This window comes from Mytilus californianus, unplaced genomic scaffold (genome assembly GCF_021869535.1).
Source record: "Mytilus californianus isolate M0D057914Y unplaced genomic scaffold, xbMytCali1.0.p SCAF_8, whole genome shotgun sequence".
NCBI lineage: Eukaryota > Metazoa > Mollusca > Bivalvia > Mytilida > Mytilidae > Mytilus > Mytilus californianus.
The window spans coordinates 75,068,116-75,140,204 of record NW_026262734.1 but is presented as its reverse complement, the minus strand read 5'-3'; the positions used below and the strand labels follow the sequence as shown (position 1 = coordinate 75,140,204).

At 33.1% G+C, this 72,089-nt stretch overlaps 2 protein-coding genes across 2 annotated transcripts; one reads left to right on the top strand and one right to left on the bottom strand.

The window, feature by feature from the left end:
- Nucleotides 1-25,962: 25,962 nt before the first annotated feature.
- Nucleotides 25,963-42,774, bottom strand: LOC127712484 (PRKR-interacting protein 1 homolog). The gene is made up of 6 exons (XM_052218947.1): nucleotides 42,559-42,774; nucleotides 37,514-37,592; nucleotides 34,971-35,071; nucleotides 31,559-31,644; nucleotides 28,070-28,137; nucleotides 25,963-26,295 (listed from the first exon to the last, which is right to left on the bottom strand). Exons 1-6 carry the CDS (start codon nucleotides 42,652-42,654, stop codon nucleotides 26,054-26,056), a joined length of 672 nt encoding a protein of 223 aa, XP_052074907.1. The 5' UTR covers nucleotides 42,655-42,774; the 3' UTR covers nucleotides 25,963-26,053.
- A 112-nt stretch (nucleotides 42,775-42,886) lies between these two features.
- Nucleotides 42,887-60,921, top strand: LOC127712471 (uncharacterized). Its single transcript, XM_052218914.1, has 4 exons — nucleotides 42,887-42,989; nucleotides 49,252-49,344; nucleotides 52,094-52,418; nucleotides 56,617-60,921. Exons 2-4 carry the CDS (start codon nucleotides 49,270-49,272, stop codon nucleotides 59,526-59,528), a joined length of 3,312 nt encoding a protein of 1,103 aa, XP_052074874.1. The 5' UTR covers nucleotides 42,887-42,989; nucleotides 49,252-49,269; the 3' UTR covers nucleotides 59,529-60,921.
- The last annotated feature ends 11,168 nt before the right edge of the window (nucleotides 60,922-72,089 follow it).

Here is a 72,089-nt window from a genome sequence, read left to right as displayed (position 1 = left end):
TTGAGCTCTAGTTTCAGATTTTTGAACATAGCGCCCTTCGATACCTTGCGCAAAAGATGCGCCTGTTTCTCCTCTACAAGACCTATATAGTTATACCCTGTGACACCCCTCATTATTTTTCTCTAGAAGCCATGGAATAGGCCAACCCCCCTGTTTTTAACATTTTTTTTTTTAATTTTGAGCTCTCGTTTCAGATTTTTGAACATAGCGCCCTTCGATACCTTGCGCAAAAGATGCGCCTGTTTCTCCTCTACAAGACCTATATGTCATGTCCCGTGACACCCCTCATTATTTTTCTCTAGAAGCCATGGAATAGGCCAACCCCCTGTTTTTAACATTTTGTTTTTTTAATTTTGAGCTCTAGTTTCAGATTTTTGAACATAGCGCCCTTCGATACCTTGTGCAAAAGATGCGCCTGTTTCTCCTCTTCAAGACCTATATAGTCATACTCCGTGACACCCCTCATTATTTTTAACTAGAAGCCCTGGAATAGGTCAACCCCCCTGTTTTTAACATTTTTTTTTTTTAATTTTGAGCTCTAGTTTCAGATTTTTGAACATAGCGCCCTTCAATACCTTGCGCAAAAAATGCGCCTGTTTCTCCTCTTCAAGACCTATATAGTCATATCCCGTGACACCCCTCATTATTTTTCTCTAGAAGCCATGGAATAGGCCAACCCCCCTGTTTTTAACAATTTTTTTTTTATTTTGAGCTCTAGTTCCAGATTTTTGAACATAGCGCCCTTCGATACCTTGCGCAAAAGATGCGCCTGTTTCTCCTCTACAAGACCTATATAGTCATACCCCGTGACACCCCTCATTTTTTTTCTCTAGAAGCCATGGAATAGACCCCTCCCCCACCCCCCCACCCCCTGTTTTTAACATTTTTTTTTTTAAATTTTGAGCTTTAGTTTCAGATTTTTTAACATAGCGCACTTCGATACCTTGCGCAAAGGATGCGCCTGTTTCTCCTCTACAAGACCTATATAGTTGTACCCCGTGAAACCCTTCATTATTTTTCTCTAGAAGCCATGGAATAGGCAAACCCCCTGTTTTTAACATTTTTTTTTAAATTTTGAGCTCTAGTTTCAGATTTTTGAACATAGCGCCCTTCGATACCTTGCACAAAGGATGCGCCTGTTTCTCCTCTACAAGACCTATATAGTCATGTCCCGTGACACCCTTCATTATTTTTCTCTAGAAGCCATGGAATAGGCCAACCCCCCTGTTTTTAACATTTTGTTTTTAAATTTTGAGCTCTAGTTTCAGATTTTTGAACATAGCGCCCTTCGATACCTTGCGCAAAAGATGCGCCTGTTACTCCTCTACAAGACCTTCATAATCATATCCCGTGACACCCCTCATTATTTTTCTCTAGAAGCCATGGAATAGGCCAACCTCCCTGTTTTTAACAATTTTGTTTTTAATTTTGAGCTCTAGTTTCAGATTTTTGAACATAGCGCCCTTCGATACCTTGCGCAAAAGATGCGCCTGTTTCTCCTCTACAAGACCTTTATAGTCATATCCCGTGACACCCCTCATTATTTTTTTCTAGAAGCCATGGAATAGGCCAACCCCCCTGTTTTTAACATTTTTTATTTTGAGCTCTAGTTTCAGATTTTTGAACATAGCGCCCTTCGATACCTTGCGCAAAAGATGCGCCTATTTCTCCTCTACAAGACCTAAATAGTCATACCCCGTGACACCCCTCATTTTTTTTCTCTAGAAGCCATGGAATAGACCCCCCCCTCCCCCCACCCTACCCCCTGTTTTTAACATTTTTTTTTTTAAATTTTGAGCTCTAGTTTCAGATTTTTTAACATAGCGCACTTCGATACCTTGCGCAAAGGATGCGCCTGTTTCTCCTCTACAAGACCTATATAGTCGTACCCCGTGAAACCCTTCATTATTTTTCTCTAGAAGCCATGGAATAGGCCTACCCCCTGTTTTTAACATTTTTTTTTAAATTTTGAGCTCTAGTTTCAGATTTTTGAACATAGCGCCCTTCGATACCTTGCGCAAAGGATGTGCCTGTTTCTCCTCTACAAGACCTATATAGTCATGTCCCGTGACACCCTTCATTATTTTTCTCTAGAAGCCATGGAATAGGCCAACCCCCCTGTTTTTAACATTTTTTTTTTTTAATTTTGAGCTCTAGTTTCAGATTTTTGAACATAGCGCCCTTCGATACCTTGCGCAAAAGATGCGCCTGTTTCTCCTCTACAAGACCTATATAGTCATACCCCGTGACACCCCTCATTATTTTTCTTTAGAAGCCATGGAATAGACACACCCCCTGTTTTTAACATTTTTTTTTTAAATTTTGAGCTCTAGTTTCAGATTTTTGAACATAGCGCCCTTCGATACCTTGCGCAAAAGATGCGCCTGTTTCTCCTCTACAAGACCTTTATAGTCATATCCCGTGACACCCCTCCATATTTTCCTCTAGAAGCCATGGAATAGGCCAACCCTCCTGTTTTTAACATTTTTTTTTAAATTTTGAGCTCTAGTTTCAGATTTTTGAACATAGCGCCCTTCGATACCTTGCGCAAAAGATGCGCCTGTTTCTCCTCTACAAGACCTATATAGTCATGTCCCGTGACACCCCTCATTATTTTTCTCTAGAAGCCATGGAATAGGCCAATCCCCTTGTTTTTAACATTTTTTTTTTTAATTTTTAGCTTTAGTTTCAGATTTTTGAACATAGCGCCCTTCGATACCTTGCGCAAAGGATGCGCCTGTTTCTGGTCTTCAAGATATATATAGTCATGTCCTATGACACCCCTCATTATTTTTCTCTAGAAGCCATGGAATAGGCCAACCCCCCTGTTTTTAACAATTTTTTTTTTTAATTTTGAGCTCTAGTTTCAGATTTTCGAACATAGCGCCCTTCGATACTTGCGCAAAAGATGCGCCTGTTTCTCCTCTACAAGACCTATATAGTTATAAACCGTGACACCCCTCATTATTTTTCTCTAGAAGCCATGGAATAGGCCATCCCCCCTGTTTTTTTACATTTTTTTTTTAAATTTTGAGCTCTAGTTTAAGATTTTTGAACATAGCGCCCTTCGATACCTTGCGCAAAAGATGCGCCTGTTTCTCCTCTACAAGACCTTTATAGTCATATCCCCTGACACCCCTCATTATTTTTCTCTAGAAGCCATGGAATAGGCCAACCCCCTGTTTTTAACAATTTTTTTTTTTATTTTTGAGCTCTAGTTTCAGATTTTTGAACATAGCGCCCTTCGATACCTTGCGCAAAAGATGCGCCTGTTTCTCCTCTACAAGATCTTTATAGTCATACCCCGTGACACCAGTCATTATTTTTCTCTAGAAGCCATGGAATAGGCCAACCCCCTTGTTTTTAACATTTTTTTTTTAATTTTTAGCTTTAGTTTCAGATTTTTGAACATAGCGCCCTTCGATTCCTTGCGCAAAGGATGCGCCTGTTTCTCCTCTACAAGACCTTTATAGTCATGTCCTGTGACACCCCTCATTATTTTTCTCTAGAAGCCATGGAATAAGCCAACCCCCCTGTTTTTAACATTTTGTTTTTAAATTTTGAGCTCTAGTTTCAGATTTTTGAACATAGCGCCCTTCGATACCTTGCGCAAAAGATGCGCCTGTTTCTCCTCTACAAGACCTTCATAGTCATATCCCGTGACACCCCTCATTATTTTTCTCTAGAAGCCATGGAATAGGCCATCCCCCCTGTTTTTAACAATTTTGTTTTTAATTTTGAGCTCTAGTTTCAGATTTTTGAACATAGCGCCCTTCGATACCTTGCGCAAAAGATGCGCCTGTTTCTCCTCTACAAGACCTTCATAGTCATATCCCGTGACACCCCTCATTATTTTTCTCTAGAAGCCATGGAATAGGCCAACCTCCCTGTTTTTAACAATTTTTTTTTAAATTTTGAGCTCTAGTTTCAGATTTTTGAACATAGCGCCCTTCGATACCTTGCGCAAAAAATGCGCCTGTTTCTCCTCTTCAAGACCTATATAGTCATATCCCGTGACACCCCTCATTATTTTTCTCTAGAAGCCATGGAATAGGCCAACCCCCCTGTTTTTAACATTTTTTTTTTATTTTGAGCTCTAGTTTCAGAATTTAGTACATAGCGCCCTTCGATACCTTGCGCAAAAGATGCGCTTGTTTCTCCTCTACAAGACCTATATTGTCATACCCCGTGACACCCCTCATTATTTTTCTCTAGAAGCTATGGAATAGGCCAACCCCCCTGTTTTTAACATTTTTTAATTTTGAGCTCTAGTTTCAGATTTTTGAACATAGCGCCCTTCGATACCTTGCGCAAAAGATGCGCCTGTTTCTCCTCTACAAGACCTATATAGTCATACCCCGTGACACCCCTCATTATTTTTCTCTAGAAGCCATGGAATAGACCCCCCCCCTGTTTTTAACATTTTTTTTTTTTAATTTTGAGTTCTAGTTTCAGATTTTTGAACATAGCGCACTTCGATACCTTGCGCAAAGGATGCGCCTGTTTCTCCTCTACAAGACCTATATAGTCGTACCCCGTGACACCCCTCATTATTTTTTTCTAGAAACCATGGAATAGGCCAACCCCCCTGTTTTTAACAATTTTTTTTTTAAATTTGAGCTCTAGTTTCAGATTTTTGAAGATAGCGCCCTTCGATACTTGCGCAAAAGATGCGCCTGTTTCTCCTCTACAAGACCTATATAGTTATAAACCGTGACACCCCTCATTATTTTTCTCTAGAAGCCATGGAATAGGCCAACCCCCCTGTTTTTTTACATTTTTTTTTTACATTTTGAGCTCTAGTTTCAGATTTTTGAACATAGCACCCTTCAATACCTTGCGCAAAAGATGCGCCTGTTTCTCCTCTACAAGACCTTCATAGTCATATCCCCTGACACCCCTCATTATTTTTCTCTAGAAGCCATGGAATAGGCCAACCCCCTGTTTTTAACAATTTTTTTTTTTAATTTTGAGCTCTAGTTTCAGATTTTTGAACATAGCGCCCTTCGATACCTTGCGCAAAAGATGCGCCTGTTTCTCCTCTACAAGACCTATATAGTCATACCCCGTGACACCACTCATTATTTTTCTCTAGAAGCCATGGAATAGGCCAACCCCCTTGTTTTTAACATTTTTTTTTTTAATTTTTAGCTTTAGTTTTAGATTTTTGAACATAGCGCCCTTCGATTCCTTGCGCAAAGGATGCGCCTGTTTCTCCTCTACAAGACCTATATAGTCATGTCCTGTGACACCCCTCATTATTTTTCTCTAGAAGCCATGGAATAGGCCAACCCCCCTGTTTTTAACATTTTTTTTTTTTAATTTTGAGCTCTAGTTTCAGATTTTTGAACATAGCGCCCTTCGATACCTTGCGCAAAAGATGCGCCTGTTTCTCCTCTACAAGACCTTCATAGTCATATCCCGTGACACCCCTCATTATTTTTCTCTAGAAGCCATGGAATAGGCCAACCCCCCTGTTTTTAACAATTTTGTTTTTAATTTTGAGCTCTAGTTTCAGATTTTTGAACATAGCGCCCTTCGATACCTTGCGCAAAAGATGCGCCTGTTTCTCCTCTACAAGACCTATATAGTCATACCCCGTGACACCACTCATTATTTTTCTCTAGAAGCCATGGAATAGGCCAACCCCCTTGTTTTTAACATTTTTTTTTTTTTAATTTTTAGCTTTAGTTTCAGATTTTTGAACATAGCGCCCTTCGATTCCTTGCGCAAAGGATGCGCCTGTTTCTCCTCTACAAGACCTATATAGTCATGTCCTGTGACACCCCTCATTATTTTTCTCTAGAAGCCATGGAATAGGCCAACCCCCCTGTTTTTAACATTTTTTTTTTAATTTTGAGCTCTAGTTTCAGATTTTTGAACAGAGCGCCCTTCGATACCTTGCGCAAAAGATGCGCCTGTTTCTCCTCTACAAGACCTATATAGTCATACCCCGTGACACCCCTCATTATTTTTCTCTAGAAGCCATGGAATAGACACACCCCCTGTTTTTAACATTTTGTTTTTAAATTTTGAGCTCTAGTTTCAGATTTTTGAACATAGCGCCCTTCGATACCTTGCGCAAAAGATGCGCCTGTTTCTCCTCTACAAGACCTTCATAGTCATATCCCCTGACACCCCTCATTATTTTTCTCTAGAAGCCATGGAATAGGCCAACCCCCCTGTTTTTAACAATTTTGTTTTTAATTTTGAGCTCTAGTTTCAGATTTTTGAACATAGCGCCCTTCGATACCTTGCGCAAAAGATGCGCCTGTTTCTCCTCTACAAGACCTTTATAGTCATATCCCGTGACACCCCTCATTATTTTTCTCTAGAAGCCATGGAATAGGCCAACCCCCCTGTTTTTAACAATTTTTTTTTTAATTTTGAGCTCTAGTTTCAGATTTTTGAACATAGCGCCCTTCGATACCTTGCGCAAAAAATGCGCCTGTTTCTCCTCTTCAAGACCTTTATAGTCATATCCCGTGACACCCCTCATTATTTTTCTCTAGAAGCCATGGAATAGGCCAACCCCCCTGTTTTTAACATTTTTTAATTTTGAGCTCTAGTTTCAGATTTTTAAACATAGCGCCCTTCGATACCTTGCGCAAAAGATGCGCCTGTTTCTCCTCTACAAGACCTATATAGTCATACCCCGTGACACCCCTCATTATTTTTCTCTAGAAGCCATGGAATAGACCCCCCCCCCACCCACCCCCCCCTCCCTGTTTTAACATTTTTTTTTTTAATTTTGAGTTCTAGTTTCAGATTTTTGAACATAGCGCACTTCGATACCTTGCGCAAAGGATGCGCCTGTTTCTCCTCTACAAGACCTATATAGTCGTACCCCGTGACACCCTTCATTATTTTTCTCTAGAAGCCATGGAATAGGCCAACCCCCCTGTTTTTAACATTTTTTTTTTTAATTTTGAGCTCTAGTTTCAGATTTTTGAAGATAGCGCCCTTCGATACCTTGCGCAAAAGATGCGCCTGTTTCTCCTCTACAAGACCTATATAATCATACTCCGTGACACCCCTCATTATTTTTCTCTAGAAGCCATGGAATAGGTCGACCCCCATTTCTGCAAATGTGTATCTTAGTTCAATTAAAAAATGACATCAAAGGTGCTGTATTTTACAGGAAAGGACTACTTTTACATACGTTCTAAATTGAAGTGGGTGCATTAGTGGTCTTACACCTATAAATAATCCCTTGACAGATGCAGATTTACTGTGGTACTGAATATTAGCCTAAAAAGAGATGCGACTTGTTTTATCAATGGATGGGATAAATACCATTTCACGATAGAGTTGAAATTGCAATATTTGGACGGAATGTCTGCCTTTTTAAATATTTTTCATTTGACGGCCGTTGCTGTCTTATTCATTTTTTCGGTTTTTAGATATATCGCCTTATTGTTCGCTGGCTTATTGTTCGCTAGTTATTGTTCGCTAGCTTCAGCCTGGTCGTATATCTATACGTGGTCTTATGACAGTGAAGTTTTGGCGGGAATCTCAATAATCACGTGATATATAAAAACCATGATTTTGTTCGTTTTTCATCATCTTAGAAACATTTGATATTGATAAAATTTATCCTGAATGGGTTTTAAAGTTTAGGAATACTTAGTTAAAACTTGAATGACGCATTTAACAAAATTAATAGGTTAGCAATAACCGGTCCCGTTACGTGCGTACGTCGAGTTAGGTACGTATGTCATTTTATTAAAAATCTCTATTAGATAAAGCTGACTTACATTAGCAGTTATAGTTAACCCACACTCTACACGTTGCAAAACAATTTGCTTTGTTAAGCTAAAGCTTGATTAACATTAGCATTATAGGATTAATCAGGACGTTGCAAAAATGTGTAGTTTTAGGCTATTTTTCGATCATTTATACAGGTAGTTATCTATGTCTTTGATACGGTCCCTCTATTGATATGTTACCACGTGACATTGTATTATATTTCGACAATCAAATTAAAGTTCAATTGTAGATCGGAAAGTAAAAACTTAAAGAATCGATTGCAGTAAGAAAGCCATTTATATATTCCAACCTATTTGCTTTTGACAGAACATATGCATTTTATTTTAAAGTATATTAAATATGAAGTATAATGATATTGCAATTATATATTTTATGTTTTGAGACGGTCCCTGTACGCGTTGTACCCCTGACGGTTCACGCATATATATTAAGATTGTAATAAACAATTAATTTCCCTATAGGCGACAATGATAGCCTTTTTCGAGATACAGACTTTAGAAATTTGATTTTTTTAACGAAACCTTGCTAGAATTAAAGAAAAATTATTCGGACAGTATTTTTTGGTCCAAAAAATATAGGTTCCTGAACAATTGGTTTTTAATTTTATTTATTATTATATTATAGTATATTATACTACAATTGAAGGTCTTTCCACATAAATTTTCTAAATTATTGAGGAAAAGCTACTTCCAGCTTACTCGAACTTGGTTACTATTGGCGTCCAAGCATAGGTTTCTTTATACTGATTTAATAAATAATTGTTTCTATATATTTTTGCCTGAAATAAGGGAGATAATTCGTCAATTTCCGGTTTAAAAAATGTCACATCCGGTTTCACATGATGGCCCAAGACCACAATTAATGACCTAGCTTTTCGTTGTCCACTAATATAGTTCCTTTAAATTAGAGTGTATTTTTTTTTCTTTCCCTTCCTCACTCATTTCTTAGTTTTTTTTTGGGTGGAAATGAAAGAAGAGAGGTGAAATAAACTTTTGGATGTTGTATTTTAACCGATTTTGATATGGAAAGAGTGATAAGGCCATGTGCAAAAAGGTGATATTTACAGTTTTCGGAACATCTCTTGACTTGTTCATAGGGGTATGTATTGGCTAAATTTGAAAGAGTGATTGGTTCAATCTTTCTGAATTTTTAATATATTTTTGGACTAGTACTATACATTACATACACAAAAGATTTGACAAAAATGCATGGTGCATTTTTTTTAATGAAACAAAACGTTATAAAGAACTAATAGAGAAATTAAATTGTGGTCTGTGGCCTGATAGCTTTATTCACACTGAATCCAAAAATATATGGTTTCTATATACTTTTACCTGTAATAAGGGAGATATTGGGTACTTCCGGTTTATTGAAGGTCACTTCCGGTCTCAAATGATAGGTTTATGCATGCGTATTTAAAAAAATATATAGTTTCTAGGTACTTTTTCATGAAATAAGTGCAAAAATGGCAACTTCCGATTTACTCAAGGTCACTTCCGGTTGATATTTTTCAAAGTAATATGTCAACCAACAGTTTGCAAGAAACCTTAGGGCTTTATCATATACCAAGTTGGAGTAATAATCAATTAACCTTAAATTAAATCATTTCAAGGACAATAACTCCCATAAGATGTCATTGGATTGTTTCAGACAAAATGTACCATATCTTCATCACAATGAGGCAAACATTTTGCACTAGTTCTTTTATATATATCTTCAAAAGTGACAGAGAAGATCTTAAAACAAGGAAAAGTCCAAATTTAGAATATGACCTTGACCTTTGACCTTGACCTCAATTTCATTTTAGTAAACCAAAGACCCTAAATACATATACCTTAGGTCTCTATAACTTACCATCCATGCTATACAATAATGTATCACTTATGTCAAACACAGAAGGGGAAATAACTCTCATATGGAGTCTTCGTATCGCTTCCATCGAAATTGGACAAAAAATTCTGTGGAGATATCAAGCAATTTGGTAAAATAAATTTGTCGCTTTCTTTTATGGTTAAGGAGGAGATGCAATAACAAGGAAAACAGTGTTCAGGGAGATAACTCCTACAGAGAAAATTATTCGGTTTAGCAGGGTTAATTTCAAGGCGCATAAACTCTGCGATATCATATACCAAACATCAAAGCGACATCTTGCGAAACAAAATATACACGCAAGAAATAAAAGTGGCGGAAGAAGAAAAAAAAAATTTAAAGCCAATTGTTCAAAGAACAATTGGAGGTCTTTCCACATCAATTTTCTAAATAATTGATAAGAAGCTACTTCCGATTTACTCAAAGCTACTATTGGCGTCCAATCATAGGTTTCTTCATACTGATTCAATAAACATGGTTTCTATAGACTTTTGCCTGAAATAAGGGAGATAATTTTCAACTTTCAGTTTAGAAAATGTCTCTTCCGGTCTCATATGATAGCTTTATTTACACTGATTCCAAAATTATATGGTTTATATATAATTTTGCCTGAAAAAAGAGATAATTGGCTACTTCCGGTTTAGAAAATGTCACTTCTGGTCTCATATTCGCACTGATTCCAAAAATATATAGTTTGTATATACTAATGCCTGTAATACGAGAGATAATGTGCTATTTCCGGTTTATAAAATGTCACTTCCGGTCTCAAATGATAGGTTAATGTATGACTATTCAAAAAATATATGGTTTCTATGTACTTTTACATGAAATAAGTGCAAAAATTACTACTTCCGGTTCACTCAACGTCACTTCCGGTTGACATTTTTCAAGGTCATTTGTCAATCAACATTTTGCAAAAGATCTTATGGCTTTATCATGTACCAATCTAAAGAAATAATCAATTTACCGTAAAACAAAACATTTCAGGGGCAATAACTCCAATAAGATATCACTTGATTGTCTCAGACCAAATGTATCATATCTTCATCACAATATAACAAACATTTTGCACTAGTTCTTATATATATAACATTAAAAATGTCGGATAAAATGCAAAAACAAGCAAAAGACAAAATTCAGAACATGACCTTTACCTTTGACCTTCTCAATTTGACCTCATTTTTAAGTTAGGACCCAAGGACCTCAAATAAAGAGACTAGTTTTATACGGCTTACGGTTTATAAGTTACAAAAACTTTACGACAAATTTATTTGATAAAGGTAGATAACTCCTACAAAATTTCACCGGATCGCTTCGATCCAAATCAGCCAAAAATTCCTAAGGATGTAACAAACAATTATGAACAAGAATTTTGTCGTTATCTCTTTTTGTAACGGAGGAGATACACTAACAAGAAAAACAGTGTTTGGGAAGATAACTCATACAATAAAACATCTTCGCCTTAACAAGATGAGTTTTAAAAGCACAATAACTGTTCAATACAATATCCAAAATATCTAAACGACATCTTGGGAAACAACTTTATACCACAAGAAAAGGTTTTGCCGGAAGAAGAAAAAAAAATAAGAATAATTAAAAACCAATTGTTCAGAGAAGAATTGAAGGTCTTTCCACAGCAATTTTTAAATTTATTGAAAAGAAGCTAGTTCGTGTTTACTCAAAATTAAAATTGGCATCTTATTATCAGTTTCTTTATACTGATGCGATAAATAAGTGGTTTCTATATACTTCTGAGTGAAATAAGGGAGATAATTAGCTACTTCCGGTGAAGTAAATGTCACTTTCGGTCTCATATAATAGTTTCTTCCACACTGACTCCAAACATATATAGTTTCTATATACTTTTGCTTGTAAACCAGGAGATAATTGGCTACTTCCGGTTTATCGAAAGTCATTTCTAGTCTTCAGTGATAAGTTAATGTATTAAAATTACAAAATATATGGATTCCGAGTACTTTTCCATGAAGAAAGTGCAAAAATGGCTACTTCCGGTTTTCTCAAGGTCACTTTCTGTTGTCATTTTTCAAGGTCATAAGACATCCAACCTTTTGTAAATGGTCATATGGCTTTATAATGAACCAAGTTGAAGTAATAATCAATTAACCTTATAATTGGACATTTCAGGGGAACTTACTCCTTAAAGATGCCATTAGATTGTTTCAGACCAAATGTAACATATCTTCATTACAATAAAGCAAACATTTTGCACATGTTGTTGCATATATATCTTTAAAAGTGTTTGAGAAAATGCAAAAACAAGGAAAAGTCAAAATTGAGAACTTGACCTTGACCTTTGACCTAGACCTCATTTTTTAAGTTAGGACCTAGGGACCTCAAATAAAAAGATTCCAGGGTTATACGGTCAACGGTTTATGAGTTAAAAAAACATACCGACAAATTTATTTGGTAAAGGTAGATAACTCCTTTAAAATTTCATCGAATCGCTTCGATCCAAATTAGCCAAAAATTTCTGAGGATGTAACGAACAATTTAGAAAAAGAATTTTGTCGATATCTTTTTTTGTTAGGAAGGAGATGCACACACCTGATAAACAGTGAATAGGGAGATAACTCTTACAAAGAAAATTGTTCAGCTTAGAATGGGTGAAAATAAAAAGCACATAAACTGTATGATACTATATAAGAAATATCTTAGCGACATATTGCGAAACAAAAATTTTACGCGATTAACAAAATTTGACAGAAGAAAAAAATAATAATCAGAACAAATACAATAGGTCTTTCCACAGAAAAGTGGAAAGACCTAATTAAAAACCAATTGTTCAGAGAACAATTGAAGGTCTTTCCACATTAATTTTCTAAATTATTGATGAGAAGATACTTCAAGTTTACTCAAAGTTACTATTGGCGTCCAAGCATAGGTTTCTTCATACTGATTCAATAAATATATGGGTTCTATATATTTTTGCCTGAAATAAGGGAGATAATTGTCAACTTCCGGTTTAAAATATCACTGCTGGTCTCACATGATAGCTTTATTCACACTAATTCCAAAAATATATGGTTTCTATATACTTTTGCCTGTAATAAGGGAGATATCAGGTACTTTCGGTGTATTGAAGGTCACTTCCGGTCTCAAATGATAGGTTTATGTATGCGTATTTAAAAAATATATAGTTTCTAGGTACTTTTTCATGAAATAAGTGCAAAAATGGCAACTTCCTGTTTACTCAAGGTCACTTCCGGTAGATATTTTTCAAGGTCATATGTCAACCAACATTTTGTAAAAGACCCTATGGCTTTATCATGTACCAAGTTGGAGTAATAATTAATTAACCTTAAATCTAATCATTTCAGGGACAATAACTCCATTAAGATGTCATTTGATTGTTTCAGAACAAATGTATCATATCTTCATCACAATGAGGCAAACATTTTGCACTAGTTATTTTATATATATCTTTAAAAGTGACAGAGGAAATCATAAAACAAGGAAAAGTCCAAATTTAGAATATGACCTTGACCTTTGACCTTGACCTCAATTTTATTTAAGTAAACCAAAGACCCTAAATACATATACCTTAGGTCTCAAACACTTACCATCCATGCTATACATTAAACACATTAGGGGAAATAACTCTCATATGAAGTCTTCGTATCGCTTCCGTCGAAATTGGACAAAAAATTCTGTGGATATAGCAAGCAATTTAGTAAAATATATTTGTCGCTTTCTGTTACGTTTACAGAGGAGATGCAATAACAAGCAAAACAGTGTTCGGGGAGAGAACTCCTACAGAGAAAAGTATTCGGTTAAGAAGGGTCAATTTTAAAGGCACATAAACTGTGCGATATCATATACCAAACATCAAAGCGACATCTTGCGAAACAAAATTTACACGCAAGAAATAAAAGTGGCGGAAGAAGAAAAAAAATAATAATCAGAAGAAGAAAATCAATAGGTCTTTCCACAGAAAAGTGGAAAGACCTAATAATCAGAACAAAACCAATAGGTCTTTCCACAAAAAAGTGGAAAGACCTAATAATAATAATCAGAAGAAAACCAAAAGGTCTTTCCACATAAAAGTGGAAAGACCTAATAATCAGAACAAATATAATAGGTCTTTCCACAGAAAAGTTGCAAGACCTAATAATCAGAACAAAACCAATAGCTCTTTCCACAGAAAAGTGGAAAGACCTAATAAGTCCAATGATTACTAATAAACCGGCCATCACATATTCTTGTGATCGCTGAACTACTTTATTATTAAGAAAATAGACCCAGGCTACTGCCACCAGCCCCCTACAAACAGAGAGAAGACCAACCCAAATTAACCAAAATGTTCTCCAACTATTCCTTTTATCTGTAACTGGCTCCGTTACATGATTATCCTCCTGGACGTCTCTACCTGGAACATCCCTCGGTGAACTTTGCCCGGCTCTCCGTCTATACGGCATGCCTTGCATTGTCTCCGTGAAGAGGTCCCTGGGAGTACCAGTGGCAGGGAATCTGCCAAACCCAGAGTCATCTGGAGAGAATAATCTACTTCTTTAATAATCATGTCTTACCTTCGAATGCATTGGAGCCCGAGTAGGTGTTCCTCCTCTCACAAATCCGATAGGAGTTTCCATTACAATATCCATGAAAACGAATGTATCTTCTTCTAATGTACAATAAAGTTTTTGAAGTCACACTAAGTGAATCCCACCACTGCCACCAATGTAACGAATCGAAGAATGCATGTGCACAATTGTACAACACAACGAATACAAGTGATGCACTTTCGAAACAGGATTTCCCAATGGATAAAAACTGGTAGCGCCTCCTTGTGAAAAATCCTGGTTACAAGAACAAGGAATACAATAAGTATGTCCTTGAAAAATACGGGATCCTTGTGTAGTCTCAATAAAGTGGAGTGCAGACAGAGATACAAAGTCGCTGATAAATTTAAATCTGTTTTAATTCACATATAAGGTATGTACAACAACATAAGAAAATATATTTGCTGTTAGTTATTGTCTTATTCCTTGTTAGCTGTTATTGGACTATTAGTTTTTTTGTTATCTGTTATTGTGAGAATGTATTTGCTGTTAACTGTTATTGAAAATTGGAATGTTAGCATTTTGACAGCCAATCTTCAGTAGAAATTGAATTGGGATCTTTCCACTATTAACATGGTGGTCCCGTATTCGGAGAAGGATTCAATGAACATATAGACATTTGAATGGGTTTACAGTACACTAGTCATTTTGGGGGCCCTTTTTGGCTTGCTGTTCGGTGTGAGCCAAGGCTCCGTGTTGAAGACCGTACTTTGACCTATATCAATGGTTTACTTTTACAAATTGTGACTTGGATGGAGAGTTGTCTCATTGGCACTCATACCACATCTTCTTCATGATATTTAATAACAGATCATCACATAAACATTTTATATTAGTTGGGTCCATGACCATTACATTATCCTTTGTAATAAATTCCTTTTTCAATGAACATGTACTTAGAACTATCTTGATTTTTACGTATAGGGATAACGATCCTTGTTTCCCTGTATGTGCATATTAAACTTGATTCGAACAATTCTTTTAAAATATTACAAAAATTCGTAAGGGTTCCGCGGAACCCAGTACTTAAATATAGTGTCTCGCCTACTTTTGATGTTAGTCGCAGGCTCAACAAAATGGGTAAAAAGTTATTAAATAAATGGGGAATGTGTCCACGGGACACAGATGATGCCCCCGCTTGCATATCATATACAGTTATAAAGGGACATAACTGAAGAACAGTAAAAGTGACCCTACCCACATTTGTACTTGATCTGAGTTTTGTGGTAATACGTTTTGTGTATAAGTTTCATAAAATTTGGTTGATGCAAACTTAATTTACTCGGAGAACGGAAACGAAAAATTCAGCAATTTTTCCATTTGTAAAGGGGCATAACTCTAGAACGGTTAAAGTGACAACCCCAAAATTCAAACTTGATCTGTATTTTGTGGTAATAAGCATTGTGTACAAGTTTCATAGCATTTGGTTGAGGCAAACTAAAGTTAGAGAACGGAAATAAAAAAATTCAGCAATTTTTCCATTTGTGAAGGGGCATAAGTTAACTCTAGAACGGTTAAAGTGACACCCCAAATATTCAAACTTGATCTGTATTTTGTGGTTATAAGCATTGTGTATAAGTTTCATTGCATTTGGTTGAGACAAACTAAAGTTAGAGAACGGAAACTAAAAAATTCAGCATTTTTTTCGTTTGTAAAGGGCACAACTTTAAAACGGTTACAGTGACACCACCAAAATTCAAACTTGATCTGTGTTTTGTGGTAATAAGCATTGTGTATAAGTTTCATAACATTTGGTTGAGGCAAACTGAAGTTAGAGAACGGAAACCAACTTTGGGACGTACGGACTTACGGACAGACGTATGTACAGACGGACAAGGGTAAAACTTAATGCCCCCTCCGCTACGGCGGGGGCATACAAATTTCCTCTAGATACAAACTTTTGATTGTAAGAAGCTTCTGTCCAAGTTTGGTAAAAATCCAGGATGGTTTATGAATCTAATAAATGTTTTAAAAACTTTACCTGCAGACTGTATGTAATGTTAACTGAAAGAAAAACTTATTAAAGCCATTTATACAATCATGTTATAAGTAAAAAATGGAAATACAAGAAATAAATTTTTACAAAATTTCCTTCTAGATACTATCTTTTGATCATAAACAAGCTTTGGTCCAAGTTTGGTAAAAATCCCGGATAGTTTAAGAAAGTTATTAAAATTTTTAAAACTTTAGCGACAGAGTGAATGTAATGTAAACTGGCAGAAAAACTAAGTCCATTTATAAGTAAAATACGGATAAATAGGATTATTTTTTTTTACAAAATTTACTTCTGGATACTATTTTATGATCATAAACAAGCTTCTGTCCAAGTTTGGTAGAAATCCTGGATATTTTAAGAAAGTTATTCAAATTTTAAAAACATTAACCACAGAGTGAATATTTGTGGATGCCCCTGACGACGACGCCGCCGACGGAATGTGTGATCACTATGTCTCGCTTTTGCGACAAAAGTCGCAGACTCGACAAAAAGGAAAACATATGGCCAGGGATACCTGATGAGGATGGCAATTAAGTCCTAGTTCCATACAACCAGTTAACCTAAACACTTTTTATATAATAAGGAACACAGACTCAGCTCTGTGATTCTTTTCTAAGAATACACTCACTATTTAAATTACAAGCATGTGTCAGCTTCTTTAAAAGTACAAAAATAAATGCTGAAAAAAGTATTCCATAACAAAAAAATATTATCATACATTGAGTAAACCAATTCTAGATATATAACTCTAAAAACATGTTCATAGAAAATGGAATTCATTACAAAGGATTATAATAAGAATAAGATATATACTGGATTTGTCCTGGACCCGACTGATTTTAATCATTCATTTACTGTTATCTGTTTTTATCCCTTTTCAATTCCTTGTTATCAGTTATAAGCAAAATCAATTTGCTGTTTTGCTGTTATTGGAACCCCCCTTCTCCCCCCTCATAAAAATGTGCCCTACTAGGGCAAATTACTGCTGAGCAATGATTTTAGTAGGGCTCTAGGGCACCATTATACAAATTTGCTAGGGCAAATAATTGCTGACTAAACAGTTACAGGGCAACCGGACACCATAATTAGGGCTCAGTTGCACCAGATATTTAGGTAAGTAGGTCGAACATATGGTTTAATTTATCATGCTTTCTTGAGAACAAAGAGATCAGTTTATTATATAGCGACAATTACTTAAGGATGTATTCCTCTGACGTTTCAGTCTCGTTATTGAAAACTCGTTCTGGAATTATTTCCAAAACATGTGATACAAGTGGCAAGTATCAATGAATTCAAAAAATATTATAATCTAACTAAACTCTGTGAAAAAAATTGTGTATTTACAAAAAGCAGTTTTTGAGTAATAAAATTTCAAATTTAATAACCAATCAAGTCAGTCTCATTAGCCGAAATGTTGAGAAAATGGGTGAGGGGTACAAGAAATGATTTTACCAGAAACATGTACATCCCATATCAATTTTTTCTTTTCAAATTTCTCAGATATGTATTTTTTCAATCATTCATAACAAAGAAGATGAAACAATATGCTTTTTGTTCTAAAAAAAGTGAAAAATCCCAAATTTACAAAATCGACAGCATGGTAAATTTGACACGAAATAGCAACAAAATTTTATAAAACTCTCTTATATTAACACTTACCTATAGCTTTTTAAAATTAAATTTATTCAGATTGGTCCACTTCATCTTTAGTGAAATTATGAAAAAAGTTTAATTTTGAAACTGTGATTTTTTTCATGATAATAGCCCAAAAATGTGTAAAAATTGATGAAAATGGGAAAATCATCAAATTTGGGTACTTTCAAATGGCCGTCGCAAAAAAAGAAGTGCACCACCATATGATTTTTTTTTCACCAATTATTTTTTTACAGTCATATAAACCCAAAAATCAGGATAAGAAAAAAAGTTTAATTCTAGAAATTTTTGGCTACTCAGAGGTGTACATCCTTAATTTATCAAATCTAGAATACTTCTGATGAAATTTTACTAGCACTGAATGATCTTAACAAAATTACTATAAAAATATATGAAAATGAGTATTTCAAATCTATGATATGGCAAAAACATTACAATTGTGTATTTATATTATGGTATTATTTTTATTTATGGTCATTGTTAGTATTAGCTTTATTTAAAGTAATTTCAACAGGATAAATTTCTTTAGTATACATACTGAAGTCGTCATTATTGAGAGCCAAAATATCATCCAAATATCTAAAAGTATTATTAAATTTGTGTATCAGATGTTGTTTCGATGGGTCTTTGCTGATTTTTGTCATAAATTGTAACTCATAGCAATACAAAAAAAGGTCCGCAATAAGTGGTGCACAGTTAGTCCCCATTGGAATTCCGATAACCTGACGATATACGGAATCTCCAAAGCGAACAAAAATGTTATCTAGTAAAAATTCAAGGGCATATATAGTATCAAAGCATGTCCAATTGACATAGTTTTTTTGTTTATTGCTACTAAAAATTGACCTAAAAGAGTTTGAACATATATATTCACATTCTGACTTTTTAAATGCCCATTTAATTAGGTGTGTGAATTTTTTCTTAATCTGAATGTGAGGCAATGTGGTATATAGGGTAGAAAAATCAAAACTTTGAACAGATTCAAAATCACCAATATATGCATGTAATTTATCAAGTACTTCCAACGAGTTCTTGACAGTCCAAAAGTAATTAATTCCACTATTTTCGGAGGCCTTATTAGAACAATTTATTATCAGGTTTTTGATTGTACCAAGTGTACTGGTAAGAAGAATAGACAATTTAGTAGTGGAACAATGGCTTGAAGACGAAATGAATCTATATTTGTAAGGTGTTTTGTGTAGCTTCGGAAGCCAATACATAGTTGGGACTTTCATTGTATTTGGTTCTGCTTGTGAAAGCGGTAGCTAAAAGTTTATGTTTGTTACAGATGTCGTTTTCTGAAAATGGAGTCAGTTGGAATGTTGGTGAATTGGTGATTTCTTTTTTCAGAACCTCAATGTAAAATTTACGTCAAACAATAATAATATTATTAGCAGCTTTATCGGCCGGGACAAAAACAAATTCCTTGGCTAGTTCTTTTAGTTTATGTTTGATACGAGAAATAGGTTTATTGTGGTTATTGTTAAGAGTAAAATGTTCTTTAAAATGTTGAATACGTATATCAACTATGTTCATTACTGAATTAAAAAAAGAGTCCAAAGATTTTTTGTCAGCTTTTTCCCGTTTTATCCATTTCAAACAGTAAGTATGGAGTGAGTCGTGGATGATATTACGACACTCATTCCAATTAATAATTGACGGGGACGATATTTAGGTCCTTTACTGAGGAATGATTTTAACTCTCGGTCTTGAACGATGTTAAGATCTCCTGTTATAACATGGGAAATGGGTCCATAAATGTATTCGGAATTACTGCAATTACATGAAGTAGGTGTATTTTCACTGATATTAACATCTTTACACAATTGGCTATAATTAAACACAAATTTCCGGGTAGATTTCTTGTAAATATAACAAATAAGAGGAGCTCAGTATTATCAAAATATCCCGGAATTTATTCTTTAACAGAATGGTCGTTAAAAATACCGACAATATTTACAAAATCAAAACCTTTATTGACATACTTTATTTTAATAAACTGTTTTTTATGATCTTCAGGGCGATCAATTTTGGGAAACAGTTTAGAATAACAATATGCCATTATAATTTGAACGATTTCATACTTAGGACTGTTATATGAAATTGTGTTGCAATCCTCTAAAATTTTATTTAACTTATTAACCGGTAATGAACAGAGCTTTGTTAACAGATAATGTCTGCCGTTGTTTTTTGAAATAGAAATTAGGTCCGAAATATTGGTATGATTGGTCCGAAATTTTCTTTGATTGCGATTTTTTCTACGACCATGAGAACGGTTTTTACGAACAGTTTTAGAAACTATATCCAAAATGTTAACAGAATCGGTTCTTGATATATTACCAATTCCCATGATATTATCATTAAGACCGAGAGGATAGACTGTCTGTAATTTTTTAATCCAATTTAATTCAATTATTTTCCGTGATCGTACAAACTTTGAATGAGATTCACCAGGCTGCTTATTTACTACTTCTAAAGGTTGAACTGCTAAATATTTAATAGGATGATTGTACTTCTTAAGGTGTTGATAAATGATACTTTTGAATTTATTGGGTCTTTTAAAACGATACAGATGTTCTTGAGTGCGTTTAGATAAATATCGTCCAGTTTCACCTACGTACTGAATACCGCATCCCGGTTTGTTTCATGTGAGTTAATAAATAATACTGTTTGTTTTTCAAGTTATATCAGTTTCAAAATTTAAAGAAAATGTGCGACCATTAAACGTGGACCTTACCGTATTGTTGGTGGAAAGACGGGGACATGTAAGTCATTTTTTGGCATGACACTTATCGATAGAAGGGTAACCACGATTTTTATTGTTAAAAATGTTAGCGATGGTAGTATTTTTAGATAAGCAATTTTGAAGATTGAGACGTGTAGATACCCTTTGAACGAGTTTAGTATTTAATATTTTTCCATTTCTAAGCTTCATATTTGTTTTTTGTTTGTGAATTATATTAGAAAGGAGCAAAGACTGGCGTCCAGAATATGAACCAGCATACAATGAATTAAATTATGTAAAAATGATAAATCTGTTCGGCTAAAGATGTCAAACGCTATCCGTATTAATTAATCGAAAAAGAAAGGGTATATCAGGGTAGCGACTGACGTCTGACTAAATAGTAGAATTGGGCTGAATATTGAAATACTACTTTTTGATCAATATTCCTAAAGTAATGAACTAGAGAAGTTCTCGCTCGGACACACACTCCATAATCTAGTATATTATAAGAGCATAAACCTGAAGCACGGGGAGGCACTCTACTGTCTTATGTTTTTATCTGTTTTAAGAATAAAAATCACACAATACCTTTGTTTAAGAACCCTTTATTTTATTACATCAAATGGCCGGAGGTCAAATGTAAATTGTTGTCATGACTTTGCAACCAGAAGCAAACCAAAAAGTTTGACATTCTGTACAGAAGGAGAACTATTTCATGATTCATTAGTCTTTCAGTATAAACTTTTTTTCAAAATGTCAAAAAATATGAGACTTAGGTATGTTGTTTCCGGTGGCGGTGACGTTAGCAGCGACGTCAGCAATTTGTAAAAGTTTGTGATTAGGTCAGTATTATAAGGGGTACTACTAATGGTAAATTATTGATATTTTGTAAGCAGTTGTATAAGCATTGGCATATCCCATTGTCATGGAGATCACTTACCCAAGGATTATGGACTTTGAAACTTTTGCATAGTTTACATGTTTAAGTTTGTAAATAGCTCAGTTTATGGGGAACCACCAATGATAAGTCACTGATATTTTGTGTGTAGTTGTATTAACAATGGCATTTCTCATTTCCATAGAGGTTATTTTTCCCTGCACCTCCGCCTAGGTTCATTGACTTTTTTTTTTGCATAAGTAGTGAGGATTTTATTATTATTCGATGGATACTAATTCTAGTGGATTTTGTGGTTACAGGGGAAACGGTGACCTATATTTGCTAACATCCATGTCATTACAACTGAAAATCGAAAAAATAATGCATGATCTCTTTTTTTTTTAAATTTTACTGATGAATGCTTTCGGAACAGTTGAATATTTGTATAGAAAGCACATAAAATCTGCAAAAAACATTCTTATATTTGTCTTAAAATCATCAACCTACAATTTCAAATCAATACATTTTTTCTTGAAAATTTTTCTGTTGTTTTTCAGTTGCTCTGATTTCAAGATTAATTTTATCTTGGTTAGGTTGCTGTTTGTCTTATAAGAGTAACTTGACCTTGATGTATTTTCATTGTTCTGTGATTCATTAAGAACTTAGGTCATTGTTCAGTTATTGTCCATATTACCTGAGCTATAATTGTTTTTATACGACCGCAAAAATATTTTTGGGTTCGTATAATGGTATGATGTCGTCGTCATCGTCTGCGTCGTTGTCCGAAGGCACATTTGGTTTCCGGACAATTACTTTAGTTTTAGTAAATGGATCTCTATGAAATTTAACAAGAAAGTTCAATACCACAAAAGGAAGATTGGGATTGATTTTGGGGGTTATGGTACCAACAGTGTAGGAATAAGGGGCCAAAAACAAGCAATTTTGTAAGTTTCCGGACAATAACTTGTGTGTAAGTGTATGGATCTCTCTGACATTGTACCACAAGGTTCCATATCACAAAGGGAAGGCTGTGATTGAGTTTGGGGGTAATTGCCCCAAACATGCAAGAATTAGGGGCAAAAAATGGGCCAAAAACAAGAATTTTTCTAGTTTCCAGACAATAACTTGTGTTTAAGTGTATGGATCTCTCTAAAATTGTACTACAAGGTTCCATACTACAAAGGGAAGGTTGGGATTGAGTTTGGGGGTTATTGCTTAAATGGGGGGGGGGGGGGGCAAAAAGTTTAGGGGGATTTTTTTTCCAATTTTTTTAAGGGGTTCATATTTTTTTTTTTCAAAATTTTTCAAATTTTTTGAAAAAAGGAGAAATCTTCAATTGCACAGTATTGCGCAATAGATTTTTAAAAGATCTTTGACCACATTTATTTTGTGTCAGAAACCTATATTATGTCAAAAATTTGATCACAATCCAAATTCAGACTGTATCAAGCTTGAATATTGTGTCCAAATTTGCCCCAACTGTTCAGGGTTTCGACCTCTGCGCTCAGCGAAGTATTTCATTAAATAATAGAAAGGTGTACATAGCTTCCTGAAGGGGTTTTCATACCGTGGCCTCAATTTTCATGGCTCAGTCAGCAATGTTCAGGAAAGTTTCTCTGGAAGGAATCTTACACAAACAAATTGAGTTGCATTGTATTTGAAATTAAGAAAAACCTTGGGTGTAAAATAAAAACTTCAATTTAAATATACATGACTTGGTATTTGTATATCATCCATCTTGATATATTTTCTCTCTGGAGACTTCAAAATATACTTGGATCTTATTCACAGTTTTGATTGATCTTTCCATTTCCATGTAGCAACATTCCAGCAGCACCTGAATATGGAGTATACATCTCCCAGTTAAAACAAGGTTCCAGAGCTTTCATTCCCTTTCATGATTTTCCTCAATACAGGACTGCTGCTTACAAGGAAGCTATTAAACCAAGTTCAAAAATAGTGAAGTTAAAGCCATCCCTTTGTAATTTTTACGGACGCTATCACAAGTTGTCATAGATAACATTAATGGTCACCACAAACCTGTCCTCTTTTTCCTAATATACAACAAAACCAAAATTGTACTTACATTACCAACGTGACAGGTGCCACAGTAGACAATGATCTGCTTGCCCTTCCAGACCAGGTGAAATCACCCCAGGTTTTTGGTTGGATTCATGTTGCTAAGTCTACTTTTCTATGTTGTGTTTTGTTGACTCTTGGGCTTGTCAGTTTGTCTTTGACTTATGAGTTTGATTGTCACTTTGGTATCTTCCGCCTCTCTTTAAATCAACCAATGGTGCCATCAGAGTTTAAGAAAATCAATCCAGTCAACAAACACCAAAATAACTAGGACTGACAAAATACAAAGACTAGTAAGACAAATTAAGATTTAACTGTAATGTCTATCTGTCAAAAATAATGACTGAGAATTGTCCTTTGAGACATTTTTGAGATATCAGGGCAAAAATATGCATCTTTTTTCCAAATGATTTAAATTTTTGCAATTTGTAACAAAGTAAAAGAAGGAATCTGGTCAGCTGTCCCTTTAATGTTTACCCTGTGCATGCTTTTATTTGTATGCCACAACACAGAATGACAAAGTAATAAGATAGTACAGCCAATCAACTGGAAATACAAACAAAATGACTAAAAGGAAGATTGTGCACCGTAGCAAAATGTCCATCGGCTGTGTAAATGAATTCAATTGTGTGTCATACTGTGTCATTGAGGTACAATAGTTAAAATATGGTAAAAGTCCAATAACTTTTATTAAAATGGTCAAATCAAAATGACAATATAATACAGTCAACTACACATGACGGCAAACAAACCTATTTTAATAACATAGAGCCACCTATAATTCTTATTCGTATAAAAAATAAGCAGTAGAAGTTTAGATTTTAATTATACGTCAGTTACATCAGAAGTCGGTATAGACAATAATGCTCCTTCAACATGAGACTGTGAAACATCAAAGTTTAGATATGATCCATATTGCCATGTAATTACAGGGGACCTCAACATCAAAAATGACCAAGAGGTTATAAACTTTCTGAAAAAAGAACCAACATTTAAATATATGTCTGAATATTACTGATATTTGCATATCAAATTTCGAAAATTATTTAGAAATAAATAAAAAGAGTAAGTAATACACATTTGAAGGTCCACACTATGTATTGTTACCTAAACAACACCCAAAAAAAAAACGTAAACTATTGTTTCATATCGACCTCTAGTAAGTGTTCTACTACTATATGTCACTGCTTTTAACTAGTTCCTTAACTACTATGAAGAACTTCATATCATTAACATTTGTAATAAAACATATGAAATTAGTACTAGTGGAATTAATTACTTTTGGAGTGTACAAAATTCTTTGGGTTTTTTATAGATAAATTATGTTATTTTGATGGTCCTTTCGATTTGGTCGACAGTTTTGACTTTTCCACTCTTCATACTTTACTTCCACAAAAACTTATCAAAATAGGTTTTCCTATTTAATGGAATGGTCGTTTGAAAAATCTGATTGCAAATTTATATGCTGTGACTCATAAAAAGACTATATTTTTTCGTTAAACAATCAAGAACTCTCTCAATAAACTGCCGAAGTTTACCCAAAGGAACTTACTTTAAATAAATCAAATATTTAAAACACTAACACTCAAACAGATACGTCAGATATTGCAAGTAATTTCAGATCTGTACTTTGTGTCTTTTTTGTTATGAGGGATGTATAAATTCCCTGCCACGTCCAGTCTGTGTTTTTGTTAGATGTTTTTCTGCTTTTTATCAATCTGATGAGTTAAGCATTTTTCAAATAATTTTATAGTCTGTTCTTATGGTGAACTGTTACACTACTGTCCCAGGTTAGGGAAGAGTTGGATCCTTCAACCATTTAACCCCGCCACAGTCTTTATTTGCCTGTCCCATGTCAGGAGGTTGTAGTTCAGGAGTTGTCGTTGGTTCATGTCAGTCATATTTGTTTATCATAAATTGTTTTGATATAAATAAGGCCATTAGTTTTCTCAATTAATTTCATATTTTTCATGTCAGATTGCCCATAATTGCTTATATTCACTTTATATGAACTTTGGTGGATAGTTCTCTTATTGGCAATCATACCACATCTCCGTATTCTAATACAGCCTAGTATGAGAACTTGCTGTGAAACAGTATGGGAGGAGCTGCACTTACAGGGTGTTGTTACAATACATAATTATAGGGCTGTCTGTCAAGGTCATCATATTCCTGTTGGTTTGAAACCATAAACTGTAATATATGTTGTACTTTGCCAAAAAAATTACCTGAACATGAGCATATCTAAAACTAATGTAGAGATATGGGAAACATTATTCATAGCAAAAACCAGCCGAACAATGTAATTTAAATATCTTCGTATAAAAAAAATCATTATAAACCACTATTAACCCTACATTAATCACTTTTAAAGCTGCCATAAAATCTAATGGTACAGAGTAAAAAATAATCATTTAATACTGACACATTAAAATTTATTTGTCTGAATGAAAAATGATAAAATACATTAAAGAAGTAAATACACAAACTATAGTATTACACAACTAGCTTCCATTTGTATTTGCTGATATCTGAAACTGTTTTTCTTCAACAAGAGCATGCTGTTTATTACTTCTAAAAACTTTTCTCATATTATCATTATGATTTTCACTTTTTTCTGACTTTACTTCAGTATCACAATTTTCATCAGAGTTATATCCCATATCCCCATTCTGATTTGAGTTATGTCCCTTGTCACAAGCTTGTTCCAGAGATTCCTCAGTTTCTTCATCTTCTGATTCTTCATCTACAATAAAACATTTCTATATTTATTTGTAACCAAATATAATTTTCAAGTAGACTCAATAAAATATCTCATCTGCTTAAATAGTCATCTATAGTGTTTAGCTTAAATGTTTTAAAGAGTTATCATGCTAACTACAAATGAAATTCTTTTGTTGAGTAGTACTTGAGTAAAGTGCGACAAAACATTTTAAGATCTTTAACATATTGAAAATTCAAAGTACATTGTATCTGCAATTAAGAAGTAGGTGTCTGGCAAATATGAACAATGCTCACAAATTGCAACTCATTTATAAGCCGGTGACCAAGTATGAAAAGAGAAAATTGTGATGGAAATATTTGTTGGTCAAAGGAGAGCAGATGGTCAGATGCACAGAAAGACAAGGTGAATACTATGGCTCCACTCTTGGAGAAAGGGTATAATATCAAGGTCTTAAGTATAGAAGACTCCATATTTATACATGAATTGCCTCGGAAGTCAGACCAACATGTAAATTTTCTAGGACAAAATGTATTTGATATTTTAATAACAGATAAAATTCGTAGATGATCCTAGATCCATGAAATGAGGTAAAAATCAAGATGATCTCTGTTAATTTGTCATGTACACAAAAACTGAATGAAGATAATAGAAACATGGAGATGAGGTCAAAGTCATGTGACTTGCACATTTGCCTGTACTTAAAAAAAACTTGTTTATATTGCTTTTTTCTGTCAATTTATGGAATTTTGCATTTGTTTTAGACATTTAGTTATTTCTGTTATATTGTGAACTTTCAATTTCTGTGTAGCAATATTCTATTAGTGCCTGCATATGGAATATACATCTTTAAATGGACACCATATTCAGGGGCTTGCATTTCCTTTAATGATATCCTTGATAAATGGTTACTGCTTTCAATAAAAGGATTTAAAATGGAAAAGTTGCAGTTATCCCTTTTCAAGTTTTATAGACACTATCATGACATCATTGTAACCACAATTATGTCCCTTTTTCCTCAATTGAGCTTTTTTACTTTAATATTAGAGAAACATGAAGGGTGTGACTAGTGGAGCAGGAACTGATTCCCCTTACAGAGCGCCACGATTCACTCCTGTTTTAAGGTGGATTACAATGCTCTGTCTTTATTTTTCTGTTTTGAAAACTGCAGTTTGTCTATTTGTCATTTTTGTCTCGCCAACATGAAGTAAAAAGGGCAAGGTGTTCGTTTCAATGGCAGCAGCTTCAATTATGTTTTAGTTTGTGATTAGGTCGCTTCAATGGGAACCAATAGTGGTAGCTCAAAACTCAATGATAGTATGCAGTTGTATTAGTATTGGTACATCTCATTTCCATAGAGATTAAATGGCCTCACTTCCTTATCATTGTTCATTCACTTCATTGACTTTTGAAATTGCATCATTTACATGTTAATGTTTGTGTTTAGGACATTTCAATGGTATTTGATGAGCAGTTGTTTAACATTGTAGCATTGCCATTTCTCATTTCCACTGATTTTTATGGCCCTGCACCTTCAGTTGTGGTTCATTGAATTTGAACATTCTGCAAAGTTTACATGTTAAAGTATTGCCATTCTAATTTCAACAATTGCATTATACTATCAAAATCAGATAAATGCTAAACATATCAAAGGATTCATTCTTTTTTTTCTTAGTATTGTCAGTTTTTCTTCGACTTATGATTTTGATTATCCCCTTTGTCTGCCTCTTTTTTTAGCTTGTCAAAGCTTGTTAGAATATGGCAGGATTACAACCAAACCAAATAGTAAATGCTATACCTGATTCTTCTTTGTCTTCTTGTTCCTTTTTGGGTTTCTTGCCTTTTTGCTTCTGTTTTTTCTTCAATCTGGAAAAAGGTTAATCATTTGTTACTCATTTATCAAGATGTAAAAACAAATACTGATTTTGCAACCAACCAAAAAGTATTATATACCTAGTGACAATTATCATTAATGTTTAAAACTTTACATAGTATAGTTAATTCATGCTTTCCAAGATAAAAAAGATAGTTATCTCATTGTCAATCATACCAGGTCTTCAACTTAATTTTTATCTTTCTGCATAGCAATACAGGCTGTCTTCTAACACAAAATATAAAAAGATCAATTCTTAGATCAATCAAAGTGATCTGAAATCACTAATGAAAAGATTGGATGAATTGTGTATATAATTTCAATCATATTTTACTCCTTCATTGCAGTGATGGTGTACTAGAACAACTTGCTAAAGCACTTTTACATATTTGCTTGTTATATTACTACAGATTTTTATAAAGATAAGCAATTTTTCAGTGGATAAAATAGCTTAATAGAGTTAATGTCAGTGGATCACCAAATTTGCATAATATCTTCTTTTTAATTGCAACTTAATATTTATATTTTTTTAAACTGAAGAAATTTCTTATAAAAAAAAATGATCATTGTAGTGTTTTCAGTAAACCTGGGACCAATGGATAAAGAGACTTGAAAGTTAAAGTCCTTTTTTTTATCTTTCAAAATTAACCTGTGAATGGTTGTTTTTTAAGGGCATGTCAGTGTTCAAACATATTCATTTATGTTCTCACTCCTAAGTATAGCTTATTGATTTTGATTTAAAACAATATTATATGACATCAAAGATGCATGGTTGATAAAGGGTAATTTTCACATCAATAAACAAAACTTAATATGATGTTTTTATTCTATAATCCAAAGATGGAGAATTTTAATTTGTGAGGCAAATTTATATAATTTTTTAATTTAAGAAGGTTCACTGATTTTTTAAGTCTTAATTATGCAATAATGGAAAGAAAGAGGAATGTTTAAAGGATTTTTATTGAATTAGATTTCATGTTTACCAGAAGCAGGTTTTCCAAGGTAAAATCTAAGACTTTTTTCTTATTTTTTGTTAAAATGAGGGTAAATATTTCATTGCAAAAATACATTTCCTGTACTAGAACATACATGAATATACAAATATCTTCACTGATAAATGTAACCTATTAAAATCATGGATTAATTACAGATAATTGTTTCAAGAAAAATAGACCCCACTTGTACTTTTTACTCATACAGATTTTCTTTTTGGTCTTTTCTCAAAAAATACATTATATATTAATCCTTAATCCATTATCTTTCAGACAAAATTTACAGAATTTTTTTGTATTCTGTAGAGAGAAGCAAATTGAATATAAAATTTGTCATCAAATTGCCTTTTTCAAAATGTCTAATGTTTTTTTTAAATGTCATGTCTCTAGAATTTCTGTTTTATTGAATTAAAATGTATTGGTTTGGTTTTTGCTAAATGAAATATTCTAGTGCTGCAGAATTATATATAAAACAATAATAAAAAATATTTCGATGCTGTCTAGTTGTCAAACGTTTATTTCACTGAAGCAGATGATTCAACTATTTTAAAATATTCAAAAATTGAACTTAACATAATTTTAAAAGAGAATTTCAAGAAATAACTAGAAAACTGACATGTAAACAGGGGCCCAGCTTGTACATTTTAGTGTGAGACCTAGACACAAATAATTAATTCAAATTCATGAGGAATCAATTCTTGTAAATTTTGACAATTTTACTATTTTTTCCTTTTTGCCATTTATCTTGAAATGTTTGAAAGATAGAGATAAACTTAAAAAAGCAAAAATGATCAGCAATACAAGATCTTCAAAAAGTCAATGGCTGAATTAATAGTTAAGAGAACTCGGTATCAGAGTTACTTCTCTTAAATTACCATTTTTTCAAATTTTTATTTGGCATTTTTTCCCTATTATCTTGAAAATTATAATAGATATAAAGACACTTTTAATAGCAAAAATGATCAGCAAGATAAGATCTTCCAATAAGCCATTATGGCTTAAAACTTAAGTTAATGGAGTTATTACCCTTTAGAGGTGATTTTTACCATTTTTTTAGTTCCGGCCTATTATCTTGAAAAGTATATATAGTAGATAATACTAATGAAGACAGAAACTTTAAGAAGCAAAAATGATAAACAGGACAAGATCATCAAATTGGTCAACATGACTGAAATTGTCGGTTAACTCTATATAGAGTTACTGCCCTTTCATGACGATTTTTACCAAAACGTGACCATTGTTGAGTTGCAGGTGGTAGACACAGGCTCTTTGGAGCCTCTAGTTACACCTGCAAATAAGTTGGAACCGCCTTTCAAATAATAAACACAAAAAAATTCTAGCACAAAAATACCTTTCATATAATTTGCGATTATTTTTTTTAAAACTAGTTTTTACCAAATCCCACCATTCCAACTTTTCGTTTACTGCAAATATGACACCAAGAACTTGGAAAAGCATATTATACCCACATATAATTTTGGTTAAAATGATATTTCTCAAAATTTGTGAATTTTAATCAAATCTATGTTTTTATTGCCAATTTAATTCTTCAATTTTTACAATCATCAATTTTTGACAGTGGGAATCAAGTTCGAATAGCAAACTATATCTATACATATATATATTGATGTCTAAAAATAGCAACAATCAACATCCAATCTATTTAGGCGTGGATCAGCTTGTGTAAATAAACTGATACAGTTACTAAATTACAATTATATAAATGTATAAGAATATAACTTAAACACGCTAATTGATACATTAAAAAAGTTTTATTAGATTTTAAATAGATATACGCAATATTTTGCTAAACAAACTAGCTTCATCAGGCGAGTGCATCTATCCAGGTGAAATCGGATGCATGACAAAAAATATTTTTGAAGGTTTAACTACACATAGTTGGAATAAAATATGTTAAACTTTTATTCCAACTGTGTGTAGTTAAACCTTTAAAAATGTTTTTTGTCATGCATCCGAAATATTGCGTATATCTATTTAAATTCTAATAGAACTTTTTTAATGTATTAATTAGCGTATTTAAGTTATATTCTTAGACATTTATACATATATATATATCAATTTTTGTTGAAATCCATAGATCAAACACACAGTCAGGGGCATTACTTAAACAACTAACTTTCAAAATTACCTATAAGATGAATACGAGGCTCTTTAAAATAGGTTTTCTAAAGGTTACTTTTGTAAATTTCATTTCATTTACGGATTTTACTAGCATTGACTACTTTCCCTTAATTAATAAGTCATCTCACTAATAAATTAATTCACAGTAAGTATTACTGAGTTGTAAAACGCCTTCATTTGCATGCCAAAAGTGATATTTTAAAATATCACTCTACACCATCTCTAGTCTTATTGTTATTATTCATGTCTTTCTCTTGATTACAATGTATGTTCTGACAACCTTTTAGCCCTTTTCTTTGCAGTCCTTTCTTCTGCTTCTGTTTGGTTCTTCTCCAGCTTCTTCTGATATTCTGCATCAGCATTATCCTAAACCAAAATATATATTAAGCATATACTGTATTGAAGTGCTGTAAAAGATTCAATTGATGTTTAGAGATGTCTTTCAAGTTTTCACATTTACTCTTCCCTTAGTTGTTCTATTTTTTATATGTTTGTGGATTCTTTATTGATACTCATAAAACATCCATAATCTGGTTGTTGTTATCATTCATGCATAGTGGTAGCTAGTGAATATAATGTTTAATTGGCTAAAGCACATCCAAGGTCAACTGTATTTATGTAAAATGAAGTTATGGAAATAGGTGGAGCGGCAACCCATGAGTGGATACCTTAGTATTTACTTGTTTTCTTTCAATTAATTGTAAATAGTTACAAGTTTGGGAATCATTATTATTCATGGGAGACAAACCATGAAATTTTATGTTCAACAAAGTATAAATTTTCTATAGGCATGCATGCAAACATTGGCAAAACTTCGAAATCAAATATACATGAAAAATTATTTCACAATCCACCAAAATAAATTAATCCTTAATATAACATAACAAGAATGTGTCCATTGTACACAGATGCCCCACTCGCACTGCCATTATCTATGTTCAGTGGACAGTGAAATTGGGATCAAAACTCTAAATTTGGCATAAAAATTAGAAAGATCATATCATAGGGAACATGTGTACTAAGTTTCAAGTTGATTGGACTTCAACTTCATCAATAAAATGCTCCGCTGGGGCGTAGCTTGATCAGACCGCAGAGGTCGAACCCTGAACAGTTGGGGCAAGTATGGACACAACATTCAAGCTTGATACAGCACTGAATTTGGATTGTAATTAAATATTTGACACAGCATAGGTTTCTGACACAGAATGAAAGTGGTCTAAGAACTTAAAAATTTTTAATTTACCTATTCAAACCATATCATTATTTTTTGCTTTTATATAAATCAGAAATAACCAATTTAAAATGGAAAATTTTAAAGAAAAAAAATGAAAAAAAAATCCCCCCCAATTTTTTGAACCCCCTTATGATTCATCACCCCCAAACTCAATCCCAGCTTTCCCTTTGTGGTATGGTACCTTGCAGTACAATTTCAGAGAGATCCATACACTTGAACACAAGTTATTGTCTGGAAACTAGAAAATTGCTTGTTTTTTGGCCCCTTTTTGGCCCCAAATTCCTAAATGTTTAGGGCAATTACCCCCAAACTCAAACCCAGCTTTCCCTTTGTGATATGGAACCTTGCAGTACAATTTCATAACGATCCATACACTTACACACAAGTTATTGTCCTGAAACTAGAGAAATGTTTGTTTTTTTGCCCTTTTATGGCCCCTAAATACTAAAATTTTGAGGGAATTACCCCTAAAATCAATCCCAGCCTTCCCTTAGTGGTATGGTACCTTGCAGTACAATTTCAGAGAGATCCATACATTTGAACACAAGTTATTGTCTGGAAACTAGAAAAATGCTTATTTTTGGCCCCTTTTTGGCCCCTTATTCCTAAACTTTTTGGGCAATTACCCCCAAACTCAATTCCAGCTTTCCCTTTGTGATATGAAACCTTGTAGTACAATTTCATAAAGATCCATACACTTACACACAAGTTATTGTCATGAAACTAGAAAAATGCTTGTTTTTTGCCCCTTTTTGGCCCCTAATTCCTAAAAATTTGAGGCAATTACCCCCAAAATCAATCCCAGCATTCCCTTTGTGATATGGAACCTTGTGATACAATGTCAGAGAGATCCATACACTTACACACAAGTTATTGTCATGAAACTAGAAAAATGCTTGTTTTTTGCCCCTTTTTGGCCCCTAATTCCTAAAATTTGGACACAATTACCCCCAAAATCAATCCCAGCATTCCCTTTGTGATATGGAACCTTGTGGTACAATGTCAGAGAGATCCATACACTTACACACAAGTTATGTCTGGAAGTTACAAAAATGCTTATTTTTGGCCCCTAATTCCTAAACTGTGGGTACCATAACCCCCAAAATCAATCCCCACCTTCCTTTTGTGGTATTGAACCTTATGGTAAAACTTCATTGAGATCCATTCACTTAAACTAAAGTTAGAGTGCGAAAACTAATGTGTCTTCGGACGACGATGACGACGACGCCAACGTCATACCAATATACGACCACAAAAATTTGTTTGCGGTCGTATAAAAACTACCTTGACCAAAAACTTTAACCTGAAGCGGGACAGACGGACGGACAGACGAACAAACGGACGCACAGACTATAAAACATAATGTCCCTCTACTATTGTAGGTGGGGTATAAAAACATCTTTATTTGCCACACATTACTGATTTATTCTGGTTTACATATCTCACAACATGGATAGTGTCTTCAGGACAAAGGAGTGCACATGGCTTTCATACCATACGTAGTATGGATATTTTGCAGTTACGAAAATGTTGACTTATTATGTAACTTGTTTTGCAACATTATACGATTTAAGAGAATGTGAAAGTAAACTACGTTTTTTTAATCAAATAAACAATAGCAAAGCATGCCTTCCCAATGTTTGCAAGAAATTTGTTTAGGTGGAGAAAATTGAATGGATGAAAATAAACTCATTATAGATATCAGAATTGAAATTTTGTACGCCAGACGTGCATTTCATCTACAAAAGACTCATTAGTGACGCTCGAATCAAAAAAAGTTAAAAAGGCCAAATAAAGTATGAAACTGAAGAGCATTGAGGACCCAAAATTCCAAAAGGTTTTGCCAAATAGAGAACAAGGAATGACACTTCCCCTCCCTAAGACTTCTATCAGAGTTATGAAAAAGAAAATATCAAGACACAAAAGCATTTAATATCATGACATAATATTCATCAGATGAATATTCAAATTAACATTTGATAAAAGTAATCTTATAGGGATTGCTGCTGTCTACTTGAGGTACATATTCAAGTGTGCATAACACATTTCTGGAATAACATTCTTTAGATAACAAAATTTGAAAATTCAAATACATGAAATGTGTGTTATTACCACTTGGTCAGCTGATACTAAAAAGTAGGACTAATTCCTACTAGATGTAATGTCAACTTCGCCTGTAGGAGTTGCAAATTTAGGTTTTGTATGATTGCCTAATTTATTAATTGCAAATACATATATACACAAACTTACAAATATATTCAAATTTCCGATTTATAATTTTATGAATGTTTAGACAGCTAAGTTTTCTTAAAAGTGATCTGTTTTTGTAATATCAGAAAATAATTTGTATAGATATGATCATATCTGAGCTCTTTATAGTTCTATTGACAGGTTTTACTATACATCTTACATTATGAATAGGTATTATGCATATATATCAGGTGTTTATTAATCTTACTCGTTCAAATTTTTCATCTACATATTTCTGTCTAGCATATTCTCTCCGCCTTACTCCTCTGTAGACATGGAAATCTCCACTTCCTGCTCCTGCACTGGAACCTGTCAAGAAATATTAGTCTGAAGATTAATTTGTTTAAGGCAAATAAAATTGAGAATGGAAATGGGGAATGCTAGAAAATTGTTGCATTTATAATAAATAAAAGCAGTTGAAAACAAATCCCTTCTAGCCATAAACACAAATTTCATGAATAGTCCAAGAGCATGCATTTATAACTCTAAATGGTTAAAGGTAGAGGACATAAATAAGTATTGCTTCCTAAAAAGAAAACAGTTGGAAAGAAATTTCGAATAGCTTTTTTTTACATTTTGATTTTTTAGTGTGTGTATACTTTTCAGGGTATTTTTGCACAGTAATCTATAATTAAAACGCCAATGTGTATATAGATCAGTCTGTTATCAATGACCATTCAGAGACAACAATATGTTCTATGATTACATGTTGTACTTAATGCTTTTTTGTGGTGCATAAAGTGCAAAACTGTTGATTCTTTATATAAACTGTTAACACAGAGATATGTCTCGCCTATTTGTTATTTTGATAATGCAAATGTTGAAATTAAAATAGCAATACTTTACATGTTAGTTATGCAAATATTCAAAGTCAATGAACCATGACTGAAGGTACAGGGCTAAACAATCTCCATGGAAATGAGATGTGCCAATGCTAATACAACTGCATACCAAATACCATTGACTTATCATAAGTCGTTCCCTTTCAACAAACCTAAACACAAACATTACTTGTAAACTATGTAAAAATTTCAAAGTCAATGAACCATGATGAGGGGGTGGGGCTATATAATCCATGGAAATGAAACATGCAAATTGCCAATACATTTGCATACCGAATATCATTGACTTAACATTAGTGGTTCATCTTAAACTGACCTAATCACAAACTAATACATGTAAACTAAGTAAAAGTTTCAAAGTCAATAGACCATGACTGAGGGGTAAGGACCAAATATTCTCCATGGAAATGAGATGTGCTAATGCTTATACAACTGCATACCAATTATCATTGACCTACCACTAACAGTTCCCCTTAATCTGACCTAATCACAAACTAATACATGAAAACTAAGCAAAGTTTCAAAGTCAATAGACCTTGACTGAGGGGGCGGGGCCAAATAATCTCCACGGTAATGAGATGTGCCGATGCTAATACAACTGCATACCAATTATCATTGACCTACCACTAACAGTTCCCCTTAATCTGACCTAATCACAAACTAATACATGTAAACTAAGCAAAGTTTCAAAGTCAATAGACCTTGACTGAGGGAGCGGGGCCAAACAATCTCCATGGTAATGAGATGTGCCAATGCAATCACTGACCTACCACTAGTGGTTCACCATGAACTAGACTTAATCACAAACTAATACATTGTTGACGCCGCGGCTGCTGCTGACGCCATGGCTGCCGACGCCGTGGCCGGAAACATCATACCCATGTCTCGCTTTTTGACTCCGTCAAGGCGAGACAAAAACTTTTCCTCCGCTATTATTTCAAAATAACTGTTTTCAAAGCTTAATAGATTTTGTTTAACAAAACTCCATGTGAGGTCTGTAACCAATAAAACATGGTACATGTAAACATAAATGAAATCATTTAGATAATTTTTTACCTCTCCATTTTGTGTTCCTTTATACTTACCAGGAAGGTAAATTTGGATTGTCTTCGTGTTTTGTATATCCTTGGTTTGTGTATGTTCTTTTTTTCCCCGTCTGGAAGATAGATTTTGGGTTGCATTCAATGTGCATTTGGGAATGTTCTTTTATCCCTTCTGGAAGGTAAGTTTTGGTTGTCTTCATTGTGTGTTTGTGTATGTTTAAACCCCTTCTGTAAGGTAAATTTGGGTTACCTTCATTGTGTTTGTGTTAAATAATTATTTTTTTTTTCCTTCTCAGGAGTCACCACACTTCAGAATTATAGGGAGAAGTGACTGTCAAACAGGGAGAAGTGAAGACCCAACATGGAGATTTCTGGGAGAAGTGCAGCTTGAACAGAGAGACTTCAGGGTAAATTGAAGGATCATTTTAATACCTTTTAAGGATCAAATTTTCCAAGCATCTATACCGTTTTGTTATTTTTCAAAGCATTTTTGCATGACAACTGCTAAGGTGGTATTTCTTTGCATTGCCATGCTTCAGGTGTCAACATATATTTGTTCCACCTAACAGAAGTTCCATTATTGTTATAAACAATGTCATAATATCTGTTCCAGTTGGAATAAATATTCTATACCATTTATTCTGCTAGGAACATATAGTGTAATATTTATTCCAGTGGAAATAATATTCCAGAATATTTTTTCCACTTGGAACAAGTTTGTATTATGAAGGAACTTCTGGAAGGTAAATGTTTAGGTTATTTTCATTGTGTGTTTGTGTATGTTCTTTTTTATTCCTTCTGGTAGGTAATATAAGTTTAGGTCAACTTGATTTGTACATTTATCTTATATAAATCTTTCCTTTTACCCCAAACATTTCTTATAAATTCCAGTGGATCACGAGGCTTTCTTTCTTGTGATGACTCAGGAATAAAAACTTCTTTTGACTGAAAACAGAAATTAATTTAAATTCATTATCGTTTGTAAATGATAAATTCCTAAATGGTTTATTCAAAATTTAAATAGTCATACAAATTTTCATCACTTAATCAATGTCTTTTTTTAAGAAGCTGTGTTAGCTGTAATAGAAAATGTTCATGACCATTAGCCAATGTGGTTAAAGTCAACAAATTTTCTTTAGCAACATACATGTACATATTAATAAGCCATAAAATTTAAATTTAATTTTTTTTTTATAATATATTGGTCATTCTGAGGCCTTTTAAAGAAAACACAATATTGTTTGAATATTTTTTTGTAACAACTAACATGTTAACTATGGTGGATAGGCCACTTTATAGTTAGATCGGCCGTATACATAATGTAGATGTTTGGCCATTTTCAGGGCCTCATAAAAAATATTATTATAAAAAATATATACATAGTTTTAATTACAATTTAAATAAATTGCTTCGCCTAGTGCAGCTGGATACGACCGCAGAGGTCCAACCCTGAACAGTTGGGGCAAAAATGGACACAATATTCGTGCTTGATACAGGTCTGAATTTCGATTGTAATTCAATATTTGACACATAATAGGTTTCTGACACAGAATAACTGTAGTCAAAGAACTTAGAATTGGTTATATGATTTAAATTTATATTCAATTTTTTGCTTTTGTGCACTATGCTGTTGCGAATTAACCTCCCCCCCCCCCCTTTTTTAAAAACAAAAATTTGAAGGATTTTCTTTTTGATTTCTGAAACCTTGAGGAGAAAAAATTCCCCCCCCCCCCCCCCCTCTTTTAAAAAAAAAAAAAATTTCCCCTCAGTCATGGTCATAATTTCAATTCAAATTTCCATGGAGTTTGCAACCGTAATGACCCATTTTAATACATCATAAAAGTCTTTAAATAGAAAATGACTTACATAATCATAGCTAAAATTAATTTACCTTAATCAGCATTTTTAAAATTATTAAAATAGTAACTTCTAAAAATGAATTGACAGCTAATCACCTCAAGACAATACAAAAGTCTTTATACATAATTTAAAAGCAGGGTAAGGGAGGTAATTCAAAATAGTTTTTGAATTACCTCACTTACACTGTAATTTGTACTTAAGTAATTGTCCATTAACCAGGACACCCTTGTTTTTTCTCACTTTTTTGCCCCTAATTCCTAAACGGTTTGAGCCATAACCCCTCAAAGCCAATCCTATCCATCCCTTTGTGGTATGGAAACTTGTGGTATAATTTCAGAGAGATCCATACACTGTTCCACAAGTTATTGTCATGAAACTAGAAAAATGCTTATTTGGGCCCCTTTTTGGTCCCTAATTTCTAAACTGTCGGGACCATAACCCCCAAAATTAATCCCAACCTTCCTTTTGTGGTTATAAACCTTAGGTTTAAATTTCATAGAGATCCATTCACTTTATTTACATGTAAAGTTATTGTGCGAAAACCAATGTGTCTTCGGACGACTCCAACATCATACAAATATACGACCGTAAAAAAAATTTGCGGTCGTATAAAAATTTATGCACTCCAAATTAATTTTCAATTATTTTTGTATTCTTGTAAATACATAAAATATCATTATATAGTCCACACTGTGCAAAACAGTAAATAATCTTCAGATCATTGAAAAAAAATTAAGGTTCATCAAAAGGAATTGAAAAACATGGGCGTGTTTACACCACAAAATCTACTGTGAGTACAGACAAACTGATGCATCTAGGAAAGTTTTAAGGCATGGCAGGACCTACATATATAAAAGTTCTATGTAGTCTATGTTTTAGAAAATTAAAAGCTTACCTAGATTTTGATGTGCATTTTTTTCCAGTCTGCAGAAGATAGCAAAATTTAACAAACACATGAGTTTCATTTGATAAGGTCCACTCAGATAGACAGTTTAAATCATCTATTGTTTGCAGATGTCTATTGTCCATTTAAATCAATACTACTCACAACATTTATTATATGAGAGGAGCTTCTCAAACCTCTTTCCCAACTTAGTTTATTTTGGCACCTTCTGCAGGATTGAAAAAAAATGAATAGCAAAATCCAGAAAAGTTTATAATTTTCTCAAACTTAAAATGCATTTAAAATTCAATTATCTAGTTCTTGCCATGCCTTAAAACTTTTCCAGGTGCACAGGTTTGTCTGTACTCAGAGAATCTAAACAAACTTGTACATTTGGTAAGGAAAATAATCATCAGAAATTTCAATGTTTTATAACTTATACCAGTCTATAAAAATAAACAAGTAGTTTTGAAAGATGGAGATATACATGCAAAATTGAATGTTTAATGTAATTAAATTATCTACATTTAAATTACTTGTTCAAACATATAGTATATATGTTATTGAGAGTTATTTATTATCATTTGAATTGTTACAAAAAAGTATTTATAAGTGCACACCAAAGCGCTCCTCAGTAAGGAGTTTTATAAATATAACAGGTGAGACAGAAGATGATCATATTATATTGATGCAATAATATATTGCAGAAGGTATAAACAGTTACTTTTTTCTCCATCATTGTTAAAAATAAATTTGTTGAGTGCTCCTATGTCAGGAGGATTATAAAATACAAGAAGTAAAACAGGAAGTGAATCTTGTTATGTTCAAAGTACAAACTTCTTTGATTCTTCTTTAAATTTCATACTCATGGTTATGAAACAAAACATTTTTTACCAATTAAGTCAAAACTATGTATGCCTTTAAAATTGTTAAAGATTTTATTTTTTATGTTATGCCTACTGAAATAAATTTTTTCAGGTGTACATGCTGTACATAAACATTACAAATGGATAACATGTGGACATTTCATTCTGTATTAAATATGTAGTATTTGTTCAATTATCTTAAATCCACTAATTAGCAGTAAACAATCATTAACAAAGGTGATAAAACTGCCAAAGCATTAGGTATTTAACTTAATCCCATTGTCAGTTAATTAGTGTTACACAATCAGCATTATCAGGTAACAATTTTACCAGAAACGCCGGTAGGCATGAAATTTGGAAATTTTATTTTTTTGAAAAGGCAAAGGGGTGCATTCTTTTACTTAGGAGGGCAGAAGGGCGGGGGTAAGGGAACCTAGGGCGGGTCGCCCTTCTATTTAGGGAAGGCGGGAACACTGGGATAAGGGATAGTCATTACATTTAGGGGTCATCCCTCATTTCAGGGGTTGTTCACAACCTATTGAAGGACTGCTGAAAACCTAAACTTTAAACAGGGACAGTCTTCAGTCAGGGGACATACTTAAATGAGTTGATGACCTTGTACTGAATCTGGGATAATGACATGAAAATCACTTTTTTAAGTATCATACCTCTATTTTCTTCCAAAAAATCACTTATTTAAGTATTATTATTTTAATTACCCCCACTAATTTCAACACCCCCGAACAGTGAAATTTTGATCGCGAACAGTAAAATTTTATTACATAATCTGTAAGATGAAACCTTGAATTTTACAGGAAAATTACTACCACTGGCACTGCTGGGAAAAGTATCAGTTCATTATGTAAAGTCTTCATTATAGCATTTTTTCAACAAATATAGAATTTACAGCTCAATGAATGCATCAACGGCATAAGACTGTATCGGGTCCGTTCGCCCTAATTACATTTTCGCCCTGAGTCTGTTTGCCCATAGAGTCCGTTCGCCCTAATTTTTATTAAAAAAAAATAATATTAATGGTTTGTTTTAAAGTTTTGTAATCTTATTCAGGTATTAAAATGGCAAATATCTCCAAATTCATGAATCAAACATAGAAATTTAAAAAAAAAAGGTTTTTGTTTTGGAGCATTAATCAGGCTAATTGGCTTTTATATTGTTACATTTGTTTTTATTCAGAATTACTTTTAATGACTGTTGATTGTAAATAAACTCATCATAGATACCAAGATTGAAATTTTGTATGCCAGACACACGTTTTGTCTACAAAAGACTCATCAGTGACGCTCGAATCAAAAAAGTTAATAAGGCCAAATAAAGTCTGAGAATAAAGTTGAAGAGCATTGAGGACCCAAAATTTCTAAAAGTTTTGCCAAATACAGCTAAGGTAGTATATTTCTGAGGTGGAAAAGCCTTAGTATTCTGAAAATTCAAAGTTTTGTAATTTAGAATGCTGATTACGATGTCTTTGATCTCACTGATTGTTGTAGTTATTGTTTTTAATGGATTAATAATGAAATTGTTTTTTTTTTTAAATAAACAAGTCAGCTTGGAATGAGTTAAAACAATGATGTAAGAATTGTAAGACATTAAAGGGAAATTGTTATGAAATTGTTACAAGGTTTCAAAAAAGATAAATTCATACAGATAACTTTGTCTCCAGTTCCTGAACACTTTTTCTTCTTCTTCAAAATACTGTCCACATTCAACATGATGAATATTCTGGCAAGATTATTCAATACAAATCAAAAGAAAAATAATTATCTGGTAGCAGCAATACAACATAAATATTTCGGCGGAATTTTCAACAAACTTTAACATAATTAATTCAAGTAATTTATATTATACAAGACAACAAAAATAAAATAGAAATCAGGGCGTACGGACTGTGCGAACAGGAATTAGGGCGAACGGACCCAGGGCGAACATGTATTAGGACGAACAGGTACTAGTGCGAACGCGAATCAGGGCGAACAGACCCCGATTCGCATAAACCTTGCTATTTAAAAGAAGAAAAAGGTTCATTTTTTCCAATTTTACTAATAATAAGATATAATCTAAACCTATATGTTTAAAATTTTGATAAAACTGCAAAATCAAAATTTGTGACAAAATTTCGAATTTGCTACTTAAATAAGTGATTTTATAAATCACTTATTTCAGTTATTCCCCTGACTGGTCTTAGTATATAGAAAGTCCCTGCTTTAAAGAAGAAGAACCTATAAAACCCAAAGATAAACAGTTAACAATCTATCCTTTGCTGTTACAGAAACATTTCTTTACTTACTGGATTCTTCATCAATTTGTCAAGTCTCATCTTCTGTAATTCTGCTGGAGTTTTTGCGACAACAACATTTTTCTCACTTTTTTCTTTTCCGTCCATTTTTAACACCGGATATCTGGAACTTGCATTAATTCCGGAACAAAATGTCGGTTTGTTTGCAAATGAAAAAAATGGGTGAATCTGACTGTGAATTTTCTTTTACTCATGAAAAGTAGGAACGTAGAAATTGTATGATAATTTGAAACTTATCGTATTTCTAATGTGCTGTCAATGTATCCCTTACATGTATATATATATTGAAAAATATTTAAAAAATTAAAATCCGGATTTTCAACATCTATAGTTTAATCCCGAGGACTTCCGATAAAATATCTTTGGATTTCCATTGGTTATAAATTGTGCCATCTACAAAATTCAAATGGTCAATGAAAATGGTAAACAAAGCTGACGATTAAGTCTTTGCGACCAAACCATTTACTTATCCAGTTACACATATTGTTAAATATGTACTTATCCAATTTGACATGACAACAAAAAACACGGAGTAGTTCAGATGGGCCCAGAAGGCTGTGGTCACTAAAACTATTTTTTCACATTCATTGTCATTGTTCATGATTCTTCGGAAAAATCTTCCTCATGTTCCTTGATTATTTAACATTGGGCAACTCAAAATATTGACTAGGCTTTATCACTTCAAACCACCATACTCTGATCATTTCTCATATCTGTATAAACATATATGTTATTATATTTAATAATTTATATAATTCAATGGAAATCAATCAACAAAAATAGTTTTCAGTAACATAATTATTGTCTCCTCTGAGATTCGACTCATTGATATCTCAGTTTATAACAAAGGGTACAAGTCAAATTGGCACCTATAGAAAAAGTCAAATCGGCACCTTTAAAAAAAGTCAAATCAGCATCTGGTCATATCGGCACCTATTTAAAAGTCAAGTAGGCATTTAGTTGGTCAATTTGGCATCTAATTATATCATGAATATTTGATATAATATATATAAATAATTCTAAATATGGATAAATGTTTGATATGATATAGATAAATAATTCTAAATTTTGGGGTTGGATTATATCATTCATTACATCGCCAATCATGAAAAGAGTACTTTAGCATGCTGCTTGATAATTCAAAAAGGGCATGTCAAACATTGTCTTTTATTTTGTACACAGTAGCGAGTAGGGGTTTAAGCTAGGAGTTTGAGGGCTTTAGTCACTTTTACTTTTACTTTTTTACTTTTACGCAAGATGAAAATCAATCTTATTTTGGGTAACATTAAGGGACCAAGGACATATATTACTGGCTATACATATGCCCAAGTCTTTCAAGGATCTTTGAAGGCCTTAGGCATGCTACAGATGCAAGCAGTTATTGCATGATTTGTGTGACGGTTAAATATGAAGATAAGAGACATTCCTGATCAACAAAATCTCTCAGTTTCAGAATCACAGCATAAATGAAAATGTCACTACATAATCGTTATCCCTGTAAAAACGTTTAAATCGATATTTGGAGTTCATTTTTATAAACTTGGAAAGATTAAAATGACTGTATATTTTAAATTTATCAAGAATAGATCATGTTTACTTTCGATTTTAAAACGAAATAAAAACAGGAAGTGACAAGAGAAAATGAAGATGATGATAAATTTAGAATAAATCAGGATTCATCTATGGACTGGTTCGTGTTGAACAAAAAGGCAAGAAATTATCAATTTTTAAAGAAATATATTTGTGCCTCTAGTTTAATTTGATAAGAGAAGATTTCATATTTTACGTTTTAATGTCTATTAAACTAATAAGAATATGTTCACGCATGCGCAGTACATGATAAAGAAAATACCTGTTTGACCCATGAAAATATTTTTGAACGTTTTGAATAAAGTTTCATCTTTATAATCAAAATTGTTGAAAGATTTTGATGAAACTTTATAAAATGTGCCGAAAATACGTTCGTATGACGAAATTACATCAAACGAACTGCAAATAGCGATCGGTTGAGAAATTTTGAAATTAAAATGCGAACTGTCCAGGGGAAAATAATTTTGTTCTACTGATGAAACTACTAAAACATCTATGGATAAACGAACTGCAAATTGTGGTCTTTTGAGAATCATTGAAATTGAAATGCCTACTAACCGATATTACTGGGAAAAATAATTATAATGGTCAATTATGAGTTTATAAACGGATTAGTGACCCATCCGATGACGATAAGCAGATTACCTGTAATCACAACTTATAACACTTGCTTTTAAGGGTTAATTAGCTGAGGGTCATAAACTTGTCAGAAACATGAAGACAGATAGAATTATAGTATTTTCATTAAAGTAATACCGTAAAAAGGGCATTGACTTGCGAAAAAGGGCAGGGCGTCTTAAAAGGGCACAGGTCGGCAGTAGGATAAGGGCGGGCAAACCGCCCTGTGAAAACAATTTAGCTGGAACACTGAATCATGCAAAATGCTTAACTGGTTAAAACATGCATAACAAATATCTAATACCTTGAATACACATTTTAAAGTTGAACGAAAAAAATACATACAGAAACCCCCAAAAATTGTTAAAAAAGTCAATATTTCTGGACAACACCTTCTTTATTTTAATCTTTTTGCTTAAAATACTGAAAAAAATATATATTATATTTAACATGGGTGCCAAAATGACTACATTGGGTGCTGATTTAACCAGGTGCCAATTTGACTAGGTGCTGATTTGACTAGAATTCATAACAAATCAGCCTCACAAAGTTGGACTACTAAAAGATTGCATGTATATGATAATCATGGTTATTTATTTTGTTTGAAATTGATTATATTATCAGTCTTTATTTGGAATTAACTACAAGATAGATTAATTAACCTTCTTGCTGCGGATACTTTTATATGGTTGCATTTCGTGTGCAAGAAAATAGCACAGCTTGAAGTCTGTGAGTCACATGCCCAACAATGACCTCATTTGATATATGACATCACGCCCTTGTGGCATTACTTTTGAGACCTATTGTCAGTATTGAAGAAAAATGTTAAATGGTTTAATCTTCAGTATTTTATTTGAAAGAGATACAGCAATGATTTTATAATTAGAAGCTTACATGATTAAGCATATGGACATATACTTCCCTCTGGCAGTAGGAGGGTTAAATAAGTTATTTTGAACATATAACAAGCAAGAAATTAAGATTCTGTTAACAAGATATAAAGGATGTACTTGGGTCAGGTTTAGGAATTTGTGTTAGATGTTTGGACTACTTGGTTTTTTTCCTACAATACAGGGTAAATTATTTTGCCCCATAACACCCATTTTCATTTTCATATAAGACTAGCTCATAAAAGGTCATTTACCAAAATTTAAGCAGATTCTAGATTTCTTTTCTTTCGATAACTTGAGACCCAAATAATACCAATGCAAATATAAGGTCTGAGTCAGCCTTTTCCCGCCATTTAAAATTTTTTAAATATCTCAAAAAGGAGCTCCATAACCTATCAATATTTTTAGCTTGTTTTGATCCTTAACTTATGCTCTTTGACTTATACATGTAGTATAAATTTTGTTTAAATTCTAGAATTTTTTAATTTCACCTACATGTAAGCACATCCTTGAAAAAAAAGTAAGGCTAATTTCAGCTATAAGTATAAATGAAAAATTACTACTTCTTTGACTTTTCTTTTTTTTCATGATCATCCTCAATTGGAAGTCATAACTACTTATTATATAAGTATAAATATACTATTCAGAGTCACCAGTTGATAGCTTGTAATTAATTGGTTATCTTCATTCCTTTCATCCCATTTTTTGAACCATTTAACATGTTTAAGGTGGATCATCAGTATATATTGCCTCATACAGAATTATCTCTGTACTTTGCTGAAATGTAGATTTTAACTTGCTTTTCGTAATATATATCATGTATATAGTAATAAGTATGTGTCATCAACAGGCTATTTTCACAATTTTTGCATAGATTATTCATCATTATTCATGATAAAAACAACTTTTTGTTTTGAAAAAGAAAATCTATGAGATAGAATTTTAAATAAAATATTAGAAGATAGGTCTTATTTATGCTTTAGGAAAATAAAAAGAACAAATGGTGTCACAGAAATTGTTTTCTTGCAGCTTGCTTACAGTTTCATAATAGCATTCATTTATAAAACTTTTACTATAAGAGTTATCTCCCCTTAAATTGGATATTTGATTTGACTAAAAGAAATATTTGGTATTTGTTAACAGTGTAAAGATTGTAATAGAGTATTCTTTTACTTTATTCAAATAAACAGTCTGACACATTAACACTTTCCTTACTGGTTTGAACTGGTCTATGCGTTTCTATGAAAATCAAATATAAGCAAAGAACTATACTGTATTGCTGTATTAATACCGTATAGCGGGTTATTTTCGCGGGGTGTTTATTTTCGCTTATTTTGGCGGATAAACGAAAATCGCCAAAATAAATTCAGCGAAAAATTTATGCATATGTTGAGTATTTTCTAATAGCTATTTTTCCCATCGACAACTCAATAACGGTATATGTTAGTTTTAACAACATAAATGCCAAAGGGCATTGTACATACATGTATTTTATAAAATGACTGTCAGGTGTGTATACCCTTATTAATAAGTGTCAAGAAGGTACACCTTATCAGGTAATTACCCTTATTAATTAGTGTCAAACTATATATATAAGAATTGTAAACACTCATGATAATTTTGTTACCTAATTAGTAAGTACATCAAAGGTTCGGTCAATTTCGTAACTAATCAACCGTATTTACAAGACGTTTGAATACCTGTAACAAATATCTAAGTCACCGGTATTCTATTTATTAACTGTATCTGAATATAATCAATAAATAAGACGTCATTTAGTTAAAAACAAATCATTTTACCATATCAATAGACACTTGTTTGTCAAGTTTTACAACTTTATTAACTGCAACAATTTCAGTATCCGCCATATATTCAATTGGGATTTAAGAATCCGCCAAAATAAAAACCGCCAAAATTTTTCGTATACTTTGTTGCCCCTAAATCGCGAAATTTTACAACCACGAAAATAACCAGCTATATGGTATTGCAATCTGAGATGGCAGTATACAGTGAATCTACCTTTATGGTTTGTTGTATCCAATATCTTATATCTTAAACATGTATATATATATGAGAGGAACAGATGTCAATGTGTACTATTCCACTATTCCTACACTGCCTGTGCATGTGCACAAAGCCTTGTCAAGTTCACATTTGAAACACTGCGTAGGTTTTGATACACACATTTTCATTTTATAACTTTTAAACCCTATTTATACACGAGTTATACTCTATTGGGTGAACCGGTCTGCTGTGCTGAAAAATGATTCATGTGTTTTACTATTTTTGTCAAAATAAGTTAAGTCTTTGATCTTGTACAGTTTTTTTCATGTTCTTTTATAGAACTATGGGGTAAGTTCAAATTTCTTTGTTTTTAAAATTTTATATGTATATTAATGTAAGAAGTTGTCAGCATCTTTGTTGTCTGAAGACATTTGGTTTCAAACAATAACGAGTATAAGTGTATGGATCTCTATGAAATTGTAGCACAAGGTTCCATACCACAAAAGGAAGGTTGGGATATATTGCTTTTAGGGGTTATTGTTCTAGCTGTGATTAGGGGCCAAAAAAGGGGAAAAAACTAGGATTTTCTGGTTTTGGACAATAATTTGAGAATTTATAAGTCTATTGATCTCGACAAATTGTACCACAAGGTATCATACCAAAAAAGTAAGGTTGGAATTGATTTTTGGGGTTATCCCCCTTAAAGTTTGGGTAAAAGGAGCCAAAAACACTACTTTTCTAATCCTTTGTTATTTATAAATTGCTTATTTCATGACCAATTTCAATGGGGTTTAATTCAAAGTCTGTGATTCTTTGGGTTCTTGGATATGCTGAATTACCCGTGTATTTAGATTTTGGGCCCCATTATTAAATTGGTCCAAATTGAGGTCTAAAGGGTCCAAAATGAAAATTTTAGTTTGATTTCAACAAAAATTATATTCTTCGTGTTCTTAGGGTTGTTTGATATGCTGTATCTAACCCTGTATTTAGATTTTTGATTTTGGGCCAGGTTTCAAATTGGTCCACATTAAGGTCAAAAGTGTTCAAAATTAAACTTAGTTTGATTTTAACAAAATGAGATCTTGGGGTTCTTATAAACATGTTTTTAAATTTTTGATTTTTGGGTCCAGTTTTCACGTTCTTGTAAATCAACTTTGTTTAATTTCATAAAAAAATTGAATATATGGGTATCTTTGATATGCTGAATCTAACCATGTATTCAGATTTTGAATTTTGGGCCACATTATCAAAATGGTCCACATTGAGGTCCAAAGGGAAAAAAGACCAAACTTTATGCATTTGTGTTGTATTTTACTGATATGGGGACTGAGTTTTTGGCACTCAACATTAAGACTTTTTCTTTTACAGCAACATAGCAGGCAAGGCACAGGATTTCTTTCAAGCCTTTACACTTTTCATTTTTTTTTATTTCAAATATTTGAGGAAATTATTGCTGCTGTTTATACATGTTTAAGGTGATGATATCTGTGGTTGTTAGAACTCTGTTTGATTTTATTTTATAAGTGAATGCTTTGCTGCTTTTAAGCTTGTTATATTCATATTACATGCTTTTCTTTTGTAGAATGAATGAATTGTAGAAATGGATAAACTTGACAAGAAAAGAAGAAGATCTGTCAGACTTTTATCTCAAGCAGATGAGATAGAAAAAGCTTTGGTAACATTTAAAAACATGATTTTATCATATACTTATAGCAAATAACATTTAATTTTTACAGTATGATAACAGCATTGAATTTACATGAATTCCATATTTTTCCGAAATGGTGTTTAGCGGGCTGATATGAAAAATTTATCACGTGCCTTTCTGTAACGTTATCGCATGGCATTCTTTCGATACTCGGAAAATTCCGGAAAATACACCTCAATGGTACATTTTCAGTGAAAAACATTGCAATTAAAGTAGGGTACAAAACAATTATTACGATACAGGATAATATATTATGTAAAATAAAAAAATAAAAAAATGTTCAAATAAATGCATTTTTAAAAGTTTCATACATAATTTAGAAAGTTACTTTACAAATGTTTTTACAAATTTTTCCAAACAGTGTTCATTATGTTTTGTTGATTTTTTTTATCGTCAATATAAAAATATATCATGTTGTTTTTTCCCCTCTGTTGAGGCATATTTTGAAAGATTTCATATCGGATGTACTACATTTTGCGTCCGACGTCTGTAAACTTTTCACTTTTTGGACTTCTACGTGAGAACCACTAAAAAGGATCAATATATTAAACTGTTATTTTTCTCTATTGTTGAAGCATATGATAAAAAGATCATAACATGTCATTTTTCATATCAGATGTATTATAAGCCCTCGGTCAATATCAGCCCTCGAGCCTTCGGCTCTTGGGCTGATAATACATCTGATATGAAAAATGCCATGTAATAATCTGATATTATCAGACAGTCAGGGGTACTAATTGTACAAGTTATTTTTATTTACTTGAAGAAGTAAATAATAATATACTTATATAAGTAAATTCGTTATATTCATATTTTCTCATAAAGTTTGAATAATCTCCCCTTAATTTTCTCAAAAAAATTTACTTGTATAAGTAATTTTTTTTTACAATCTCTAAAATTCTCAAGTTTTGGGATGTAAAAACATGCCTTAAACAATTTTTCTCTGGTTAGCTCATAATTTTTTATTAGAGTTCAATGTTTCATCTCATTAATTCAATAGAGAAAGTAATTGTGCAAGGCCTTCAAAAATTGCCCCTTGGAGGCTTGTAAATGATCATGAGCAGTATTATGAAGATAACAAACAAATGAGATTTTCATTGTCCATGAAATTACATTTCAATAATTAGTAAAGGCATCTGCAAAGGACAGACAATTAAAAATTCTATTAGAGCAAAGAAGTCATGAGAAATTCAAGAAAAGAAAATAGTATGACTTTTTTACTTGTATAAGTAAAAAAATCTGAATGTCTAAGGGACATAACTAATCCATTAAAATAATTTACCTATCCAAGTAAATAAAATACACTTGTATAAGTATCTTACAATTTTACTTATATAAGTATATTAATATTTACTTCTTCAAGTAAATAAAAATAACTTGTACAAGTAGTACCCCTGACTGTCAGACTATAGCCAAGTACTACGACTCTTTTCAAAAAAATCTTACAGGTAAAAACATTCGTAAATTGGCCAATTCAGTATAACTTGGGTGAATGTGATTAGTTTCTATCATAAGATTTTTTGTGAAAATTGTCCCTGCTAGGCATTTTTTCTGACTTTCTCTAACAATTCATGGATTTTCTTTCAGGTCTTTTTATTTAAATCTGGTCCAAACGGCTGTTATGAGCTTTTCTAATACTTTGTGTACAGATCTGTAAAATATTTTGCTCTCACACTAAATTTTAGACGGAACCACACCTATGGTGCTTTTCACAAAAAATCGTAACAGTTTAATTACTCAAAAGGTTGTGCATGACAAACATGACTTGTGAGTGAATGTAATATAAGGTTGTTTTTTAAAGGATTCACTGGCTATTATCTTGATTATAGCTCTTACAGTTTTAAGTTTAAAATATAGACTGTGTTACTGGTGATCTGCCAGTATTATGCAATAAGGCATGTATGGGCACTGTTATTAAAAGTTATCATACATTGTCAATTATTGTCTGAAAAAATCTTACAATGGTCAAATATTTGCAAAGCTTTCAGATATAATGCAGTAAGTGATCCATTTTTGCCTTGAAAAAAGTAGAAAAACCTAGATTTATGCTTTCTGTAGAGGTACATGTACATGTAGGTTAATGGTATTTGGAAACATCTAAACTTCTTGATCATGCAGTTGCCCAAGGCTACTAGTTTTTTGGTTGGGCGAATATATTTTATCATGATCACCCAGCTGAATCTAAATTATTTTGCAGTGAATCCCATTTCTACTCTTCCCCGCAATAAAAACAAAAATGGTTCTAAATTAAAAAAAAACCCTGATTGTCTAATTGCTAAAGTAAGATAATAGAGGAGAAAATTTCCAGAAACCAATAAGTTTTCGATCTGCAGTCAGGATTTGACATTTACCCTTTCTCTAATGTGTTTGTTTCTCTCTTTTGGAACTTCTACAATTATTTCATTATTGTTTATTGTTAACAAGTAAACTGCAGAGTCTGCCTTGCTTCCGAGATGCTCTCAAGTTTTCCAGGGAGTCATTATAAGCCTGTATTTGTTGATAACTTGTCATTGCATAGCTATTTACAAAATCTTACAACAAAAAATCTAAATGCAAAATCATTTGAATAAATATCAAAACATTTAGTTTACTATCCAAATTTCAATAAGAAGTAGCTAAATATTATTTTTAAATAAATAGTACTAACTTCAAGGATTGCTCTAGCTTGCATTTGAAATATACTAATGATTCATTTTTATTATTATACTTTTTACAGATAGATAACTTTGAAGCAAAATATGGCAGTGTATGGAAGGATTTTTCTCCAGATTATGTTTCATGTAGGAGAAAATCCATCACAGGAAGGAGATCTGGAATCCATAAGAAACTTCCTTTGCCTGTAATAAATGATGATTTGACAACAGATGAATTATCAGTACATAACAGATTTGACTCCCCTGAATTGTTGAGAGCTCCTGACAACTTATCAGCTGACAACTCCCTTAATGGAAAAGTGAACACCAGTGCAGTAACACCTAATTTGATGGTACCTGAAAATGATCAAGAAAGTCTGAAGTTGGAAACTCCAAAATCGTATGCAGGTGAAAACATGTTATTTGTATTATTGGTCAAGGAATTGGTGTGATATTATGAAAGGGTCTTAACTTTTCAAGGAAGATTTATTTTTATTCGTTCCTTAGATTGACTAACACTAACTAACTGATAAAATTAAAAATAGGAATTTCAGTAATCATGAGGATATAAAGTTATTATGATGAACAAACATGACAGAAAAAATCAATAAATGGTTTCAACATGACAGAAAATATTTAGATTTTCATTTGATTTTTGTTGTCCAATTATATTGATTGCATGAAGAGCCAACTAGATAATTTCCCCTCGTGTAAATGTATGTGAAAAACACCTCTTTCTGTCTCTCATATGTCTTTTAAATGTCTTACAAAATGTATGTTTCTCAACAAAAAATATATGTAAAAAAATAAGTATTCACTTGAAAAGCACAATTTATGACAGGAGGTGATAACTCTGTCAGAATTCCCACAATAACAGTATGCCTGTTATTTTCTATAAAAACTTGTTTAAGTTATACCCTTGACTGTTAAGGTATAACAGGTGTCTTCCTCCATCTTGGAATGTAAAATAGGAATAACTGTCTGTCTTGACGTGTTGATGTTAATGAAATGTGCAAATTTTGAGAGATAAATGCAATTATTACATTGGTTGCAATGACAGTCAGGGGTACTACTTGAACAAGTAATCTTTATTTACTTGAAGAAGTAAAAAAAATATACTTATATAAGTTAATTATAATGTTTGAATAATCTCCCCTTAATTTTCTCAAAAATTTACTTGTATAAGTAAATTTTTTTTACAATCCCACAAAAATTCTAAAGTTTTGAGATGTAAAAACATGCCTTTAATGATTTTTACCAGGTTAGCTCATAATTTTTTATTAGAGTTCAATGTTTCATCTCATTAATTCAACAAAGAAACTGATTGCGCAAAGATCTTAAGTATTTGCGCAAGGCCTTCAAAAATTGCCCCTTCGGGGCTGGTAAATGAGCAGTGTATTGAAGATAACAGACAAATGAGATTTTCATTGTCCATGAAATTACACTTACATCATTAGTAAAGACATCTGCAAAGGACAGACAATTGAAAATTCTATTAGAGCAAAGAAATCCTAAGAATTCAAGAAAAGAAGATAGGATGACTTTTTTACTTATATAAGTAAAAAAATCTGAATGTCTAAGGGACATAACTAAGCCAAAAAATTATTTACCTATACAAGGAAATAAAATACACTTGTATAAGTATCCTACAAATTTACTTATATAAGTATATTAATATTACTTCTTCAAGTAAATAAAAATTACTTGTACAAGTAGTACCCCTGACTGAATGAAGAACTGTGATTTCCCAGTGAAATAAAAACCGATAATTTCACGTTAAATAAATCTGATAATTTCACTCCACTGACTTCATACAACAATAGTTGTTGTCAATACGATGTTTATGACGTTGCATCAATACTATTTAGAATGCATAGAAATATAGAATAACCATACATTGTCTCGAAATATAAATTTTATTTGTTCAAGGCTTAGAAACAGGTAGAAAGCAAGGTTTTCCGAGCATTTCTATCCTGTTTTGAGTCGAGTACAAATAAAATTTATATTACGAGATAATGTATTGTTATTTTTTATATACTGCAACTCTTACAACTGTTCCAAATGAATATTTAGGGTAAAACCATCATTTTTTAAGTTAGAGCAAACAACGTAAAACTTCTGCGAACCTGTACCTTTTAATGACATCATAAATAAAACTCTACAGAAATGCATTGTCAATGTTATAAACAAGGCGATATATGGTCAGTGACTGTATATCACAAATGATTATACGGTCAATGCAATTTGACTGCAAATAGCACAGCTGCAGTATATAAAGATATATAAAAATAAGGAGATGTGGTATGATTGCCAATTAGACAACTATCCACCAAAGTTCAAATGAAGTGGATGTAAGCGAATATAGTTCCTTTCATCAATTACTTTATTTCCCTTAATTATATAAAAAGTTTATGGTCAATGTAATAAAAAGAATAACTAATCCAAGAATTAAAATATTGAAACAATTCAAATTGTAAGGGATCACTAATGATAACAAACTCATGTGCTACACACGTTCATGAATTAATGTGTTGTTCGGTCACTTGTTGGATATTTTTCTATATTTGAATTCTTGGATTAGTTATTCTGTAATTCATCATTTGTAAGACTTTTAGACTTTTTAATTATGTGTTATGTCTTATTATTAAAACAGGTTTTACAAGAATAATTTTTGTTTGAAACTGGTATATTTAGTGAAAAATGCATCTAGTACAATAGACAACTATCGAGTTCGATGCATTTCCGTCAAAAACTTTGGTTTTAGTGAACATCATTCGTGCGTTAAGGGGCATCGTCACTTCCGTTCCCATGTGAGCGAGTGGTTGGAAAACTATGATGCTATATTGCACATAATATTCGGCAAATTGAATTCTCATAATTGACAATCAGCACTGCTGTCATTAGGGAATTGTGATTAAGTACCTACAGAATCAACATTATTTCTAGTTTATCCTGCACAATGACGATCACTAAGATGCTTGATAAACGTTTATAGTGCAGGGATACAGGCGATCCCCTCTATCTGTTAAATGACGTCATAAAGGCACGCATAATTGAAGAGTTTTTTTCTGGTGAAGGACAAACTCGAAAGTGGTCTATTATTTTTTAACTTGGCTGTATAAGGGGAGATAACTTCATTGACATTTTCAGATTATTTTGTAAAGGAATGTGTTGTTCGTTTACCTTTTTGTCCCCTGCGAAAAGGGTTGCAGAGGGACCTAGAAATACTGGGCGTTGTCCGTATGTCTGGCCATTTTGTCTTGTTAACGCTCTCACTTGTGCAATTATTTCCAGATTTAAATAAAACTTATAGCATAGGTTTATATCTGCATTATCTTGGACAAATTCAAATCTGTGCCAATCAAATATTTTTAAAAGAGTTATGCTCCTAGGACATTGGAACTCTGTTTTTTTTATTTGTTTTGTTCATGTAGCATGAAAGCCAGTTCGGTGACCCCAATTTTCTTTTTATTATTTGAAAGCACATTATAAGAGCTATGGCACAATATTTTATTATAATTTCAATCATTTAGCTTTGTTTATTTGCGTATGAAATTGGTTTTTCTTTGCATAACATGTACATGTATAATATAAACAAGATCAAACAAATTTGCACAACCTGTTGCTCGAAAAATGAACTCTCTGACCCATATTTTTTATTTTATTTCTACAAATAGCACGATAAGACATTTATCTATAATAAATCTATAAATTACATTTTGATGTACTTATTAAAAAATTCTTTCTATTTAATTAATACTTCCTATTGACCTTTAGGGCATATGCACTAGTTTTGTTCATGTTCAGTGTTTCAAGAAAACAGGTTTACATAATAAGATAAACAGTTAACTTAAGCTTAAGCCTTCCCTGGGTACCATGTATGTTTAAACAAAACAGCCCTCAAAACAAATGCTCAAACTTTCTGGAACTTGTATGAATATTGATGGAAGAGAGCATCAATTTGAGGTTTAAAAACTTTTTTAGTTTCTCATTCTACTGTATTACATGAGTAAGGGGTATTAAACTGTCAGATTTAAAGCAATCTTTCTGCTGTTGTTAGCAAGTTCCCTTTTGATTTAGAAAATTTTCTGTTTTGTCAGACATGAGTTATGGGACTTCAACTGTCAGATTTAAGGCAATTTTTAACATGCCACATACTTATAATTACAAGAGTATGCTTGGATAATTTTATTCTAACTGAATATTGTTTTTTTGGATTGGTGATTTTAGTAAAATATAATCTCCATTTTGATTTTGTAAATTTCCCAATTTGTAATTCTGGAGTTATTGGCGGATCCAGAACTTTTCATGGGGAGAGGGGGGGGGGGGGCACTGACTGACCTAAAGGGGGGGGGGGCTCCAGTCATGCTTCAGTGATTCCCTATATTATCAACCAAATTTTTCCCACAAAAGGGGGGGGCCAGGGCCCCCCCCCCTGGATCTGCCTATGGCCAAGCATACCAGGAGCTAGTGCTGCTGTTTTATTGAATAGTTTTAAAGCATTAGTATTTCTTATATTTTCAGATAAATTGAAATAAACTTGAATTTGAATATGAAAACTATTATATATACCGCTAATATGTTTTCGTTTGTTTTTGTTTTTAAGGTAAACCTGTTAAGGATTTTAGCAATACTCCAGATAATGTTGAAGTGCCATTTGAAACAGAGTTTGAAAGTCCTGATTACCCTGAGGGTATTTTGATTGGACAAAATAATTATATTGATCTGTGTCAGAGTCCCATAATGCCAGAAAGATATTCACAGATGGGAATTCCGGTCACACCTAAATACAAGAAAGTTGACAATGAGTTCAGAACCCCGTGTGCAATTCTAAAATTAAATGATTCTTTACCATATTCCCCATCACAGCCAGTTTTCTCAACACCATCACTCAATTTACCTAAATCCAATTCAGAGACACCATTCTCATCACACTTTATTTTTGACCGAGTTGAAAATAGTTCTGTATCTTCACCGTCAGAATCAGAGATGACAGAATCTTGTTTAGACATATGCTCAGAGACATCAGAAAAGGAAGAAACAGCGTATCAGACAGCACCAAAGCAACAACTGTCATCAAGTAAACTGTCAAATAAGAAAGTTAACAAGACAGAAAATTTAGAAACCTCTGGAGAAAAACTTGAGCGGGAAAGAAAAGAGACATCTACCTTTTTGTCAATATGCAAATCTCTTGCTAGTAAAATTGTTAATGTAGTGCGTAAAACTCCTGAAAATGATACTGATAAGCAGACAGAAAATTTAGAAAATACAATTCAAGATTTTTTTCCAGCTGCTGAAGTTATTGATACATTAGAAGATAAAACACATTTGGATGTAAATTGTGAGACAAAGTTAGTCTTTGAGTGTGAAAAAGAAATGGAAATATGTGTATCTGATATGCCTGTGAATAATACAACAATTACGAAAAAGATTGAAGACAATTTGTTTGACCTGCATTCTGCAAATCATGATTTGTTTTTGACAGTTAGCAATAAATCTGAAAAATCAAACAATGACATCATTAACAAATGCAATAAGAATGTAAAACTTAAAACACATGGAAGTTTGGGTAAGGAAACAACTGAAAACGAAGATGCTGAGTCGAAAGATACATTAGATATGATATCTAGTCATTGTCATACTGAATCACTGTCTGATAATAATAATGTTAAATCATTTACACTGTTGAAGTCTGTTGGTAGTGAAGAAGAGGAAGAATGTCATATCAAAGATATAAATCTTAGAGATTTTAATTCAAATTCTAAACGTAGAGCAGTGTCTGAAAAAGTACAAGAGTCTAATGTGCAGAAACATGTTCATTTACTATCAAATGATGCAAAATCTGAAAGAGGAGTGGTTACTGATCATCAACAAATCACTGGCCAAATCTGTTCCCATGAAACAGTTCAAGAAGGAAATAAGGCACCAAAGAAAGCTGCCATAAAAAAGCAGAGTAAAGCAAAAAGGCTATCCATCGATTCACATATATTGCCTGACATTTCTTCAGGAAAGTTGTCTCATGATGCTGATGCAAAAGATGATAAATTAAAGAAGAAAAAATCATCAACAGCTCGTAGAAGATCAGCTGATCCAGTTCTGTTAGCTCGCATGAGTGAAAAATTTGGTGACAAACCTGGACCAAGCTGGACAAGTGCTAAAAAGTGTGCTGATGTGGAAGAAGTAAATGAACAGAAAAAAGACGCCAATATTCCTTCCCTAGAAGAGGAAATACCTAAGAAGAAAAGGGGTAAACCTGCCAAAAGAAATTCAGATATTGGACTTTCTAAACTTAAAAAACAAGACCAGGATTCTGTAGTAAAAAAAGACAGTACTTGTAAGATCAATTCAATTAGTGACAAAAGTAAAATAGAAGATGGTAAGAATAAAGATAATGTATTGAAAGATGATGTACCCAAAAAGAAAAAAGGTCGACCTACTAGAAGGAAATCTGCTGATCCAATTCTGTTGTCTCACATAAGCAAAGACATGGTTTGTAATGATGATGGCATTTGCTCACAGAGGTGTGAAAACAATGAAGATACTAATGAAATAGATTCTCAAAACACTGATAGAAACAGAGCAAACATTAGTAATGAGATTAAAATAAACAGAAGGAAAGGTCGTACTGCAGGAAAGTTAACGTCTGTTAAATTGTCTCAGATCATTGAGGAAGCTGGTGATGATAAAAATGACAGTGGTAATAGTAGTCATGGTAGTGTTGATAGTGGTAAAGATTTTGAAAGTTTCATCAATGAAAATGTTACTAGTCATTGTCTAAATGAAGTCGACAAAAGGGGAATAGAAACTGAGCAGTTGACAGTGAATGAAACAGAAGATCTTGACAAAAACATAACAGAAAGGGAAATTTTACTAAACCATGTAAATAGTGCTGACTTTGACAAAATTCAAGAATTCCTTTCCATGGATGAGGAAAAACCTATTGTCAAAAGTTCTAAATCTCGACGTAGATCTGCTGATTCTCTTACATTGTCTGACAGTGTCTCACATTCTCAGCAGGATGGAAATTCTGACATTCCCTTAAGGAGAACAACAAGAATTAAAAGACGATCAATTGAAATATATCAAGCTGGTGAAAATTATCAGAATAATGAATTGGAGAGTTTCTCAGACAGTGCTAATTCACAAGAAGAAAATAATCCTCTAGGGACAAGTGAAAGTTCATCAGGTGTAAAAGCAAAACCAGCACGAAAACGAAAAATGAAAGAGGAGAATGTTGAGGATCTTTATAGAAACAAAAATTATAAAAGACCTGATGACAGAGTTTGGGAAACTATATTTGAATGTCCTGATGAGCTGAAAAATCCTGACCAGCTTTTAAGTAAGAAGCGCTTTAAAAGGTCAATTTCTTTTGAGTGTATAATGCCAACAAAAATAAAGAAACGTTCAAAAAAAGCTGTAGAAAATGGCTGGGATGCTAAGCGAAGGAAAAAACAACAGCTCCCAGATGAATTTGTCATAGAAAAGCTGGCTGAATTAGATAGTATTTTTAATAGTTGATTTCATTACTTACACAAATTTATATATCATTTTGTGAATGAAATGCAACTTTAAATAGATTAAAGCCATAAAGATCTTATTAAACTTAAGTCCTTTGTTCCTAAGCCATTTTATTTTTATATTGGGTGCATGTATGAACATGATTAATAACCTTATTTTTACTTCTACTTATGGGGAGGGGGATTTTTTAAACTTATGTAATGGATCAGAGGTTAGACCAAAAAAAAAATATGTGTTTATGGTTTCCCAACCAACCCTAATTTTAAGTGCCAGTTTTCTGATGATTTCTTCAAAACTATTTTATCAAGATATTAGCTGTTGCAACCGCTAACTTATTTCATCAAATTACTGGACAGAAATGACTCAAAAGTCAAAATGTGTTAAAATCACAATTCTGTTCATTGACAAACTGCAAATGAGGCAGTTTGCGTATGTTAATAACAGAACAGGAATTGGACTAAAAAAAAAACTGACCAACCTATCCTATACTTTTTTGGAAGGAAAACATATTATTTTTTTGGCCTTATCATCATGATCATCATTTTTATTATTTTGCCTGCAATGAATGCCAGAAGAAGAGTGACGCGAATGTTACGTTTCTGGTACATGTATATGGATACTATATTAAAACAAGTAATATTTAATTATTTACTTTTGATAAGACCATTGTTGCTTTAACACCTGTATGTTTATTAGAATTGCAAGCAGTATACATTCAGGTCATTACCATGATAACATTAATCTAATACATATACATATGAAAGTGTTTGCAATAATGAAGTTATACCATGTATACAGACTGACTTTAAGGTATGTTAATTGGTATTATGTTGATTAAGCACATACATGTATACATCTAAGTGTATGAATTGATTTTAAGGCATTTATGTACATCTGATAGGGTTCATTTGTCCTCATATTCATGGATCATTGATAATGTTAATTTTATGTAATATTTGTTGTTTAACCTTTTTCTCGAAGACTTTCATCATAAAATCAATCATTGAAATAGTAAAAAGTAACAAGAACAACTGAAAATGAAATTTGAATAAAATTTTGATGTTTTTATATTGTATTGTGCTACCTTGTCATTTGCTTGTAATGATCTAATACAATGTTTTTACTTGAAATACAACAAAATGCAAAATAATCAAGTGAAATTTAATGATATTGTACCTGGGACCATTACACTAAATATATTAGTCCTCGATTGTACAGGCTAGAGCAAAAAGCCATCAAATCTTATTCATATATTTTTGAAAAGTGTATAGATCTAAGCCTTAAAAAAATGTTCATGTACATATGAAAAATGCATAAAAATTGTAAATATTAATGTCATGAATACAGTATTGGTATATATATACGTACGTAGATATTAAATAATAGACAAATATTTTGTTTTGGAGAGATGATTTTGTCTTGCATTGGGAAAATAGAAACAATGAAAAATTACCATATAAAATATTTGCAGTGTTTAATTGTCTTGCCATGCCAAGAAAGTCTAAGTAAGCAAGACATAGGTATTACTATAACAATGGCCAACAATTTATAAATAGCAGTAAGATCTTATCCCAACTTTCACATAAGATGCCAAAAATGTGAAGTTTATTATTTCTAATAATTTAATTCTTTTATACTCTGATTTAATTCTGTTATGTCTTTTCTTTGCCCTTGACAGCCTGTTATTGTCACCTGACCTTGATCTACAGTGGTTAGGTTAAGTGTTCTAGATGAAGTCTGTTCCACAGTAATTTTAAACTACATGATGTGTCAACAATATTTGATGTAGTAGTGTTTGTTGATCTGACATATGTCTTATGGTCTTAGATACATAATTTTTGTCTCGCCGGCGAAGAAAGTCGAGGAAAGTGAGACATATGGATTCCTTTTTTAGCGACTGTGACGTTTCCGGCTCAGGCGTCCACAATTGTTAAGTTTTCTGCTTAAGTTAGTTTGATAGGAACTACTTGTGATAGATCATTGATATTTAATAGAAAATTGCATTACTATCAGTACATATCAGTTTCACGACTTTTTTGAGGCCCTGCCCCCTTATTGGACATGGTCCAGTGACTTTAAATTAATTAGCAATTTTCAATGTTAAGTTTTCTGCTTAAGTTAGTTAGATAGGATCTACTTGTGATAGATCAATGATATTTTGTATAAAGTCGCATAACTATCAGCACATATCAGTTTGACGACTATTTTGAGGCCCTGCCCCCTAGAACATGGTCCTGTGACTTTGAATTAATTAGCATTTTGAGGCCCTGCCCTCTTATTGGACATGGTCCAGTGACTTTGAATTAATTTGCAATTTTCAATGTTAAGTTTTTCTGCTTAATTCAGTTTGATGAAAACTACTTGTGATAGATCAATAATATTTTGTATGAAGTTACATAACTTTCAGTACATTTTTGAGGCCCTGCCCCCTAGGACATGCTCCAGTGACTTTGAACTAATTAGCAATTTTCAACGTTAAGTATTCTGCTTCAGTTAATTTGATAGGATCTACTTGTGATAGATCAATGATGTTTTATAGGAAGTAACATTACTATCAGTACATCCCAGTTTGATGACTATTTTGAGGCCCTGCCCCCTTATTGGACATGGTCCAGTGACTTTGAATTGATTAGCAATTTTCAATGTTAAGTATTCTGCTTAAGTTAGTTTGATAGGATCTACTTGTGATAGGTCAATGATAATTTGTATGGAGTTACATTACTATCAGTACATATCAGTTTGATGACTATTTTGAGGCCCTGCCCCCTTATTGGACATGGTCCAGTGACTTTGAATTGATTAGCAATTTTCAATGTTAAGTATTCTGCTTCAGTTAGTTTGATAGGATCTACTTGTGATAGGTCAATGATAATTTGTATGAAGTTACATTACTATCAGTACATGTCAGTTAGATGACTATTTTGAGACCCTGCTCCCTAGGACATGGTCCAGTGACTTTGAATTTTAAAATTAGCAATTTCCAATGTTTAGTTTTTCTGCTTAAGTTATATTGTTAGGAACTACTTACAATAAACAACGATATTTTCTATAAAGTTACATTACTGTCTGTACATATCAGTTTGTTGACCATTTTCAGGCCCTGCCCACTAGATCATGGTCCAGTGACTGAATTAATAAGCAATGTTGCTGTCCATCTGATTGTCTTTTTCTGAATTTTATGCCAATAGGCGAGACATATCTATGTGTCAACAGTTTATTTTATTATTTGTTATTGGCTTTGAACTAGCTGTCAGTAACTGCAAGTACTCTCAGATCTGTACTTAGTGTATTTTTTGTTGTGGGGATGTATAAATACCCTGCCATGTCTGATCTGTTTGTGTTACTTGTTTTTATATGACCGCAAAAACGACCGCAAAAATTTTTGCGGTCGTATATTGGTATGACGTTGGCGTCGTCTGGCATCGTCCGAAGACACATTGGTTTTCGCACTCTAACTTTAGTTTAAGTGAATGGATCTCTATGAAATTTTACCATAAGGTTCAATACCACAAAAGGAAGGTTGGGATTGATTTTGGGGGTCAAAAAGGGGCCAAAAATAAGCATTTTTGTAACTTCCAGACATAACTTGTGTGTTAGTGTATGGATCTCTCTGACATTGTACCACAAGGTTCCATATCACACAGGGAATGCTGGGATTGATTTTGGGGGGTAATTGCCTCAAAATATTAGGAATTAGGGGCAAAAAAAGGGGCAAAAAACAAGCATTTTTCTAGTTTCATGACAATAACTTGTGTGTAAGTGTATGGATCTTTCTGAAATTGTACTACAAGATTCCATACCACAAAGGGAAAGCTGGAATTGAGTTTGGGGGTAATTGCCCAAAACGTTTAGGAATAAGGGGCCAACAATAAGCATTTTCTAGTTTCCAGACAATAACTTGTGTTCAAGTGTATGGATCTCTTTGAAATTGTACCACAAGGTTCCATATCACACAGGGAATGCTGGGATTGATTTTGGGGGTAATTGCCTCAAAATATTAGGAATTAGGGGCCAAAAAAGGGGCAAAAAACAAAAATTTTTCTGGTTTCATGATAATAACTTGTGTGTAAGTGTATGGATCTTTCTGAAATTGTACTACAAGGTTCCATATCACAAAGGGAAAGCTGGAATTGAGTTTGGGGGTAATTGCCCAAAATGTTTAGGAATAAGGGGCCAAAAAGTGGCAAAAAATAAGCATTTTTCTAGTTTCCAGACAATAACTTGTGTTCAAGTGTATGGATCTCCCTGAAATTGTACTGCAAGGTACCATACCACAAAGGGAAGGCTGGGATTGAGTTTGGGGGTGATGAATCATAAGGGGGTTCAAAATTTGGGGGGGGGATTTTTTTTTTTTCCTTTTTTTTCTTTTTTTCCTTTTTCTTTTCTTTTAAAATTTTCCATTTTAAGTTGGTTATTTCTGTTTTATATTTAAAAGCAAATAATAATGATATGGTAGGAGATACACACCAAACAGGATATGTAAATTATTATATAATGAGTATTGTGCAATAGCAAGAAATTTTCAATAGCACAGTATTGCACAATAGCAAGAAATCTTCAATTTCACAGTATTGCGCAATAGCAAGAAATCTTCAATTGCACAGTATTGTGCAATAGCACAATATTGCACAATAGCAAGAAATTGTCAATTGTACAGTATTGCACAATAGCAAGAAATATTCAATTGCACAGTATTGTGCAAAAGAAAATACTTCCTATAAATTGCTTATTTCTTGACCAATTTCAATGGGGTTTTATTCTTGAATTCTTGGGGTTCTTTCATATGCTGATTCTAACCGTGTATTAAGTTTTTGGATTTTGGGCCCCGTTTTTAAATTGGTCCACATTGAGGTCCAAAGGGTCCAAAATTAAACTTTGTTTGATTTCATCAAAAATTGAAATATTGGGGTTCTTTGATATGCCGAATCTAACCGTGTATTTAGATTCTTAATTTTTAGTTCCGTTTTCAAATTGATCTACATTAAGGTCCAAAGGGTCCAAAATTAAACTTAGTTTGATTTTAACAAAAATTGAATTCTTAGGGTTCTTTGATGTGCTGAATCTAAACATGTATTTAGATTTTTGATTATGGGCCCAGTTTTCAAGTTGGTCCAAATCGGGGTCCAAAATTAAACTTTGTTTGATTTCAACAAAAATTGAATATATGGGGTTCTTTGATATGCTGAATCTAACCATGTATTTAGATTTTTGATTTTTGGGCCCCATTATCAACTTTGTCCACATTGAGGTCAAAAGGGTCCAAAATTAAACTTTGTTTGATTTCATCAAAAATTGAATTCTTGGGGTTCTTTGATATGCTGAATCTAACCATGTATTTAGATTTTGGATATTGGACCATAATAGGTGAATTTCCAATTTAAAATTTTTAAGTTCTTTAAGGAATGACTGTAATATTTTTTCTGTCTATGAAGAAATAACATCAAAAATGTGGTGCACACTGAATAACCTGCGTAGCGGGTTATTTTAAAGTGTACACCACATTTTTTATGTTATTTCGAATAGACAGAAAAAATATTACAGTCATTTCTTATAATTTAATTCTAAATTCCATTTTAAACCGTAGTAAACAATGAAAAAACGTTGATGACGTCACGGTCACATGATAAAATTATGTCTATGAGCTGATAAACAAAACAACTTCAGCCAATCAGAAGACGCGTTACATCCAAAATTAAATTATTAGACCACATTCATTCTGTGTCAGAAACCTATGCTGTGTCAAATATTTAATCACAATCCAAATTCAGAGCTGTATCAAGCTTGAATGTTGTGTCCATACTTGCCCCAACTGTTCAGGGTTTGACCTCTGCGGTCGTATCAAGCTGCGCCCTGCGGAGCATTTTATTCTGCTTTGTATCGATTTTTATAGTTTGTTCATATGTTGTGTTGTTACACCACTGTCCCAGGTTAGGGGGAGTGTTGGGTGCCCGCAAACATGTTTAACCCGCCACATTCTGTATGTGCCTGTCTCAAGTCAGGAGTCTGTAGTTCAGTCAGTGGTTGTTTTGTAAATAAATCAGGCCATTAGTTTTCTTGTTTGAATTGTTTTCCATTTGTCGTTTGGGGGCCTTTTTTAGCAGACTATGCAGTATGGGTTTTGCTAATTTTTGAAGGCGGATCAGTGACCTATAGTTTTTTGGTGTCTGATGGAGAGTCGTCTCATTGACATTCATACCATATTTTTTATACCCCCGCCGTAGCAGAGGGGGCATTAAGTTTTACCCTTGTCCATCTGTACGTACCTACGTCTGTACGTCCCAAAATTGGTTTCCGTTTTCTAACTTGAGTTTGCCTCAACCAAATGTCATGAAACTTATACACAATGCTTATTACCACAAAATACTGATCAAGTTGGAATTTTGATAGGGTCATTCTAACTGTTCTAGAGTTATGCCCCTTTATAAATGGAAAAATTACAAAATTTTTAGTTTCCTTTCTATAACTTAAGTTTGCCTCAACCAAATGTTATGAAACTTATACACAATGCTTATTACCACAAAATACAGATCAAGTTTGAATTTTGGTAGCGTCACTTTAACTGTTCTAGAGTTATGCCCCTTTATAAATGGAAAAAAATGCATCATTTTGTTTATTTTCTTTTGTTTCCTATTCTGACATCGGACTCGGACTTCTCTTAAACTGAGTTTTACTGTGCGTACTGTTGTACTTTTGTTTTTTCTACATTGGCTCGAGGTATAGGGGGAGGGTTGAGATCTCAAAAAACATGTTTAACCCCGCAGTATTTTTGCGCCTGTCCCAAGTCAGGAGCCTCTATCCTTTGTTAGTTTTGTATCATTTTTAATTTTAGTTTCTTGTGTATAATTTGGAGTTTAGTATGATGTCCATTATCACTGAACTAGTATACATATTTGTTTAGGGGCCAGCTGAAGGACGCCTCTGGGTGCGGGAGTTTCTCGCTGCATTGAAGACCCATTGGTGGCCTTCGGCTGTTGTCTGCTCTATGGTCGGGTTGTTGTCTTTTTGACACATTCCCCATTTCCATTCTCAATTTTAAAATTTTTAGTTTCCGTTCTCTAACTTAAGTTGCCTCAACCAAATGTTATGAAACTTATACACAATGCTTTTTACCACAAAACACAGATCAAGTTGAATTTTGGTGGTGTCATTTTAATCATTATCGAGTTATGCCCCTTTATAAATGATAAATTGCAAAATTTTTAGTTTCCGTTCTGTAACTTAAGTTTGCCCCAACCAAACATTATGAAACCTTTACACAATACTTATTACCACAAAACTCACATCAAATTCAAATTTGGGTAGGGTCACTTGTATTGTTCTTGAGTTATGTCCCTTTATAATGTTGTATGCAAGCGGGGGCATCATCTGTGTCCATGGGGACACATTCTCCATTTATTTATTATACGACCGCAAAAAATTTGCGTTGATATATTGCTATCACGTTGTCGTCATCCGAAGACATTTGGTTTCTGGACAATAACTTTAGTTTAAGTGGATCTCTATGAAATTTAACCAAAAGGTTCAATACCTCAAAAGGAAGGTTGGGATTGTTTTTGGGGGGTGATAGTCCCAACCGTTTAGGAATTATGGGCAAAAAAGGGGCCCAAAACAAGCATTTTTCTAAGTTTCAGGACAATAACTTGTGTATAAGTATTTTGATTGCTCTGAAATTGTACCATAAGGTTCAATACCACAAGTAGAAGGTTGGGGGTCAATTTTTTTTCCTCACGATTTAAGAAATTATCAATTTTCCACAAAAAAAAATTGGGGGTCACAATTTATTTTGCTAATTCTTTGTATATAGTCTGAAAACAGATTTACTAAGTATTGCGCAACAGCACAGTGTATTGCACAACAGCAAGAAATCTTCAGTTGAATATAACTTCAAATCATAACAAATTTCTAGTTCTTTGACTACATTTATTCTGTGTCAGAAACCTATAATGTGTCAAATATTTAATTACAATCCAAATTCAGACCCGTATCAAGCTTGAATATTGTGTCCATTTTTGCCCCAACTGTTCAGGGTTGGACATCTGCGGTCATATCCAGCTGCGCTCATCGAAGCACATTTATATTGACCACTATTTCACCCTTCTGATATTACGTTACAACTTTTTACAAGTTTTTAGAATGATACCTGTGCCTCAGTAACTATACACATGGTAAGTCGACAATATGTATATGTCTGTCTTACATTTAACATATATTGCTTTGACCTCAATATCATACATTGGTGGTCAGTATGAGGTATGATCCTCAGTAATAATGTGTTCATATGTTATATGTAGAAATGAAATGAACTCAATTTCACTGAAGCATTTGCCACTGGGTGTTATGCAAGCAACAGTCAATTTCACTTACTACCAGTAGTGAGATTCAGTTTTCTTCAGTGACAATACATTATAGCTATAGGTCAATAATAACGTGTACGGTCATAGTTTGGGAGGAATACATGTATATCATGTTAAATATGTCATCTGATTTGCAAAATGACACGGACTTCATTTCCACTGGTTAAGTTGTGAATTAAGTTATTAGAAGTAATACCTGACAGGTTAAAAATATCTGCATATGAATTCATAACATGTGCACCTTACAGATTTCAGTTAAGTGACCTCAATGTGAGAGTTCAATGTCGATAAAAAAAAGTGTTTTACAGCAAACAAAACATTTGATTATGTCCATTCTTCCTACACATAATGTAGAATAAAAATAAGATGGGATAAAGCATGGATATTCATGAAATGAGTAGAATTTTAAAAGGAGTAGTCCAAAAAGTGTACTTAAAAATAAGTACAATGTCACCAAGAATGTGAAAACTTTACACTATGATGTTGTTACCTGGTGAAGGATTATGTCGCCTACAATTTCACAGGAGAATAGACAAACAGTACATTTTCAATAATATCGCACAACATAATTTACCAGTTTATTGTTGATGATTAAAAACAACTAGTTTAACCCCTCCAAATGTACCTTGCTAATCCCCAGTTTCATTAGAGATTGTTTATGGTTATATATTAATGTTTTTTTTTTTTAACTTGAAAGAATTTCGTGATGTTGTTTTGGTATAGTTTCTGTTACAGGAGATATGATCTGAGCTTGAATCTTCCCTCTGAAATTGCAAAAATTCTTTAAACCTTTCAAAATTATGTTAATTTGATTGGTAAATGAATAAGATATGGATATTTTAATGCAGATGTGTCATTTCTCGTGTCGTTATGATGTAAACAATAGTAGGGTTATACTAATCAGACTACTATAGTATAAAATATCAACCAATCAATGGCAAACATAGACTTATCTTATTGACCAAAACTTTAAAGAATTTGTCCAGGGAAGCTAGTGAGCCAAAAGCTAAAAAGTCTAAGTTGTATAAATCCATAGGAAATTTGAAGAACATAATTTATGATTCATTGGTCAGAGTTAATTTTTTCGTGGTAAGGTTATTTTCTGAGGTAAAATAAGTTAACTACATTTGGTGAACGGAATAATTGTAAGGTGTACATGTCCGTCTGTCCGTGTTCACCTTACCTAAGCCTCATTTTCACGGTTCAGTTGTCAATGAATAGTTTTTGTCGAGCCTGCGACTTTTGTCACAGAAAGCTCGACATAGGGATAGTGATCCGGCGGCGGCGGCGGCGTTAACTAACTTCTTAAAAGCTTTATGTTTTAGAAGATGGAAGACCTGGATGCTTCATACTTTGCATATAGATGCCTTATGTTACGAAGTTTCCGTCTGTCACATGTTCATTGTCCTTGACCTCATTTTCATGGTTCAGTGACTACTTGAAAAAAAAGTTAAGATTTTTTGTAATGTTAATTTCTTTCTTATTATGAGTACTAGGATAATTATATTTGGAATGTGCGTACCTTGCAAGGTCATCATGCCCGTCAGACAGTTTTCACTTGACCTCGACTTCATTTCATGGATCAGTGAACAAGGTTAAGTTTTCGTGGTCACGTCCATATCTCAGATACTATAAGCAATAGGTCTAGTATATTTGGTGTATGGAAGGATTGTAAGGTGTACATGTCCAACTGGCAGGTGTCATCTGACTTTGACCTCATTTTCATGGTTCAGTGGTCAAAGTTAAGTTTTTGAGTTTTGGTCTTTTTTTCTAATACTATATGCAATACTATTAGGTCAACTATATTTGGTGTATGGAAATATTTTATGATGCACATGTCGGTCTCGCAGGCTTTATTTGACCTTGACCTCATTTTCACGGTTCATTGCTCAGTGTTATTAAGTGGGGCCTCGGTGGCCAAGTGGTCTAAGTAGTTCTACTACTGTAATCACCAGCCAGTCAACACTGAGGTTGTGAGTTTGAACCCCGCTCGTGCGGGTGCACTCGACTCCAATCTTAATTGACTAGGATTGTCAGTTTTCCTATCGAAGGTCGGTGTTTTTCTCCGGGCACTCCGGCTTCCTCTACCAATAAAAGCTGGCCGCCACGAAATATCCCAAATGTGGCGCTTAAAAGTGGCGTTAAAACACCAACAATTAATCAGTGTTAAGTTTTTGTGTTTTGGTCTGTTTTTCTTAAACTATAAGCAATAGGTCAACTTTATTTTTGTATAGAAGGATTGTAAGCTGTATATGTCTGTCTGGCAGGTATCATCTGACCTTGACCTCATTTTGTTGGTTCATTGGTTAATGTTAAGTTTTCATGGTTAAGTTTGTTTCTTAGATACTGTAAGAAATAGGTCAACTATATTTAATGCATAGGTAAAGAACTTGGAGGTTGCTACTCAATAAAGATAGATTTTTAAATTTTTTAACAAAAATTGTGAAAATTCTCTGTAGATATACTAGGAAAAATGAAAGTTTAGATATTTTGAAGTAACTATTTATTACGTCTGCTACGATGGCGACGAAAATATTTGCTTCTCATACTGAAGCGGAAATTTTGGTAAAAAGGGCAAATGTTGTGCCAAAAAACACTACCAAAATCAAACAAAAAGAGTGCAAATTATGCTTAGGGCGTACCTGTCAGAAAAAGAAGAAGAACCAGACTTCGAAAACTACACACCGAGTCAACTGAATACTGTTTTGGGTTGTTTTTATCGGGACACTCTCACGTCGGATGGACAAATGTACAAAAGCTCTTCACTTGAGAACTTTAGATATGGCTTAAACAGACACATAAAGGCTCCGCTTCACTTAAAAATATTTGATATTATAAAGGACTCAGATTTTTTGTCGTCAAATGAAATCTTCACGACTGCAATGTCTGAGCTCAAAACACTTGACAAGGGAGATGTACAGCACTACCCGGCAATTGAGGAGTGTGATATCCACAAACTTTACTCAAGTATTCATATGTCAACTGACACACCATGTGGGTTGCTGAACAAGGTAAAAATGGGCATTCGTCTGTATTTTGCCGAAGAGGGCTTGAAAACATACCAGAAATGACATAGGACACATTTATTGTTGATGTAAATCCAAATAATGGAGTAAAGTTCGTTACAAAATCAAGGGATGAATTAGTTAAAAATAGAAGATCCAATGAAAAGGGGAATTTTGGTGGTTTTATGACGGAAAACAAGGACTCGCCCCGTGTCCTGTGAAATAGTATGAAAAGCTTCTATCCAAACTGCACCCTGAAAATAATCGTCTTTGGCAGCGTCCCAGAGATACGTTTTGTTACAATGACAGTGTGTGGTATACTAAACAGGGGCTCGGTAAAGACTCTATAAGTTCGTTTATGACAAAACTGAGTAAAGCCTGCTGTTTATCGAAGATCTACACAAATCACTCAATTCGGGCCACCGGTACAACAGCTTTATTTAAGAACAAATTTGCCGATTCAAAAATTATGGCTGTACGTGACGGGACACAAATCTGTTAACTCTTTGGCTGTTTACCATCGTGTGTCTGACCAAGAAAAGGAAGAAATGGACCAAGCCATTCAGAATTTAATTCAACCTTCAACTACACCTCAACTGCAGTTACCTGCTCCAAAAGCACGCGCAATGTTAACACTTCCTACCGTTTCAAATGAATTAGTACCAGCCTCTAATTTGGATGTAATTAAAAATTTAAATGAGTTTGACATTGATCAGCTGTTTTCGAATGAATGTTTTACTACAGAAATGGGAGATCGCCAAGTTGAGTGTATTGCCAGTCAAAATTTAACAATTACTAAAACTTCTAACAAGACATTGGGGCCAATACTCAGTAACTGTAATATCGAAAAAGTGGAAATAGTTTTCAAGCAATAAAACACAACGTCATCACGTGTTTAATGACAAATTCTGAGCCTTTCAACTTGTTACATGTATCTTTTTATCATGTTAATTGTAAAGTTAAAATAAAAATTAAATTGTTAAGTTTCAACATGTATCTTTATTCAAAAACAGTGTTGGATGCACACCGGATGCACACCTATCTCAGATGGTCTTGGCTGCACACTTTGCATTTTTCGTCTGTAACCTAAAATGGTCTTGACTGCACACTTTGCATTCGTCGTCTGTAGCCTAAAGTGGTCTTGACTGCACACTTTACATTCGTCGTCTGTAACCTAAAATGGTCTTGACTGCACACTTTAC

What these genes read in the sequence shown, in the direction of transcription:
- LOC127712484 (XM_052218947.1), bottom strand. Translation starts at nt 42,654, where the DNA reads ATGGACGGAAAAGAAAAAAGTGAGAAAAATGTTGTTGTCGCAAAAACT. An exon ending in TAGATGAAAAATTTGAACGA is followed by an intron (nt 31,645 to 34,970) that starts GTAAGATTAATA and finishes ATTTTGGTTTAG; the next exon opens with GATAATGCTGATGCAGAATA. An exon ending in AGAAGACAAAGAAGAATCAG is followed by an intron (nt 26,296 to 28,069) that starts GTATAGCATTTA and finishes GTTTTATTGTAG; the next exon opens with ATGAAGAATCAGAAGATGAA.
- LOC127712471 (XM_052218914.1), top strand. Translation starts at nt 49,270, where the DNA reads ATGGATAAACTTGACAAGAAAAGAAGAAGATCTGTCAGACTTTTATCT. An exon ending in ATGAGATAGAAAAAGCTTTG is followed by an intron (nt 49,345 to 52,093) that starts GTAACATTTAAA and finishes TACTTTTTACAG; the next exon opens with ATAGATAACTTTGAAGCAAA. An exon ending in AACTCCAAAATCGTATGCAG is followed by an intron (nt 52,419 to 56,616) that starts GTGAAAACATGT and finishes TTTGTTTTTAAG; the next exon opens with GTAAACCTGTTAAGGATTTT.